Source organism: Alosa pseudoharengus, unplaced genomic scaffold (assembly GCF_046254945.1).
Source record: "Alosa pseudoharengus isolate Yale_2024_CS ecotype anadromous, Long Island Sound unplaced genomic scaffold, YU_APseudo_1.1 YU_APseudo_1.1_scf_22, whole genome shotgun sequence".
NCBI classification, from domain to species: Eukaryota; Metazoa; Chordata; class Actinopteri; order Clupeiformes; family Clupeidae; genus Alosa; species Alosa pseudoharengus.
In genome coordinates this window covers 10,984,561-11,056,649 of record NW_027468680.1, presented here as the reverse complement: position 1 = coordinate 11,056,649, position 72,089 = coordinate 10,984,561, and positions in this window count along the sequence as shown.

Genomic DNA, 72,089 nt, shown 5'->3' with positions numbered 1-72,089 from the left:
TCCCAACTGTACATCCCCTTGCCCCCTATGTTAAATCCCATGCACCTGGGTGTTATTTTAGACTTAAAATATATCTTAACCTGGACAAATAAATCTCATCTGTTGGAAAGATAATTTTTTATCAATTAACAATAATTTCCAAACACAAGTCTGTTCTGTCATACAATGAGGAAAAAGTCATCCATGCCTTCATAACCTCCCGTCTAGACTATTGTAATTCTCTCTACTTTGTCTCCCTCTGACACTGGTGGCACGGCTTCAGATGGTCCAAAATGCAGTGGCTAGGCTGCTCACAAACACAAAAAAGTGTTACACAACACAAAACACATTACACTTGTCCTAAACTACTTGCACTGGCTTCCAGTCCGGTCTAGGATACAATTTAAAATACTGCTGATGTTTTTTAAAGACATCATTTGCTATGACATGCTTATGGTATGGGGCAAACAGGGTATCGCGCCAACGACTCCAGGCCTGGTGGGTGCGTTAGTTCCAATAGTATATCAGTCCTTAAGTCATTTTTTTTGTTACACGGCCAATGTTCCCGGGTCTGGTGGACCCACCACATTATTAGGCTTTTAAATCAATACAGCCATAACAATTTATGTAAAAATACTTAACAGATGTTTACTTTAGTTCAATTACCGATGATATAGACATCAATTATGGTTCATATTTGCCATTTAACCCTGTGAGATCACATTTATGATCATATGATCATTGTCGTTTTTTGTGAGAAAACGAGGAAATTCCATTATAAAAAAGGTAAAAAAAAATAGAAACAAGATCTTGATCTTAGAACATAATCAGAACAGGTGAAAGTGCTTGAAATAGGGAATAGCAGGTGCAGAAAGACAACATTGCCACACACAGACATGCACACATACAGACGCACAGACACACAGAGATGCAGAGACACACACACACACAGCAGGCCCAGTTAGGAGGAGGACACAGTTAAGGTGCATAGCACTTACAATTATTACACTTGGGTCCAGTAGACCAGAACACCTCATATGTAAGAGTTAGGTGTGTGTGTGTGTGTGTGTGTGTAGGGGGGGGGGGTTACCGTGTGCAGTCTTGAAAAAGTAAGTTTTTATGTTCTTCACAGAAAATAAGCCAAGGCCAATGAGTTTGAGTTAGAAGAAATAATAAATAGCAGTTTTTATTTTAGCAAACATTGAAAACCGGTCCCACAGACCCCAACACCTTACAAGGGAAGGTGACAGAGCCTTTTCTGTTGCTGGCCCTCAGCTGTGGAACGAACTGCCACCTGACATCAGAAATGCCCCTTCAATTATAGTATTCAAAACCAGGCTGAAAACACACCTATTTACATTAGCCTTCCCTGTGCTATAATTGTCTTACCCTGTTATGTCTGTAATTAAGTGTTTGTCTCTTGATGTTGTCTTGGCTTAAATCACTAATCTGTAAGTGTATTTTATTTTATTTTATTTTATGTTTCTTTGGCTAATGTGCTATGTACAGCACTTGGCCAGTGCAAGCTGTGTTTAAATGTGCTATAAAAATAAACTTTACTTACTTACTTACTTACCACTCTGAAGGGGTGAAGATTGATATTGGCCATAATCTTGTAATGACAGGTGTCATATAATGCCACTATATGTCATGTCAGTTCATCCATACTGATACGAGATAATAGTGTGATGTTTGCCACCAATATGAGTAATCTTGACACCTCTCACAATGTTAGACACCTTAACAGCTCATGTCACATCCCAGTAAGTTATCAGCATAGAACATTATAAAATCTGTCTTGATTATGGTCTGAGGGCAGTCAGCAATATGTTATTTGCCATGACATGCTTATGGTATGGGGCAAACAGGGTATCACGCCAACAACTCCAGGCCTGGTGGGTGCGTTAGTTCCAATAGTATATCAGTCCTTAAGTCAAGAAAGAACTCGCACACCAATGTTGCCGACCAGCGATAAAAAGTGCAAAGTGCTTCCAAAGTGCAAAACAAAACATTCAGACCATCATCAGCACTTTTTTTTTATCACTGGTTGGATTAAAATGTGCATTGACAACATTGGTGTGCAAGTTCTTTCTTGATTAAAGCTATGACATGCTTATGACACAGTTACGTCTGTCTGATAGCAGCCTAAAGTAAAATATTAGCAGGAAGTAGGTTCATTAAAAAATAAACCTGTTTCTCTACTGCAGACTAGACCCTAAGGAAGTGCATCAGTAATCTTGCAAGAAAGTTGTTTTATATTGCCTAACCTACTGCTGAAGCTTTGAGTGTTGGTCTAACAAACCAAAGAGGAACTCGATAAGAGGCTCAAGTGTAAATAATGCAAACAAACACAGATAGGCTCCTTTGATAATGAGGACACACACACATAATACTTATTCATGTTTTCATGAACAAATCAAGATGACAAAAACTAAACTTAACAAGACAATGTGCATCCTTTGTGGGATGATTATGGTTTTTGGGTGTGTGTCCTTTTGGTGTTACTGTAAGTAATTTGGTGTCTCCAGCAGCAAAACAATAACTAGAATAGAATAGAGTTCTTTGTTACTTCCAGGGTGTTCATCCTCTCAGGTGAAGTTCTTAAGTAATGCAGTACTTCTCCTCAGAAGTGTTTTCTTCTGACAGAGCATGTGTGCCAGCACTGTCAAATACTGTCCTATGCTTTTCCCCCAGCTACATCAAAAGCTAATTCAAAAAGGGGAAAAGGACATTGTACTGTATATGCCTGACCGGTTTTGTGAACTCAACACTGTATAATCTCATCTTTGGAGGCATCAGAGAGTTTTCAAATTACTTCTGGTTGATTGTTTCATTTTATATGCGAGCACAAAAGCTAAAGCTGGTTAACCACAAAAACAGTGTAGGACTTGCTTCCAGTAGCAGGAACTGGAATCCATGCATTTCCACTGAATTATTTTTGGAATCTGGTCCCTTATCATACCTGTTCATTCGTACTCGTCGCTCGACTAATCGTGGCTAAATTCAAGATGGCGGCGAACGGTAAACTTCAATGAAGGTAGTGTCTGTATAAATCGTCTTGTAAATAAACTACCAGTGCTTTTTCAAAGTTCTCAATGTCTCGTTTTAAATGCCAAGGCCCTTGGAAGTCTACCAATGAAGTAGCTACTTTGAGCCTCGTAAATGGTGTAAAACAGTGATTTATTTGCATGGCTAGGCACCCCCATCGAAAAACTGTTGGTAGCATCGGCTAACTAGCGCCAGATTTCTGAGTGCAGGGGACAAGCCAAGATGAGCTATGATATACGTTCACACTCTGTATCATGTTTTAACACACTTTAGGTCAATATCACACCGGAATTCTCCTTTAATGACAAACATAAGAGCCAACCCACAATTTTCAGCTCCATCACACTTCCTGCCTCTGTGGTCAACTCTCAGTGTTAGCCAACTGATAGGAACACTACTATGAGCATAGCCTGCTTTATTATGAGTGTTATCTAGAGATTTGTGCACCTCCACATCTCACTCTCACATTCTCTATGCAATCTCTAGACATCTGCCATAAAATCAGGTTCCTGTTATGTAGCAGTCCTATAGCAAGGTGCTAATGAGTTGTCATAGGGGACATCCCAGGAGTGCACATACTAATTTAATTTACTGCATGCATATAATGCTGTAGAACCATCTCATTAATAAATGTAATGAAAAGTGTAAAAGTACTGGCAGTAGGCTCATTGTTTTGGACTATTACATGTTATACAGTCTGTTTCACTACAAGACTTACAATGTCGAGTTTTGCCACATTTTAATTTAAAACTCCCACCCACAACAATGAGTGATTACAGTAGTATCCAGAGCCAAGGACCTCTCCCCCTGAGAATTCGCTGAGTCACTCTGAGCTTGCAGCGCTAGAGCAGTTATTTCCTCTTATTTCTTCATCTGGGCTGTTCGCCGGAATTACACACTGCAATCTTTCAAATGATCCATTGTTCAATCACATCTATTAATTTCCATGCACTTTAGACCCCTGCTGATCAGTGGGGGATATTGGCATATTGCCATTGGTGTTGCGTCAACAAGCAAATATAGGTTTGTGATATGAAGGTTTCTTAATTAACAACCACTGCAGAGTATGCACAGAATGATGAAAAGGAACATGTACTGTACCTCTGTGAATTGTTGATAGATTTGATGCAATACAAACTGTGCTAAACCTCTCTCTCTCTGTCTCTCTCTCTCCTGGTCTCCTTTCTCTCTCTATCTTTCTGTCTCACTCACTCCATTTGTCTCCCTCATTCTCTTTAATTTTTAACCTGTCTCTGTCTCTCTGTGTCTGGTTGGCAGGATGACATCATGCATCGACCACTTACTATATCTGCCTGAAAGAGCTCTGGGCATGACACAGTTCCAAGGGTCCAGGGTCCATATTACAAGATTACACCACTCACAATAGACAGCCATGGCTGGGAAGTTTGATCGAAACCTTGGATATGCCAGTGTTTTTCAACCTTTTTTGTGCTACGGCACATTCTTCACACTAAAAAAAATCCCATGGCACACCATGAACCCAAATGTTACAAAAGGTACCATACCGTGGGCCGTAGCCTAAAATTTCAAGTAATATACAAGTTTAGTGTGCCGCAGCACAGTGGCTGAAAAACAAGACGAAATGGCATCAACATCTCTATAAGATTTTATAAATTAAAGGCATCTAGTCAAGGTCAAATTCAGTGTTGTGTGTTTAATTTTAATACTTCAAAACGTGAAAACTATAATGTTTTAAAAACATATAGCAGCACATTTCCAAAAAAATAAGTTTACAGAGATTTATCGACAAATAACTGCTAGGAGACTAAGAAAGATGTGAGGCTCTGCCGCAGGCAAGGACATCTGTGTCCTCTGCATCCTTTCAATTAGAGACACCAAGGAGAAATAAAGACGAAGGATTGTCATCACACCGTGATTACAGTCAGGGCTCATCACAGACCTCTGAGGCATCACGGTGCGTTTAAACAGGCAATCACCACTCTACCTGCTGGCAATCATGACTATCTTTTAGAGCAGAATGTTATTGATCATGAAGAAAAAGAGTGACTGAGAGCCCCATTGCTAGATACATCTCAGAGATGAAAGGCCACTGAGGTATTAGTTAACGGACACCAGCCGCCGAATATAAAGGGCCAATGCGAATATAAAGGGCCACTGCCTCCAGAGACGACCGTTGTGTCAATGGAGAGGGCCTATAGAGAAGACAAACGTTAACCTCTGGCAGATAAAATCATGCCTACCGGTACTCTTGTAGATATGGCAGTTACGGTATGCAGGTAAAAAAAGGTAAAAAACTTCCGTTTGTCTGCAGAGATCCCATCCATAGTAGCATAAATGTGTAATGATTTTTTTGGAACCTACTTAATGGCTGAAAAGAGTGATTTGCTTTGACGTAGTGGAGCAGCCCCAAAGGCTATGTTATATGCTATTTAGTTGTAAATTCATATTCTGGTCTTACTCAAAACTGCACCTATTAGCATCATTTTGGTCCCCAACAAAAGTTTACTCTCATTATCATCCAAAAACAGACCCTCGGTTGTTCTTAGATCAGAGTGTCCTTTAATACAGACCTGTTATACTTACTGCTCTTATAATTTGGCATAAAATACATGTTAATTATGGAATTACATTGTGCAAAGTTACCATTATGTAATTATTTGATGAAAAAGGCTACCATTATTCATGTTACAATATGTTTCTCAACATTTGAGTGTGTGTGTGTGTGTGTGTAGTGTGTGTCTGTGTCTGTAACCATCTGTCTTTTTCCATTTTTGTCTTCTCTTCTCCTCTCTTTTCTTCTCTGACCCTGGATGAGATAATGTGAGGAGGCTCCTGTGGAATGGGGTTAGTTCTGGACTTTAACTTCAAAGCCCTGCTCGTCCCCGGACACGGCCGCCCCTGCTACCACTGCTGCTGTAGCCGTCGAGCGTCTCCGCACCCCAGCGTTAAATATTCACAAAGACCGGGCTATTTTCAGGGACCCCCTGAGTGTCCTGAACACGGGCGGCATTTGCATAACGAAAAAGGGTAATAAGGCGTGAAGACATCCCAGTAAATAACACCAGTTGCCAGTGACTCTCACTTTTTCTTTTCTTTTCATTTTTTTTATCCATCCCTCTCTCGCCCTTGGCCCTTTGTTTCTGCCTTTCTCTCAATCTCCATCTCTCTCTCTCGCCCGCTTCCCAGTGGTGCATACGAAGATGAGAAGCTGCTGGTCGCACAGATTCATTTCAATCTGAGATTCTTTAAATAGACGGAGAGCACAGCGAGCGGCGCCGGAGTGCTTTTGTAAACATGTCCCCCCTATCTCACGATTGTCTTCATAAATTTCCCGTTGTGTGTGTGCGCCACTTGCTTTGAAAGAGAACTGGAGGAAATGTGGTATATTTTGTCACAGCAGGGTGCAAGGAAGTGAATTTTTTCGTTTTTTTGGGCTTCAGACGGTTGAAATAGATTACAGTGCATTATTCACCAAGTCTGCGATGGGCTTTTCTCTCTGTAGTCTATTTGAAACTTACTGCGGGAATGCTTATTGTATGTCACAGTTTAGGCTACTCTCTCTCTCTCTCTCTCTCTCACTAAGCGCTTTCAGACATACGTGTAAGACCGGAGGTTCTGCCGATGTTAAACGGTGGGGCGTATATCTGAACGACATAACCGGTCATATGGAAGTCCGAATTCACCCGGTGTTTATACTACCCCCGACCTAGTATTTCCTCCGGACATTATGTAAATGTGCTGTGTCTGAACAAGGCATAGAACATGCGGTTAAAATTCACACCTAGTGAGAGGGCGTGTTGGTGACGTTTCTTTCGTGCGTCCATGTGGTTAAATCTGACTTAAATGCCAGTGTTATGATGGAGTGGCATAGTGCTGTCCACAAAATCTCCGACATGGAAAGATGCAGACATCACGGAGCTACTGTCCATGAGGGCATACAACATTTTGATAAAACACATGAAGGGAATGGCACGTTGTAGCCTACAACTGCATGGCAAGGCCAAACAAATTCAAAAGACTGAATCATCATAAGCAGAAGGCGCTGAAAAGGCAGTAGCCTACAGCGACGTCGTTGACGACAATAACAGGAGTATTTAATAAATTGTTAGCCAACACGGTTTTCTGTTCATTGATAGCCTTAGCCAGAATTAGGCTACAGAAAAGAATACAGGATTTTTTTCTCTCCCGGCAGTAAAGACAGTAGATTCGTGTTTAAAATTAAATGAAAACTAAAGGTAGGCTATAGGCTAATTATGCATATGACCATCCAGAGGAGGCTGGTGATCTGTCAAAAATGATGAAGATCGTAAGATACAGATGGTTTTATTGTTGCTGTCATTATTACCACAAACACGAATTGACAACGAAACCATGGCGATCGTGGGTTATATCTTGCCTGTTTATTAGGCCATGCACAGCCCTGTCAGAACTCCGTGTAGCATGCATACTGGCAGTTTTCATAAACCATCACCAGCTAGTTCGCACTTTGAATATATTGTTGGATTGTGAAAAGCCCAATTTCGAATAACTACAGTACAACAGATGAGGTAGGATGCATCTTTTGCAATTAGAATTTCGTGTTGGTGAGACCTGTTGCCTATCAGTAGACATGTCATCTCGAGTTCCACGACAGCTTAGCTAGTGCCACCGAAATATGACACTGAAATCCTCTCACTGGAGTCGCTCAGATAGAAACAGCTGTAACGTTAGGACACTTTTGCTGTGGAGTGGAGACGCCATAAGTTAGGTGTGGTTTTGACAATCAGAAAAGCAATATACTGAAATAGTTTAATGATGTAAAGTCAAGTGCTGGTCTGGTGTGTGTGCACGCAGTTTTTATTGATGAGTCGGAGTGGCAAGGGCATTATAAAACTTCTCGCTCTTAGGCCTACTCATACACCGCGTTGAAATGGCGTAGCTGTCTAAATTCAAATCATATCATGCTAGGGGAGAAATCGTGGGACATCCATTATTTTGTTATTCAGCACCCATGGTCAAAAATATGTTCCCGCACGCCTGCATTACGTTGAAAACAGATAAATGTGTTTACTCGAAGCACACATACAAATACTGTATGTGCGCACTTACGTGACTATCCTACTTCAAGTATTAGCCTACGCACAATAGATTTCTCTTCTTTAGCCTATAATACATAGGCTACACTTTGTAAACAAAAAGCAGCTGTGACAGGCAGCGGCCGCATATATTCTGCGTCATATATCTCGCATCTTGTGAACTCTAAGCCCCCACCCCTCACTCGACAACCACACGGAGCAGTCTGTAATGTGCGTGTATGTCGTTCACACATACGTCCGTATAAGGTCAGTATTAGGTCCGCAGGTTAGCATCATATCTGAATCATCTGAAGGGTAGGACCTCCGTTTGACAAACCTCCGCATGTACTCCGGAGGCTATATCTGAAAGCGCTTAATGATACAAACACACACCTTAGTACATAGTTTGCACATTACTCACAACATGTTTTTTAGTGCCTATCACTTAAATGTCATGAGAAAGTATCGGTGTGCTTTTAAAAACTGATCATTTTATATTATTCTCTATGTGATGATGTGATTTAAATGTGGTAAGGAATTATAACAAATTCAATTACCAAATGAGTTCAAGTTTCATAGATAGATAGATAGATAGATACTTTATTGATCCCCAAGGGGAAATTCAAGTGTCATAATGTGTTACTGATAAGGTCAGTAACACACGTTCCTGTAGAGGAATCAATGACATCCCACTCTGCTCATCTGAATAAAAGAAAAATGTGTGATAACCATAATTTAAATTCTAAAACATTCACATTTCTTTAATTGTGTGGTTGTGTGCTGCTGGTGGCTGTAACCTGTAGGATAACCAGAGAATCCATGGAACTCCATGAGATGCCAGCAGGATGGTGAGAAGGCAAGCTTGGCCATGTTCACTGCCAAAACTGAACCCATCTGTCAACCGAGTCTCAGCTGAACTGCCCCTGCCACAGGTGCTTGTGGTCAATCATCACTGGCCCGCTCTGTACTAGTAACTGTAAAAGGAGATCAAGATGGGAACATCCTATGTCACGTCACATAATCTCAGAAATCCTCACAAGAGCTTATACATGCCTTTTGTAGGACCCACCATGAATTAACCTAGTTTTATCTTGCCGGTGATAGAGTGTCCCAGAGCAACAGGGCAAGCCACTTTTTTGACAAGACATGGGTCACCAGTACAATGCCTCAATCCAAATTGCAGTAACTCCAGAACTAGCAAGGTACAGTAGCTTGACTCTCACATTAGGCTTGTTATTACCCATGTCAAGGACATTGCTACCTCGGTGGTCCGATGAAGGTGCTCTGGAAGGTCCACCTTGAGGATTGGTGGCATAAATCTGTCGGAGACAGAGTGTCTTGCCTGCCTGTTTTGTTGTTAGGAGAACAAATGGAAGACAGACTTTACCACACAGGAGGCAGTGGATAATTACCATTTGGGGCCTTGTCAGGTAATTTGTTTCCTGTCTGCAGAGACTCCACCTCTTACATCAATTTGCGGTGCAGTGTACTGTATGTGCATGACTTTTCCCCAACTCCCCAAAAATACACCATCAATTTACAACTCACTAAATGCTATCAACCAAAATAAACACTGACTTTAAACAAAAAAGTTAGATGTTTATAAAAAATGTTAGTCTACATCAAACTTTCTGCTCTTGAGGCACACTATTTGCTAAGAGAACATTTCATGGCCCATCACCATGACATTTAACATTATTCTATTATTTAATTAGTTTGGTCATGTTAGCTAATGACAATCGGGTGAACAGGAATGTACGTTTTTTTCCCATTTACCAGATATGTCTTTCATATTCATATGAGATACATAAAAACAGATTTTACACTATTAGGAAACGTTCTACTGAAATCTGCTGGCATCCCTCAGACGCCCTTTCTCTTCCATCACCCTACCCTGTCTCGAGACTGCCACTGATGTCATGCAGAGTGACATGGAGTGCCTGTCCTAAAAATGCTACCTTCCTATCACCTGTCATCTCCATGGTGACCTTGACTAGGACTGAAAATGAACAAAACATGTTAACATTTTTATTTTTCTAATTGTGATGTTGTTGTCTTTTTCACATCTCTCCTGTAATTATATCTGTCAAATCTAATTTTAGTTTAAAAGGTTAAATGTAAGCTAATGTGCTTTGTCATGTCACTGAATGCTGAAGTATTCACATTCTTTTAAGGCATCTGGGAACAACTGTTAGTTATTATGACCGCCGCACAGCGAAGCGGCGGTCATATAGGTTTAGTCAGATTTTTTTTTTTTTTTTTTTTGCATGTCCAAATTTCCGTCAATGATTCCCGGGACACTGAAAGACCGGGGTAGAGTGCTGGAATGCTGGACTGCACCCCCTGAAAGGAGGGTAGAGCAGACACAGTTTTCTGTGAATATCTCGAGAACCGTAAGGTTTAGGAGGACCATTTTTTTTTGTATGTTGATCTCAAGGGGCCATGTCAACCCATTCCATAACCACTCATTTCATGTATAGCGCCACCTAGTTAAACACAAAAAAGTAAAAATGAGGTGTTGTAATCGCAGGTATCTGTGACCTAACATAGTCAGAACTGCACGAAATTGGAAGTGTAGGATCATTATGACACCCTCTGAATGCACGCCAAGTTTCGTGAACTTTCGTTCATGGGGGGCCTTACAATAAAATAATTTATGTGTACATTTAGTGACCGTACACCAACAAAGATTCCCGGGACACTGAAAGACCGGGGTACACGAAACTTGGTGGGCATGTAACCCCACATGGATAGCATGGAACCATCGTTTTTCGTTTTGATCTGTAGCCCCCCCGCTGTACTGGACCCCCCGAAAGGAGGGTAGGGCAGACATAGTTTTCTGTGAATATCTTGAGAACCGTAGGGCCTAAGATGACCAATTTTTTCCGTATGTTTGCCTCCAGGGGTCATGTTAACTCATTCCATGTGCACACATGTGCATAAACAGATACACACGCACACACATACATTCACAGTAATCATACGTATGACACATACTCACACAGTAGACATATGTACGCATGCATGCACATGCACATACACACATACGCAGGCGGGTGGGGTTGTATAAAATGAATTTTACATGTGAAATCTATGAACTAATCATGTTTTGGTACTTGTTGTCTAGCAGATACCATGAGAATTGAGTGTGGCTAATGCAATTTAGTGAGACAGTTAGAATCATATAGGCCTTTCCGCGTGATTTATTTTTGTGGAAAAAATGTGCTGGACTGGGCGGCGGTCATATTTTGTACCGCTCTGCGGTACATCTAGTTTTAGCTTTACCTGCGCTGGAAACTTCTATGTCCTTTCTGCCCTCTACAGCAAACTGCTGGCATTAAATTACTCATGTTTTCTCTTAATGAATAAGTATATGTGTGCATTTACCATCAGAAGATTTGATAACGTTGTCGGTGGGCCTGTTTGGGAGGGGCAATGTTTTTCTCTCCTCCCACTTTCACAACCCATCAGACATTTATGCCTATACAGATATTCAGTGAGTCATATTAGCTGCAGCAATATGACGCATGCAACCTGAGATATCAGAGACCATTGAGGGCTTTTGCCATCACAAATGCATCATATCCAGCCCTTGGACAAGTTTCTTTTTTAAACATGAAGAGAAAGAGGACACTCACAACTGGCGATGCAGAAATGGAGCAGCAGAGAAGGAGAAGGCTTCACTAGCTGACACTGCAGAGTGTGCAACGAACGACACCTGACACATCTGGTGTATGGTGTGAGAACAGTAGCAAAGATAGATAAAAGAGTTAAACTTAAATATCTCGAGACTGCTCCAACTTGGAAAGCAAGAGCAGTGAGGCAACTGTAGACCACTGTATCATATTGCAATGCAATGTTTAAACAGTGAAAAGGGGATCTGAGTACTTTATGCATGCACTGTATTGTATGCCTTGCTTGGCACATATCACCTGGACACAACATTTGAACAAACTATCCACCATGATAATATCAGAAAACATTGGGATGCATGCATGTACTTAGGCGAACTGAAAATATTTCGATAAGATAGCTTGTGGATCCCAACGTTTCTACATAAATGTTTTTCTAAATCAGGGAAGGGATCCAAGGAAAAATATTGATGAATACTGTTAAGGTTTAATTTCTATCCACCATGTCTATGTGCAATATGTTGTTGTCATCCATCCATTAAAGAACAATCCAGATATATCTTCTTAGTGTTATTTATTAACTGGTTTACATCTCAACGCACTGGCATAACATCAGGACCTGAGGGAGCAGCAAGACTCCCTCCCTCTGACTACTAAGTTTCACATCCAATTACAGTAACTTGAGTCAAAGTAAAAGTCCCGTTTGTTCAGAAATGCGCACAATGTACTACTTGGACATTTTAGTGTACTTCAGTTAGTAGCATAATCCCAAATACTCTATGGGTACTGTGCAAAGCACTGTTCAATGACCAAAACCAAGTTTCTCAGGCTCATTTGTCTTTTTTTGGTCAGCCAGCTTTGAAAGATGTGTTTGGAAAATGGATGAAAGTGGTTGAATTGGAAACTGATTGATTGTTCCTTAGATCACAGAAAAATGAACTTTGTATACAAGTTTATTAGAAACACTATTTCCCTTAAGTGTTTTATGTTTGTGCAGGTGCTTCGGGGTATGTGTACAAGAATGTGCGTGTGTGTGTGTGGTGCGTGTGTGTTGTGTGTTGTGTATGTGTGTGTGTGTGTGTGTGTGTGTGTGCGTGTGTGTTAGCGCAGGTGAATAAAGAATCTGGCTCGTATAGTCGGACTGTCTGTCACACTTACAATCCTCACGTATGCATCAAAGTGTGAAAAGACAACAGATGGGCCTCTAACTAGAGTAATTGTGTAAGTTTGTGAAGTTTTTAAATGAAGTCCTTGGGATGCGGGCCACTGAGTGAATGCTTAAACACACTGTTTAATTTACCATGGCTGATGAACTCTACTGGGAGAGGAAACTCTGCACACAGCCACACAAAGTTTGATGCGGAGCCCATGGTGTTGCTACCGACAACCTGACAAACATGGATGCTCTACAGTGAAAGGCATCTTTGTTAAGTGTTGTCGCAAACAGATGGAAATGCTATGCAACCGGAAAGTTTTCAGACCCTTTCAAGTTTTCCACATTTTGTTATGTTTCAGATTCATCTTAAAATGAATTCAATTATTTTTTTCCTCATCAATCTACACACAATACTCCAACATTCCACAAAACACTGTTTGGAGTGTTTCGTAAATGTATTTTTAAAAAAATAATAAAAGACTGATATTCCATTTACATAAGTATTCAGACCCTTTGTTATGATACTTGCATTGAGCTCTGGTGAATCCTACTTGAGATCTTTCTACAACTAGATTGGAGTCCACCTGTGCCTAAATGAATTCACTAGTCATTATTACGAGAGGCACACATCTCTTTATATAAGGTCCCACAGTTGATGGCGTATGTCAGAGTGAAAAACAAGCCACAAGGTCAAGAGAATTTTCCATAGACTTGAGAGACAGGTTGTGTAAAGACACAGATCTGGGGAAGGATACAGGAACATTTCTGCAGCATTGAAAGTGCCCAAGAGCACGGTAGCTTCCATCATTCTGAGATGAAAAAGTTTGGAACAACCAGATCTTCAACCAGATCTTCCTAGATCTGGTCGCTTAGCCAAATTGAGTAATCTGGGACGAAGGGCCTTGGTCAGACAGGTAACCAAGGACCAAATGGTCCCTATGAACGAGATCCAAAGTTCCTTTGAGAAGATGAGAGCAGCGTAAAGAAGGACAACCATCAGTTGCTCTGTATGTGCATGGTGTCTCACATTCAATAATGAAAAGCTGAATGATCAGATGATGTTAGACCGTAACTAGACAAATGAACTGGTTCCTCATTATCATTTGCTTTTATAAACCATTTTCTGTCAGCACTAAAGAACTGTGCTAGTTTATCATTATTTTAATTGTTTTAGTTTGTTGTGTTCATTTGTATTACTTTGTATTTGTGAAGCCTTAGGTTATTTTGCATGTAGGTATTTAGGTCAGGATTAAGAGCTTTGATGTTCTATCTTCCGATCACACATTCTCACATTCTGATGATAGTGCTCATAAATTTCCAGTTTCTGTATTCAGTGTGATTGTGAATATCATGGTCTGTATTAGTGGGATTGGGAATACCATGGTCTGGGGGTCCAAAGGGTAAGCCCATACAAGTTGATTATCAAACTATCATCCTTTTTGTGTCCATTAGTATTAGTGGTTTTAAAGATTGATGGAATAAGCTGCCTCCAAAGGTTATTCTATATTCTACTCACTTTTAAATACATATTCCTGTTTTACTCAAAACTGCACCGAAAACAGCTTTTAAGAAGACCTCTGTGTAACAGAAATCATCTACACTATTAAAACGAATATGTTGAAAATAACACAACTTGTGTTGTTTTTAACACATTGCTTTTTTATACTGTGTACACTCTTAGGGTACGTTCAGATTTAGCGTCTTTTTCTGACAAAAAAAGTTATGCAGACCACTTTTTCAGTTTGAAAAAAAATCTGCCAGCGTTCTTGTTCCTACGGAGCCCGGGAAGGGTCACATTGGTAAATATTTTTAGGTCACGTTGGTAATTAAGCAATATAGCATGAGTGAGAGTGGGGTTGGTCATGGATATTCCCACGGGTGTTGTTCTGCCGTAGCCACGAGGCCGGAGGCCGAGTGGCGCAGGCAACAACAGCCGTGGGAATATCCATGACCAACCCCACGATCACTACCACAAACTAAATAATCTGAAAACACCCCAATATTGTTTAAAAATTTTAATTTCGACATCGTTCTTACGCATCAAAAAATAGTTCCCTTTTCAATAGACAGCATCTTGGTTGCTAGGTAACCAACTTTCCAGATCCCTCGTTACGGGTCTTTGTGGTTTACGTGTCTTCTTGAAAGAAAATTTGAAAGTCGGGCTGAAATCACATTCATATCTAGGTTTGCTCCATGCATGTTACAAGGACACTGGGCCATGTCATGTAAGGGACATGATACTGCAAAAAAAACGGAAACATAGCCTACATTGCAGAACCACTCAACTTTATAAATTTATGGTGAATAAATGTTACACTACTGTGCACAGCCTGACGTGACGATGCTGGCACGTTAGCAGCGGTTAGCTAACTATGCTAACGTTAGTTATCTACACATCTCCTCCAAGTGACAATCATATTATACACAATGCTGGCAATGCTGAGAACAATTAGCATCCTCGTTTATCTTACTTACATTAAGTTGACTGTGTGGCTTAATCCACAGATGTGGTGAAGCACTGTTTCGTTATGGTTTGCTAAGGAGTAACCCAGTGGAGAGCTGGGATGAGAACTGTGTCAAATCTTCGCATTGTATAGCGGAGTGATTTATTATTAGCTGTGCAAAGTCTGAGTTGAAATGTCCAGGGATATTCCAACTCATGGAACGTCTCTCGGCCAATCAGAAACAAATAAATAGTTCCATAGAAACCAATTGTTGTATGAATATTTTTAGACCGCAGTATTGCGTTTCTTCGCAATAGTTTTGCGTTCCCATGAAATACTTTTGCGTTCCCTCGCAATACTTTTGCGTTCCCTCGCAATAACTTTTGCGTTCCCTCGCAATACTTTTGCATTCCCTCGCAATAACTTTTGAGTTCCCTCGCAATAATTTGTGTTCCCTCACAATAACTCTATGCTGCTGCTTCCTCAGTGAGCCGTGCCACATCCCATGTCGAATTGGACAAACGATACTTTAAAATCCTCACTTTAATGTTACTGTGTGAGGCTGGCAACTATAGTTATGCCAGTTCATAAGGAGCCTCACAGCTGTGCAAGTTGCAGCAACTATTTCTCCTCTCACGGATCCCGTTCTCTCGTGAATCCATGTTGCCGTCTGCTGTGTGTGTATGTGTGTGTGTGTGTGTGTGTGCATTGAGTTAGCCTACCCTCTCCCCACCTCTCCCCCCACTAGATCCCACTCACTCACTGTGCGCTCTGATATGACACTGACCATGAACTAACGTGCTGACAGCGCTGCGTGAATAGGGACTGAAATGTATGGAGCCCAAGTTGAAACTGCAAAGCAACAGAACAAAAATTATCCTGAGGAACTCAAAAAGGTATTGCGAGGGAACGCAAAAGTATTGCGAGGGAACGCAATAGTGTGGTCTAAAAATATTTACCAACGTGACCCTTCCAAAAAACAGCTGAAGCGTTAATTTTGCGATAGGCAAAGTGACTAACATTACGTGTGGATACAAAATATCACAGAAGAAAAAAATGGGGTTGGCTATTGCTTTTGGTATGTTATGGTAAAGTTGTGAAGTCATGTCAAACAATTCCCTGTGCTCAGACACTAAAATGAGTCTCCTCATTATGACCGCCGCGCAGCGAAGCGGACTGGGCGGCGGTCATATTTTGTACCGCTCTGCGGTACATCTAGTTTTTTACTTGTTCTCATGGGAAACCACAGGTCTCGGTAATCCGCTTATGATTGATCAGCTGTTAAAAAGAATGCATGACGTATGCCGTTTTTTCTGCTAGAAGTTGAATATTTCTCAAATTCTGAGCTGCAGAAAAAGATGGTTGCGGTCGCGTTTTAAAAGAAGCTGACGACTTTTTTGGTCTACTCCATAGCCGATTTTACCGGGGCTTCAGCCCGGGGTAAATTGAGCTCAGCCCGGGTAGCCAAAATTGTTATTTAACTTTTTTATTTCATTGTTCGTTCTATCCCTCGTAGCCTGTTAGAACAAGGAATCCCGAACACTAAACTCTGACAAGGAGAAGCAGAACGGGCGGGGCGGGGTGGGTGGAGAGCGGCAGAGGGTCGCTTCGCGGTCTGGGCCCAGTTCCCCGAAAGCATCTTAAGCCTAAGAGCGTCGTCAAGTCAAGTCAAGTCAAGTTTATTTATATAGCGCATTTCATACACAGAGGTCATTCAATGTGCTTTACATAAACAAAACCAAACAATAATAACAAATAAAAGCATAGAAGGGCAATATAGTCAAAGAATAGTTAAAAGGTAAAGATCATAATAAAAAGGAAACATAAAACAAGGTAAAATCATTTAAAAATAAAGAATAATTAGTAAGCAAAACAAAGGCAAAAGTAGTTAAAAAAAAAAAAAAGCCTACTGCATCAAAATCTAAGCCTACACATTTTCTCTCTTTCTTACTCGACTTCTTTCTTATCTTCAAACGTGTTCTTAAGTGACACCGCGAAAAATTATTGCATGGTGCAACAATCTAATCTTAAAATAATTACAATTATGTATGTCTCTGTGTGGTATATAATCTACTTGGGATGCTTACATGCAGATGTCAAAGTGTTTCTATTTTCGTATTGATGTGAATTAATGTGTAGATCCGAAGGTTAAATGGTAGGCCTATAGCTGTGACGTGCAGTCATCTGACATCACCGTCAAATCAGAGGATATTTCAGAACTATTAACGTGGACAGCTCCCCTTAAGAGCATCTTAAGAGGAGTGCACGCGCGTTCACGCTACGAGCATGTTCGGGAAACAGTCGGAAAAACCAAACGGACGATCGTAAGATGAATCGTAGAAAACCCTCGTAAGAGCGTGTCTCCGTCGTTATCGGGAAACTGGGCCCAGGTCTGGGGGTCGTTTCTAGAAAAGTTAGCAACGACGTTGCTCAACCACCATGGTACGACGCAACTTGCGACCAAACAACGACACTGTTACACCTGTTTCCAGAAAGCATCGTACCTGTGTCGCAATTCGCTACCTCCGACGTTCGAACACCGTAGTTCCAACAACGTTGTTGATAATGCAGCGATACATATCATTGGTGGAAACAGTGGAAACGTGTAATACCCCACCCCCTAGAAATGTTCTGTCACGGCCTATGTCGACATTTTTCTAATGCTGGCATTGTCATTAGCCTACATCAGCCAAAACCTACTATTGCAAGCATATAAAACAGTTAACTTAAGCAGACCAATATGAGTCATTATTTGTGTTAAATATCTATGTTGGAAAAAATATATAGCCTGGACAAATGTCTGGGTATCCCGTAGATTATCAACTGTCCCGTGGCTTAACGGCAGCGCGTCGGTGCACTGCGCGCTCGGCCGGAGTTGGCATCCTATCTCTTCTTTTCATCTCTGAGTAAGAGTAGGCCTATGAGACAATAGGTTTTGACCATACATATTTATGTATATAATTACTCTACATCAAGAGACCATAGGTACAATATATCAGTCAAAAACAATTGAATCTACGTGTCACACTAGTTCACCTGCAAGTAGCGAGAAGCAAGAGGAAAATCTCACATCAGAAAATCGAACCTACAACGTTGGGATAATAAGTCATCTGCTTTAGCCACTACACCATTTGTCACTGATGATGCAGGGTCTGTGAAGATTATAATACTAAAAGCAAGGCAATACTTGAATTAACATAAATAGCAAGAATGAGCCAAGTAGGGGAGTCAGTGTCTTAATCAAAATTAAGCTACAGGATAGAGATCCTGTACGAGATAAACATCCACTTCGCAAATTTTGGTTAGGCGGTTGCGAATTTTGGTTAGGCGCTCCGGTCACCAACAGGAACGACACAAGTGCGACTGCCTAGGGGCAGTAGTTCAAACGACCAAACTTTGCGTCCTTGTTTGCGATTGAGAGTTCGAACTACCCTTTCTAGAAACACCAAATCCAAGAACGATGGAGCGTACTACCAAGGTTGCGACGCAAGTTAGCAAACGATGCTTTCTAGAAACGACCCCCTGATCAGTGGATCTGTGCTCTTAACTAACGTTACTGCTGTCAACTCACTGGGTGGTTCAGCGTCATAGGTTGCAGTACGCAGTGGCGCCTGCAGCTGTACGGCCGTACGCACTGTGCGTACCTTCAAGCTCCGCGGGGGGAGAGAGAGAAAGAGAGAGAGAGACGTGTTTAGAAGTTTGTGTGTGATCGGGGGCGGGGCAGGGATGGGGTTTGCGATAGAGAGACCGGTCTAGTAGATGGGGCGGGGTGTGTGAGTGATCATGACAACTGATTGGTTACTGGAAAAGTAAAAAATTAAATTGTATCGCTTGCCCCCTCGCTGTGTGTCAATGTCGATTCCCTCCAAATTGAAGAACAGCAACTATCAGTCAGTAGTTCTACCATACCGTGTGCGATTACCAGCATAAAAATTAGTAAACGAAGCTTCAAACAAATTAGTTTATTTCAATCATTTTCTAAAAAGCCTAAATGCAATGATGCACAGGCGTCCTCTGCTTGCCAGCCGTCTCCGGTACCGTCAAAATACGGCTAGCGGCCAGGCTGAGACACAGTCCTCCAACTTGGTGCCCATTAGATCGATCAGTTCAATAAATCCGTTCAATAAATCAGTTCCGTTCAAATATGTTAGCGATTGTTATGTTATGCGCTTTTTTTGTGTTGATGTTTTGGGGGGGGGGGGTTCCGATGTCATGGCCAGCAAAGAAACTGTTTGGCTTTTTCAAACGAAAGGCAAAGGGTAAGAATTCATGTTTGCAAACTGAAATATAAGCCTGTCCGACGGACTCCATAAAGGCCAGCTATTAGTTGTTTACCTATCCTTTCGCTAGCTGGCTAGCAAGCTATCATTAGTAAACACTAAGCAGGAGTAAAAATTAACTTTTTGAAATGTGAATATCTACCAGTCACTGACAAATGAAGTGGCGAAATTCACCCACCATTCAATAGGCAATCCATATTTTCTGTCTGAAATCTACTAGCCAACTTCAATATTTACTCAGCTCTAAATAACTAAATTTAGCCAGAAGGGGTAATGCTTTCCCCCGTTGTTGAACATTTGTACTGATGTTCTATGGAACAGACGAGGATGTTACACTCTCTAACACAATAGCAAAAAATTGCAGTTTTGATACACAGTAGGCCAGCAATGTAGGATTTTTTCGTAAGGGAGATGTTTTAACAGTGGCAAACTATAAACCATTAAATATCTTGAGGGGGCTGAGACAGCTTTCATTCACCCTGTAATGAGCCATTTAACCATCAAAGTGATTACAAAGCTGATGACATAAACATAAAACAGCATTAAAAAACCCAAGTTTCATGGGGATGAACATGTTCCATGGGAATGTGTTTAAATGTCCACTGAAATGTATGCAAATGCCCTATGCATAAGCAAAGCATTTGTAATTAGAGCTGAAAATTGCAATCTCAAAAGTTCTTTGTATCCTGCAATGTAGTATGTTTTTGTTGGTTTGCCACACACTGATCATTTTGTAGAGGGTAGCAGCAAAGATGGGCTACAAACAGAGGAGGAGGAGCCAGCAGCAGGAGCAGATAGGCCTAGCCTATGTCAGGATCAGGCATGGACATTGGTAACCATTATTCAGAGAAGGAGAAGAGAGAAGTGTAAGTGATGAAGGACAACAGCAAGTGATGAGGAGGAGAAGAGAGAAGTGTAAGTGATGAGAAGCAAAAATAGCAAATGATGAGAAGGACAGCAGTAAGTGATGAAAGAAGAGAGTAAGTGATAAGAACAGACAGAGAAACAGACTGAGACAGAACTTCAACCTCAAACATTTTACTGTCTTTTTGGTAGATCTCTGGCATAGATCAAACAACAAAAGAGCAGTCAGGTGATAGAGAGAAGGGAGATCAACAGAAGGAGGTGCAGAACATTTGCTTAATGATACATTACATGCAACCTCACACTTAAATGTGTATGTGCCTAGTAATTCAATAATAAATCATTTGGGCAGTCTAATGTAGTCTGTTGTCTACTATAATAACACCTTTTATGTACTGTATATATATTAAAAAAATCCTCAGCTAATCTTTACGGTTACATCCGGTCCAGCCGGGTTAAGCCCAGGTTGTCCTTAAAGTCTAGAAACACCCCTGATTATAATGCAAAACGGCAGCTGCTAAAAAGACAGTCATATGAGGGTGTTGGACCAGACTGATGCCGTCATTCTAATTGCAAAAAACCTCTCTGCAATAGTGTTATAATAGTGGGCTGATTCCTTTTCAAAGGGGAATATTTCACTCAAGTTTTGTGGCAAGAGAAGAAAGGGAGGTAAACTAATTTTGACTGGCTCACTATGCGAAAAAGATGTCATCATGCCAAGAAATGATGAACAAAATAAATGAAATGTCATTTTTAAGCCCCAGAAGGAAACGAAACAACTGAGTATAACATTTGTCATATGCCATTTAATCTGAAGTATACATTCTGTGTTAAAGAAAAAGTAATTGTGCAGCAGTGACTCACTCTAAATTATTGTTTTATTTTTATTCAGAACGTGTAGGTGGGAGCTATAGTTTATTATTTCCCTTTCTCCCATTGCTCTGTTTTTTTTTCTTTCCTTTTTTGCATTTTTTTTTTTTTTCATTTTCTTCGAAACATGAAAGAAATCAGTATGCAAGAGCAGAAATGCAACAACAGAGGTAAATTGAAATGTCATTTTGCATTCATATGAGGAGCATCTGGGTGTTAGAAGCCACAGTTTGGGGAATACTGCAGCTCAAATGAATTCTGACAGTAAATGCCATCCCTGGTAGCCAAGCCTGATACAGGAGAGTCCTTACACAAGCAGAGCAACACACAAACATCGACAAAATACACTCACTGATACACACGGCTGTCAGATTATCCTCTACAGGTAAATAATGTTGCTCGGTCACAGCAGGCCAAAGCAGCTCAGCTAATTGTGTTTCTTATGGTTGTTGAGGTTATGACACCTCAACAATCATAACAGCTAATTGTGTTTGTTATGATTGTTGAGGTTATAAGGCCTCAAAGAAGGCAGAGAAAGTGTCTGCACTCTGATCAGTCAGAGGGTGATGCTACCATCTAGGAAACACCGGCATGCTTTCACTCTTCAGAAGAATGACAGGGTGATACACACAGTCAGTGTGGAAACAGAGAGGAGACAGACAGCTGTGTTGTTGTTGTTGTTGTGATTGCATAAACGGTTGTCTTTTGTGGTCAGTTATCAGCTAGCAAGCTGCAAGCGAATATATTGTATCTGACAGGGATTAGAAACGGTTCAAAGAACGAAAACGAAAACCGGTAAAGAACGAAATTTTGTGATGAACGTAATCGAAAACGGGAATGAAAACAATTTCAGCTCTTCCGGAGTGAAAACAATATTTTCAATTTTAAATAACTGGTTAATAACATTATTTTTCGTTCCAAATAACCTTTCTTGAAATATTGTGGAAATAAAAAATAAATCTTGAAATAAAGTTTTATTCCGGAAGTGATAGGCTTGGCTACCTGCCCACTCAATGTTCCCCAGACCGCCTGACTGAAGTGAAACAACTGTTGACACTAGCGAGTAGCCTATAGATCCATATCTTCCTGGTCCTATGCAACTTCACAGTGGTAAGATGCTACATCCAATGTTACATGCCCTTACATTTTCCTAATGATAAATACTGAAAGTGTGTGAAACTTAGGCCTAGTGCTACCAGCCACACTTAAAAATGTGTCGTGCAATTGGCAGCAATTTCGGCAGAAAATGGGTTAGCTGCTAGCCTCATTCTAGGACCTAGCTTGAGCCTATAGGGCAGGGGTCGGCAATTACGTTTGGACCCGGGCCAATTTTTTTTCAGACAATGGCATCGCGGGCCATAGCTTTTGTAATGGGGGGGGGGGGGGGGGGGGGGGGGGGGTTATAGGCCTACTATTTAAATTATTAATTATTATATTATATTAAAATAAACATCATCTAACTTTTAAAATGCATTTAATTTAATTCCATTAAAAACGTTTATTTGCTTATGTGCGCTGTTTTTATGCCGCCTGCTGCATCTCCTGTCGTCTCTCATGAAACAGGCGACTTGCCTAGCAACTTGCCGTAACTAATGTGTAGGCTACAAATATTATTCTTTTGGATGACGTGTAAATGATTAGCTGAACATTGCTATATGCTAGTTATCGATGCAAAATGTCGTTGTCAAAAGCCTTGAAAAGAAAAATTGATTCAGAATGCAGGACCTACAAAGAAGAATGGAAGCAGAGGTATGTGTTGAGCCTGCCTGCATTTCTTAATGCCAAGCCTATTAATTTAACGAAACATAGGCTATTTTTGACCTTGCCCACTGGAAGAGGGAGACAGGACACTGTTGTTTTTTTTTTGCACAAGATTACGCGCACTCGCGTGCCAATACCGTTCCGACCTGTGCGTCATGGATAACTGCAAGGATGTTCCACCTGTTTTGTCACTTTAGTAGGACTATCATCTATACCTCAATAAATGTTTTGAAATTGATGGGATTGCTGTAGGCCTTTTTTTCTTTTTAAAAACATGGGGTTAAAAAAAAAATTAATTCAACAGCAAATTAACGTCATCTCGCGGGCCAGATAGAATCAATGGCGGGCCAAAATTGGCCCGCGGGCCACTATTTGCCGACCCCTGCTATAGGGGCTTCATGTTGCTTTTCAAAGTTCCTCACACCACTTGCCATAAATAGTCTAAATGAACAGTAGACAAGGGGTTTGCGATGTGCTGGTTAGCAATCTGACATTGAAAAAACAGTGGTGTAATTAGCCTGCGGATTTGGGGCTAACGGGTCGCTTTCTTCCGACCTAACAGATGGGACGTCACCAGGAAAATCCAGCCCGAAAGTTTTACATCTACAATCCTGTAGATAATACATCGCACTGCAAAGTAGATGGATGCTCCGACTCCATTAAGGGCAACCATGGAGGAAATCTTTTGCGGCACATCCAGAGGAGGCATCCCACAGTGTATGCAGAACTAGAGAGCGCGTCAACTGATACACGATCGACTGGATCAAAGAAGACAAACAACACTAGACTCTTTAGTGATTAAAAAACCTCGCAGTATATCTGTTTAGTTAGCACCGGACACTTTGAAAGAAGCCTGTCTAGAGCTCGTTACTGCAAATGGTCGACCTTTTTCTCTTATGGAAGATTCTGGTTTCCAGAAAATAATCTCTCCAATTGTAGAGGCGATGGGGAATTCTGTTGCAATCAACCAGTCAAATATCAGGGAGATGGTTATAGATACCGCCAGAATTGAACGTGAAAAACTCTCAGAACAGCTCAGTGACAAGCTGCTGATGTTAAAAATCGATGCAGCAACATGCAGGGAACGCTCTGTTCTTGGAATTAATGTACAGTTTACAGATGGTCAGCAAATAGTGCTGAGAACTTTAGCAGTAAGAGAACTTACAGAGAAGCACACTGGAAGCTACATCTCATTGATCGTTCGCGGAGTTCTTGAGGAATATAATTTAACACTTAATCAGATCTATTCAGTCACAACTGATAATGGGGCTAATATGATCAAAGCTGTGTCATTGATGACTTGAGATGCAGGGAGAGGAGATCCAGGGGATGGATGATGAAGATAGTGAGGAGGGGGAGAGTGACTTGGATGACGGGTTTGAGGTAGAGTTTGACACTAGTGAGCTGCATGGGCGTCCAATGCTTCGAAGTGTAAGATGCGCTGCCCACACCTTACAGTTAGCAGTACTGGATGCCTTAAAAGATAGACAAGTGTCTAACCTCATAGCAAAAGCCAGGCACGCAAACTGTAGGTGCCGTGCTAAAGAGAATGGGTCACAAAAGAGCCATCATCGATTGCATAACACGATGGCATTCAACCCACGATATGCTAGAGCGACTTTGTGAACTCAGAGCTTTCTGTGAGAATAACTCGAAACAGATAAGGTGGAGTCTAGATACGCTAAAACCTTGTCAAGCTGTCTCCAGCGCCACAAAACGATGCTGTTCGACAATGTAGCATTTATCTCTGCCGTTTTTCTCGACCCGCGTTACAAAGTCCTCCTAAATGACCACCGGACTGACGTGGCTAAAGTCCACCTCACTAGAACGTGGGAAATAATACAGGCCCTGGCATCCACCAAACCTTCTCCTCAAACCCCCTCATCCTCATCTGAGGAAGAAGAAGATGAAGTAGATTGTTTACTTCAACAAAGGGAGACAGGTCGCAGAACAGTCCCAAGCGTTTCACTGTCCAATTTCTTAGACGTCTATGCTAGAGAGGCTAGACATAAAAGAAGCGAAAGCATCTTTTCTTATTGGGCTGGCATGTCTAGCGCAAACCCTGAGCTATACAAACTTGCAATGAGTGTGCTGCCTGTGCCCGTTACCCAGGTCAGTGTAGGTGTCACGTGTGTGAATATTTTGGTTGTTTAGGAACTATTTTTCTGTGCTTTTATTTGTGTGCTGTGTCAATTCACATGTGTGTTCTTGTGTGCTGTGTATTACCCTTCCCTGGTGCTCCCAATGTTGACTGATAATGAGGGATAATGGACCCATAACTTTCCACCAATCCTGGCGGGTGGCTGGTTAAATGAGATTTGGGACAGGTGTGTTGGGGGAGGGGGCTTTCCTACTTTATCCCCTGACCAGGGATGCTCAAGGGACGCGACAGCATCGAGTTGATGGGTGTAGCAGGGTGATTCTCCAGCTGTGGTCCGAAAAGTACCATAGTTGGAGAGTCACCCAGCACCAACAGCGGCAGATAAACTCCAGGGTGATAGCATCGTTCCCTTCACGTTGATCGATCCTGGATGAGAGGCCGCGATCGGAATATCCGGCTGCTGTACTAGAGAGTCGAGCGTTCGTCACATCTCCGGGCCTCAGACTATGTCTGTGCCCGGTTTAGGCGGCTGGGACCTCTACCGACGGAGGACGAACCATACGGAAGGACGGTAGGCTACCCTGCTGTTCCGCTTGCCGCCTGCTCTGCTGGCCGCTTGCTTGCCTACTCCGTTGGGGGACGGAACTCCTGCTTGCTCTACTGGCCGCCTGCTTGCCTACTCCGTTGGGGGACGGAACTCCTGCTTGCTCTGCTTGCCTCTTACTACTACTCCTGCCGCTGTGTCTGTTGCTGCCACGCTATGCTAGTTGTGGGTGTTTGAAGTTTGGCCGCTAGCTTGTAACTGCTAGCCGTGGTCAACCTGACCGTCAGCTGTTTGGGAAACGGGATCGTTTGCTCTACGCTTCACTGTGCTGGTGCGGTGGCCGGAAGGAGTACAGCGCTCCTAGTGGCTAGACGCGGTTTTGACTCTTGATTGTTTTACTTGAAGACTGTTTTAGGAATTTGTGACTGCCATCCTGACATGAATGGGATTATAATCCACTTGTGATGTTTTAATATCTTCTGCCTAGAACATAACATATTAATAAAGACAAAATAATAAGAGTAAATCCTTTGTCTTGGTATCATTCGCCTGTCTACCACATTCCCTGCTGCTTATTAGATTGTTTGCCTGGTCACGGGTAAACCAAGCTGATAGACCCGCGTGACATTTTTGGCGCTGCGAGCAGGGTTTGTGGACAGCAGGCGAATCGATCCGAGATATTGGCCTTTAAAAAACTAAAAAAAAAAAAAAAAACCTTACCACTATACAAAGGTGTGTTAGTGTTGCTTAGCGCTCTTTGCATAAACTGTTCACCATGATGCCAATTTTTGCTGGGACACCTTGGGTCCAAAAAATTTGATGTGTCTGAGTGCGTAGATACTTGTTCCACCAGACAACCCGGAACCTGTTGCCCCATTCTTTGGACTCTGGGCTCGGCCATTGCCACCTCCGGTAGCGCCAGCACCAGCACCACCATCGCCGTGCATTGGACAACTGAACCCTGATCTCGACCACCCGGGGGAAGGGGAGTCAGGGCCACAACCTGATGAGGGCGACGAGCTGGAACCACCTCGGCGGTCCACTCGGGTGAACTTGGGACAGCCACCAATGCGCCTCTCGCCGTGAGTTTTTTTTCAATAGGGACCACCGCATTGTCAGGGACTGACAACGGAAAAGCCTGGGGGGGTGTCACGTGTGTGAATATTTTGGTTGTTTAGGAACTATTTTTCTGTGCTTTTATTTGTGTGCTGTGTCAATTCACATGTGTGTTCTTGTGTGCTGTGTATTACCCTTCCCTGGTGCTCCCAATGTTGACTGATAATGAGGGATAATGGACCCATAACTTTCCACCAATCCTGGCGGGTGGCTGGTTAAATGAGATTTGGGACAGGTGTGTTGGGGGAGGGGGCTTTCCTACTTTATCCCCTGACCAGGGATGCTCAAGGGACGCGACAGCATCGAGTTGATGGGTGTAGCAGGGTGATTCTCCAGCTGTGGTCCGAAAAGTACCATAGTTGGAGAGTCACCCAGCACCAACAGCGGCAGATAAACTCCAGGGTGATAGCATCGTTCCCTTCACGTTGATCCTGGATGAGAGGCCGCGATCGGAATATCCGGCTGCTGTACTAGAGAGTCGAGCGTTCGTCACATCTCCGGGCCTCAGACTATGTCTGTGCCCGGTTTAGGCGGCTGGGACCTCTACCGACGGAGGACGAACCATACGGAAGGACGGTAGGCTACCCTGCTGTTCCGCTTGCCGCCTGCTCTGCTGGCCGCTTGCTTGCCTACTCCGTTGGGGGACGGAACTCCTGCTTGCTCTACTGGCCGCCTGCTTGCCTACTCCGTTGGGGGACGGAACTCCTGCTTGCTCTGCTTGCCTCTTACTACTACTCCTGCCGCTGTGTCTGTTGCTGCCACGCTATGCTAGTTGTGGGTGTTTGAAGTTTGGCCGCTAGCTTGTAACTGCTAGCCGTGGTCAACCTGACCGTCAGCTGTTTGGGAAACGGGATCGTTTGCTCTACGCTTCACTGTGCTGGTGCGGTGGCCGGAAGGAGTACAGCGCTCCTAGTGGCTAGACGCGGTTTTGACTCTTGATTGTTTTACTTGAAGACTGTTTTAGGAATTTGTGACTGCCATCCTGACATGAATGGGATTATAATCCACTTGTGATGTTTTAATATCTTCTGCCTAGAACATAACATATTAATAAAGACAAAATAATAAGAGTAAATCCTTTGTCTTGGTATCATTCGCCTGTCTACCACATTCCCTGCTGCTTATTAGATTGTTTGCCTGGTCACGGGTAAACCAAGCTGATAGACCCGCGTGACATAGAGCGTGCCTTTTCGTCTCTCAAATATATCCTGTCTCCTTTGTGCAGCAATCTGAAGGAGAATGTTTTGGAGGACATACTTTTCCTTAAACTGAATAAGCAATTTGGTATGTAAGCTATCTGTTGTCCATTTAAAATAGCTCTCGAGTTAATAGAAGAGAAGAGAGTAGGCCTAGGTTTCTAGCTATGGACATGAGTTGTGTTTATTTTGCGCGTAATGGAGAAAGTTTTGTTGGAGATGCTTTCCGAATTAGTTTGAATGTAGGCCTAAATGTGACCGGCTGAGTTTGTTGTGATTTTTTTTCTGAATAGCCATGGGTCTAGGCTGCTGCATTTTCTTGCTTTCCTTTTTTTGAACGGACTTCAGTTCGAAAGACATGGCCATGTTTGTGTTCAAATGGTAGCCTGGAGCCTAATTTCATGTTGCTGACTGTCGGAAAGGAGGAACCTTTTGTATGGAAACAAATACAATTTAACTGCAAGGTAATATAATTTTGTTTTGAATAGCCATCGGTCTAGGCTGCTGCATTTTCTTGCTTTCCTTTTTTTGAACGGACTTCAGTTCAAAAGACATGGCCATGTTTGTGTTTAAATGGTAGCCTACTGCAGCCTAATTTCATGTTGCCGACTGTCGGAAAGGAGGAACCTTTGGTACGGAAACAAATAAAATTTAACTGCAAGGTGATATAATGTTGTTTCATTATTTATTATTCTTATTATAAGTTGTAGGCAAACTTTTTGAAAATAACGTTATTAACTGTTCTTTTATAAGGTTAATAATTAGAAGAGAAGCCTAGGAACACTGGAACGGAACAGAAAAATAACGTTTCTGGTCAGAAAGAAACAAAATGAAAAATATTTTGTTTTTATTCACTGGTATCTGAAGCTAAAAAGTGGAAACGGACACTTCATACACACGTGATATTCTCCTCACTCTCACCTGACATTTCACGTTCCACACTGTTGAAGTGGACTAGCCACTCATGTTCAAAATGCCAAAGACATCCACAGTTTCAATAATGAGGAATCAAAATTTTAAGATAATATATATAATTAATTTTGGCACAATGAGGTAAGGCGGGGGAAATTTAACAGCATAATTGGGAAGCTGAGGGGATTCAGGCGTGTGGACCTGACTGTCATTTCTGTCTGTGTCATATGAGGTCATATCAGAATATTCCAGAAATGAAATGATTGACTCTGGTGCATTTCTGGCATTGCTAATGTGGTTGCCTTGCCGATATCACATGCAGTAGCAGGACTGCGCTCGACAGATTGCTTTTGGGGTCATAGTTCCACAGATCAGGCATTGAAAAGTTATCGATTACTACCAATCATGAGACTGCACCAATTCTAGTTACTAAACCCAAAAAGTTATCTCTCTCTATCTCTATCCCTCTCTCACTCTCTCTCTCTGTCTCTTCCTATGTATCTTCCATCTTCAGTCCTCCCCTTCACTTGATGGTAATAAAGTTTATAACCTATTTCTTAGCTTTTTCAACCTCTTTGAAACACCTTTGTTTGGTGAAGCTCCTCTCCTCTCAATATGTCACTCTAATCAGCTGACGCTCCCTGTCGGTCTAAATTGCCTCGCTCTGTGAAGCCCCATCACTTCAACAATTGTGAACAGCTCCTTGTCAAGTACCTGAAGTGGATGTGAGCAGGGGGTGGGGGGGGGGGTGGTGGTTCAGCATTGGGAAGTCATTTCTAGAGAAACAAAACTCCTCTCTTCCTCACCTCACTGTTTATGGCTAGAGGAGTGAAATATTCATTGTATGACGACCACCTGTGCCCCTTCAGGCCTTCTTCTGTCAGTGCACGGGCAGGAATGGGCCTGGTTAGGCTACTGGGCCTGGTTACATTTTCTTCCTTCTTGCAGGCACCCACTTTGATTCTCTCACACATACACTTTGCTCTCTCCCCTCACTTGTATCTGTATCTCTCTGTCTAATTGCTAAATCCAAATATATTAAACAGCACTGATATTTTGCACATTCATCTACTTTACAGTTTCTGTTCAAGTATTTTTACTGTGTGCAAGTCCCTCTGCTTAGTTATAATGACTTTTATGCTTGTGGCACTTAATGTCCCTGCTTTCAGGACTCTGGACATTTTTCAGAGTACAGAATATGATCAAAAAATAATGACTGCCTATAGCTTCTACTAAATACCCTTAAAAGAATACAATTGTGGCATTATTAGAGGCATTCATCTGGCCAGTTAGTCGCTCACATGACAGCATCAGACATTTCTGTTGCAGTCTCTGGAATCCGACTTGATTATCTCCTTCAGTCAGTGTTCCCATGGCGATCCCTGATGGGAAACTCACTTATCCAATCAACGGCACACGGCTTGAAAGGGCTGCCTCACAAAGGTGTAAAAACCGCAGAGTTAAAATGGATCCCCGCACATGCACAGCACAGGCCCAACAACAGCAACCAGCCCGCACTGACTGCTCAGATGTCTCTCAAATACACTTTCTTAACAGTAATCGGCAGGTGTGTGGAAGGGACTTGAAATAGCCAGATAAGAGGACATACTCTTGAGAGAGAGAGAGTGAGACAGAGAGACTGAGCACTTCTGAGAAGTCATCGGGCCCAGCGGGGTGTAATCCAGACTCTCTGTACTGAGGCGCGGGCAGGGAAAGAAGCGCCACAGGGGAGAGGCGAGGTGAGGGGGGAGCGCAATTTTACAGAACTTTACTTTTATAGATCAGTCGAGCAGTCGACAGCCACAGTCCAATATATCCAATCACTCCGACACAAAGATAGAATGCTGTTATTGAGTCGCAAGGACCTAGAACGTTATCTTCTCTTCGATTTAGAGAGATTAATGTTAAGAATGGGCAGCCTGTTTGTGATTTCCTTGCGATCCAATGTAGTGGGTCAACAGCACACCGAGCAGCCCTGTTTATACCAGTCATGCCACTGTCCTTGGCCTCCTAGTCAACCATTTGCATTCTCCTCTGAATAACACAGACTCCAGATTAGGGAAAAAAAGAGAGATACATCTTAAGGCTGTCCTTCCCTGACCTTCCCTTCAGTTCAGGAGATAACAGTCCCTGAACTTGTCTCTGAGGCTCTCTTCAGATCACCGCTCCCATCTAATGATATGTATTTAAAGCGGTGTGGGGCCCGCGGCTAAGACTCTGGCAGCTAATAGCAGGCCAGCCTGCATGAGAGCGGCCATCGGCCCTTATCAAGCCCCCAGCTTGTTTCATTTGTGCCGCAGCCAGTCGACCGGCCATGGGCTGCGATTGTCATCGCTCTACAGCCATCTGATAAACGCACACACACACACGCATACACTCACACACACACACACACACACACAAACAAATACGCACACACACACACATGCACACAAACCCGCACACAAACACACACACATTTGCGCGCGCGCACGCACACACACACAAACACACACACACGGAAGATTAAGCGTGCCTCTGATGTAAACCATGTTGAGGCAAAGACAGTCTGGCCCAGATTGGGGATGAATGAGGCCCGGATGTGTCCATGCCTTGTCTGCTATCTTGAACGGAGGGCAGGCCTAGATAAAGCTTGATTAATTAACAGTACCCAGCTCAAGGGGATTCATGGCCTATGTGAGCTGGAGCTGCATACTTCTGACTACTTGCCTTAAAGCTACACCAAAGAGTTTTTTGTACCTTAAAATAATGTTTCCAAAATCGTTTCAGTGGTTCATCAACTCGTAACAGGGTGAACGGCAATTCTGCATTCGCTTCGCGGCCCTCTATTGGCTATATAATCGCACTATGTAAGTTTGCCAGATCGGGTAGCGAATCTGTAGTTTGATGGAATGAGACATAAGAAACTACAAATTTGACTGGCATCTAATGTCGCAATACATCGTACTTTTATAAGTCATGCAAAATATTCTACCTTGTCACACAAATAGTGTGCGTGCGACAGAGGGAAAGTTCTTTGGTGTTGCTTTAAGAAGGAAGTTTGAGCTCTTGTGTTTGTTGTGTGTTGTGTTATTCTGTGAGTGTGGACAGTGTAGTGGAGTTGACATGGTGAAAAGGGTTTTGTTTCCTGCTCCCTCCCTGGCCCCCAGCGTAATCTGAGGATAGGAGACTGTAGATGTCTTTGTGGCTCATTAGGATCTATGTATTTATGGAAGAAAATGCTAAAAGGAAACCAATGGATTTGTCAGTGAGAAGAGATAGAAAATCATTTCCCTCAGTGAAATGGACTCTATTCTTAGCCTCGGAAGCCTTCGTAAAGCACTAAAAGTGTCAACTAGTTGTGAATAAGTGAGACTGACAATAATTAGTCTGACTCAAACAGCCACAGCAATTTGGCTTTCACTGTGAGAAGTAATATTCGTCTACCAAATGAGACTATCCACATCAGTTGACGGACAAAATGGGAAAGCAATACAATAACTATAGTATTGATGACTCAGAGAGGGAAGTTTATTGTGGTTTGTCAAATGCCTAAAAGCTTAATGATCTTGCTCTCTCTTTATATCTATCTCAGAAAACAGACATAGAAATAGGCAAAACTGTTTAGATTTAAACTCTGTCATGTCATCTTTTAATCTGAATACTGTACATATTTGTCATACATACAAGAGTGATGATGACAATAGTGGTGAAATGCTATAATTTAAGATATCCAGAGGAGCTTGTTGGGGATAATCTGTGAGGAAACAGGTAATGGTAAACAATGAAAGAAAAAGGGAAATCCTGCACTCATTAACAATTTACAGTGTAACATATGCAAATTATCTTTTGTCAACATGCTCAAGGATCAAGCCAATCTGGAGAACATATTGACTGAAATAATACACACAGTAATGTACACATTGTATACATCAGAAGTTAGATAGCCTACTAATCGCATTCAGTGAAGAAAGATGTCAAAATAAGACTTCACCTTAACACATGAATGTGTTAATAGTGACACATTGTTCACTATTGCTCTCTTCAGAATGAGTCACAGGCAATTTAAATGTGATTTGTTTAATCAACAGCATGTATTGACCTTGCTGTGTTTTTATGTTGTAAACCAGCGGCTGAATCACTGTTTACATGTCATTAATCTTCTGGCAAAATATCGGTAGGAAACTGAGAGCTACCTCTGGTGGCCCTCTACCTGTTTTCCCTACATTACTGCTAAATGAGCTCTCAGGTGCGCGGAGACCACACTGCTTGTCAAATCGTCCCCTTAGAATTATAGGGTTCTATCTACGTTCTGAGTAGTTATGAGATATTGAGCTTCAAAGTCTTAGAATTCCATAGAGTTATACTGATAAGTGGAACAAACCTCTTTAAATATAATGTCCAAAAATGCATACAACTACAAGAAACACCTCACCTCATCTTCTTAAGATGTCACAGAATAAGAATATGTCAATAACTCAATTTTGACAAAAATGTCAGATAGAACCTTATAATTCTAAGGGGACGAAATAGATTTTTCCTCCCATAATACCTCAAAGTAGATTGTCATTTCAGATATGCCTGTTCATGCATACCAGAGCGAGTTTAGCTCACAGGGATGCCCCATTAGGTCCAAAGAGGAACAGTTTTTTTTTTTTTTTTTTTGTATTAGTATTTGTGTTTCTTGTGGCTCATCAGGCCGCATTTCTGATGTATCTATATCTCTGCTGTTGTGCTGTTGCACCCACAGGACGAAGGGATGTGATCTCGATCAGGCCCATTGATATTCAGCTCACATGCTCAGCGGTGAACGATGTGGGGATTGTTCAACCTGCAGCTCTTAGTCAGAGAATGCTCCAAATAAGGCACTCAAGAGGAGTGGTGTGTGTGTGTGTGTGTGTGTGTGTGTGTGTGTGTGTGTGTGTGTGTGTGTGTGTGTATCTTACCCTCGCTTGTGGTGTGTGTGTGTGTGTGTGTGTGTGTGTGGATATATGTGTGTCTAGAGGAGGTGGGGTTATGGGAGGGAGGGCATAAGTGTCTGTTTTCATGTTTTGCACAATCAAATTCCCTATTTAAGGTCTTGGGATGTATTGATTTATTTCTGATATTCACCATTTTTATCTTACTCATCTACTATCACATGGAGGAAGTACTATGTGTCCAAAATGTGTAAAGTTACTATGTAGTGGTTGTGTCTCACAAGGAGTCTTGTGATTTGTGAGGGAGGCTGCCACACATTTGAATGCCTAAGTTACCACAGAAATACTGGATGCCTTGAGCAACAGGAGTGATTGGTGTTACACAGCCCGCAGTTACTACAACATGGACTGAGGGACAAGGTACAGTAGTTGATAGCCTGCCCTGGAAGGTAAAGGATCAGTGAGGAGAGGAGAGATTATACTTTAGAAATCCTTCACTAAATGAAAAGCAATATGCTCCCTATAGTCAGAGGATGTAGGCCATCCTCTTTCACGAGCAAAGCAGCACGCATCCCCCAAAATACCTGATGAAACAGAGGGAGGAGGAACCAAACCCACTGCTTCCTGTACTGCATGTGCAAGAAAAACTCCAGTTGGGTTTATGTGGAACAACGGGACATTTTTGTCTGATATTTGCCAGGCTCATTTAGCTGGGTGCATGTTCTCCAGCGGTGTTCAAATCATGAGAGAACAGCAGGCTGGTATTCTCTGATGTTTTTTTACTGCTCTATTGCTGTAATTCTTTTTTTTTTTCATTTTCGCTCAATGACTCTAAATTTGAACAGCATGTCTTGGTGTGACTTAGAGAGATTGAAAGAAAGAATGTCCATTACTGTCCATTAACAGTCTGCACCATTTTGATTTGCTTCTTTTCTTAGTGGAAGAAAAACATATCAAGCATAATATCAGCTTGGAACTGATATTAATATATTTTGCTTATTAGCATGTAATTATATAGTCATACACATATACAAATTTGTCCATGTCTCATATAACTTCTATTTTAAAAGGCCCTATCTGTGGACCAATATCATGGATTTTTAAGTAAGAAAAAACTCTAAGGCACCCCGGGCATTTCCTGTCAGTGGCTGCCAGAGGTTTTGGTTAATTTCCTGACTCAAACTGTCTGATTAGGCAGGGAAAGGACTGGGGAAAGAAGGAGCTCTGATCGCAGAGCTGCCTGCTCAAGCATGTGTTTGAGACTGACATATCTCTGGCACTGTTCCCCAAAGGTCCTGTTGGGATTTCAGAAGTCTCAGCACAGACCCCTTGCCAGAAAAACCCAACCGATATGGAAAATATTTATCGCATATACTGCATGCAAAGGACTGAAGTTTGGGGAGTGAATGAGCAAAGTAATGCAGGGAGAGAATGCTATGCCTATGGCAGAGGTTTTATTTAACGGTTTACTATAAAAGTCAAACATTGTTTTAGCAAAGCACAGATCACATTGTGAATGCAATCACCAAGGCACAGAGCACTGTCTTTGTTATCTGTTACAAACCCTCTTTGACGTTAACCCCAAAACAACCGTGCAGTTTATTGTTCTCAAAGCAAACAGTCCGTGCGAAGTGCACAGAAATGTTATTGCAACAACCTGCCACCACACATTTCAAAAACAGGTGTAAATGACCTAGAAAGAGATGAGAATCCCATGAGAATCCCAACTACACGTGATGCGAGCAAGCATTAGCTATAAAATCAGTTTAATTACATTGTTTTCAATTGGAATGTCATAACTGTACACGACACGAACCTCGAAGGTCTGTCTGTCTGTCTATCTATCTGTGTGTGTGTGTATGTGTGTTCACTCACATAACTTATAATTGGTCTAATTTACTAATAGGGTAAAGGGTTACCATATATCTGTTTACATGAGCATGCGCATTCACATCAGAATGCAGAAACTAACCAAATTTAAGGCTAAGGGCCCGTGGCCGGTTGCACAAAGCACTTTAAGTTAAGTTTTTCCCTTAAAATCTGATTTAAGGGTCCCTTAAAATAAAAACGGTTGCACAAACACCCTTAAGTTTTCTCCTTAAGGTTTCCTTAACATTTTCCCTTAGTATTTAAGGGTTTGTCCTTATCTTGTAAGAAATCCCTTAAACTGTTGCACAAACGACCTTAGTAGTCTAACTAAGGGGAAAAACCTAAGGGACATCTGACTCTATACCTTAACCATATTATTAACTGAATTGATGCTGATAAATGAAGGTTATTAACTACTTTTGACAATTCAAAATAAAACCTCTCTGTTAATATGCTTCCTCTTCCTAGGCCTATCAGAAACATGCCGTATTGTGTGGTTTATGTAGGCTAACATTAACAATTCATGTGGATGTCTTGTTAGCCTATGAGCTTCGGTTCAGTTCGCTAGGCAAAACGTTGGTGCACTGATGACAGTCAGGACCATCTCTAACTTGCCAACTAGTATTGTTCAGTTCATGTATATGACATGCTTTACCTACTACCTGGATAATTTCCGCGAATATTAGGTAAGATGAATGATAAGATCATTAAGCTTTACTGTGTTCGGTGGGTTAACTAACATCGCGGCAAAGGCAGTTAGCTGTAGTAGGCTACAGCTGTTGAACAATCTCCTTGGAAACTATAGAATTTTCGTCCCGGAAAATCCCTTTCAGTGCAGTAAATCCCTTATCGTTTCTCCTTAACTAAGGAAACATTTTAAGGTATTCTGTGCAACACCCTTAAGTAAATCCCTTACCTAAGGAGAAATTAAGTCTTAAGGGTCATACTTAAGGGAAAAAACTTAAGGTGCTTTGTGCAACCGGCCACTGCAGTCCTTACCCCCACCCCCCCACCCCCCTCTCTCTCTCCACACCCTCCATCTCCATCCCGTGACCTCTGAGGAGTGTCTACTGTCGCCACATCCAGCTGTCCAACCAAGCGAAAGCCTTGGCACACACGAGTCACACTCTTTGAGCCACAGCCCCAGGTCCTCTTGACCCCCGCCTCACCCTTTCCCTCAGCCACCCTTCCACTCTACCCCCCCCCCCCCCCCCCCCCACCACACACACACACACACACACATGCACACACACCCCTCTCGCCCACCATGTGCCTTGGAAAGCCAGCCCTGGCACAGCTTGTGTCTCCTCATGCCGGCTGAGTCACTTCCTCACCCTATGCCACCCCACCAATCCGCCTCGTGCCCTGCGATTACTGACCCTGCCTCTGGCTGGGAGGGCAGCCTGCCACCCTCCATTGTTCTGCGTACGGATCCGGTTAAGCCACACACTGCAGCTTTTTAATTGCATCCAGCTAAGTGACCAAGGGAGGAGGCCTTGGTGGCCGAGAGCCTGCTAAGCAAACTGGACTGGGTCCATCATGGAGAGAGACAGAGCTGCCCATGTGTCTGTATTTGTAATGTGTGTGTGTGTGTGTGTGTCAGTCTCTGTCAGTGTGTGTGTGAGTGAGTTAGAGAGAGAGAGAGAGTGTGTGTGTGTGTGTGTGTGTGTGTGTGTGTGTGTGTGTGTGTGTGTGTGCTTGTGAGAGAGAGAGAGAGAGAGAGTGAAGCAATATTTAGTGCCAACAGGTTGAATAGCCAGTTGTGGTGTATGGCTCTGGGAGAGTGAGAAGGAAATGTAGGCCCTGGCCACAGCCCAGCACTGGCTTTCATCCATAGGCCCAAACAAAGAGGAAACAATGTTTTTCTCTGCATTTGCTATGTTGCTACATGCCATGGAATTTACCATATTCATGATTCACACATGTCCAATTGAAGCATCCACAGCAATCTCTCAGTCGAATAACTCTTGATGCATAGGTAAATTTACATTTAATTGTAGTAGTTTTTCACATTAGCAACCATACATTATAAGACATATAAACACACACACACACACACACACACACACATACACACACACACACACACACACACACACACACACACACACACACACAAAACTAAACTAAAACTCTAGCTTTCAACGTATTTAGAAAATAACAGGAAATAGAGAGGTTAATTTCATAATTAAACCAAATTTACATCCAGCTGGTGTCTCGAGATCAAAGTAGTTAAGAAGTAGATATGGCAGGGGGATCGTCACACTGCTGTTGGAAGAACAGAGAGTGCAGACAGTTGCACATAAAACTGTCAAGCAGAACGGATCACAACAATCCAATTACGCCAGGCAGTTCCACCTCCTCCAAAATCCGTCTTAAACTGCTATTTATTAGCACAGATAAACACCACCAAAGCGTGTGGATTTGTCATTCTTCACTTTCTTTCATGTGGGGTTTTGTTTATTTATTTATTATTTTTCGTTATTTTATTTTTATTTGGGAGGTGGCAGGATTAACTTTGTTCCTTTTGTTTTGGGCCACCGTGTTGTGTTCCGGCACGTGTTCCGTGGGAGTTTGTGCGAGTAAACAGTCGCTTGTCAACAACAACCCTCCCCCCTCCTCCTTCTCAGTCAGATTTGCCAAAGCCATCCTGCCGCTCACTTTGCATGCATAATCATCCGAAACAAACAAGCAAAAAGAAAACGGGGCATGGTGGACGGAACTGCTTTGTGTGTGTGTGTGTGTGTGTGTGTGTGTGTGTGTGTGTGTGTGTGAGAGAGAGAGAGAGAGAGAGAGAGAGAAAGTGACCATCAGTCGGTTAATGTGACACACTGTAAGCTACAGTCACTCTTCATGCTGAGTTAATGGCCTTTCCAAAAGCCCATGCACAGCTCAACATGAAAAAGAAAAACACATTTTTATTAGTGTTTGGATGTTTTGTCAGTTTGTCAGTTGAGATGTACTGTAAGCATGCTTTATGAGCATTTGAATTGTCTTTAGTGAGGAGTTTGTACTGAATCTGGAAGACATAACATTTCATCCCTGTCACCATTGTGCATTAAAGATGCAAATATTCATACAATATGCAGGCAATATTCCTCAAAAGTCAAGCTTCCTTGAGTACAGGAAAACAGAAAAAAAAGATATCAGACACAACATCCGACAGCCCCTTTACCGCTATTGTGGAAAAGTTCTTTGTAACCAATCACAGAACTTCACTGGCCATTTGAAAGGAGCTCCCTGGGAGCGTCCCCACGTGGCCTTAAAGCCCATTCATGATTATATTACTGTGATTCATCACTCACATTCATCACTACCGTTTGTCCCCTTCAGTGGTTCCTGCTCCCAGCAGAGGCAAGCGATGCCATGATGACCATGCTGAGATGAACATAAGGCCGCCATTTACATGCTGAGGGCTGAGGGTTTGACTAGTGTCTTTGGTCACCAAGAGTTATCATTCATGACCACAGGGCTCTATCCAAAGATGCTCCGATATGACATCAACTCTATTATCATGCACATACTCTACATTTAGAAAGGAAAGCAGCTAAAAGCACTTTTACTGTTGAATTGTTTGATTGACACATCTTTATAGTCTTTAGTGGCTTGCTTGACATTTCACGTAACACTTTGTCCAATAGGGTGCGATGCGAGCGAACATTAGCGATAAAATCCGTTTCATTACATTGTTTTCAATTGGAGTGTCCTGACTGCATCAACGCAAGCAGCGCAATGCAACGCGACGTTTTGAGAGAACTTTTGTCGGATGCCCTTTTTCTATTTTCTTTCTGTCGCTCGAGGTGCTCTGCTATTTTGAATGAGAATTATGACGCAATAGAAGGGCATATTAATGGATTCAGTGTAGACAGACATACGAGACAGTCACTCACCCGGATCCTATTAGGACATGGTGTAATGTTTCTCACGAAAGTACCTTTCGCTATTAAACTTAATTAAATTCAGTAATTGAGGCATCATCAGCTACAGAAATGAAAATGTTTGTTAATGCTAAGGTTAATGGTATGCTCTTATTCCCTTTTTTAATGAATGCTGTAGATTTTGAGGTCCTCTGTATCAAGTTATAAAGTTGAGCATTTAACGTTACATATGTTTCGTTCAAAGCAAATTTCATGGTTAGCTTATTTTATTTATTCATAACTCATTTCATAATTGGAGCCTTATTATGAAGTATTTCATTTGGCATTCTGAAACAACAAGCCCTTCTAGTATCACTTCATGTATCACAGATCATTAGGCAATGGCAATTAAACCCATAAACCACAATGAACATTGCCCAAACATGTATAATGAATTATGATTTAAAAAAGTTATATAACTGTCCTTAGAATATAAAGTGAACATTCATGTCAACAACATGTCATCCTAAATACTATTACGTCAGGATAGATTTCACATTCAGAATGCATGTTCTTCTCTGAAGGCATCATGGCTAAGCTTTCAGTAATGGTTACAGTACATTTTTATATCGTGTTTTTGGCCTTGCACTGAGACAGTTATACCAGAGGCATCAGACATCATTACAACTAATTCCTTCATTATCAGTCCTCCGAAAGGCACTTGAGATCAGACATCCTGCCTTTGCTGTTGTCCATACACACACACGCACACATACACACACACACACACACACACACACACAGACACAGACACACACACACACACACAGGGCCAGGTTGTCTGTCTCTGGACTCGGATCATGACGATGGGCTCCTCGGGCTTTCAGTCCGGCTGAAAGGCATGGTGGGGAAAGCAAAGCCGGCATCTATGAGGCACAAATGAACTAGAGCAGGCTGGGCAGAGACAGATAGGCACATACACACAGACACACACACACACACACACACACACACACACACAGACACACACACACACACAGAGAGACACACACACAGACACACACACACACACAGAAACAGACTCACAGAAAAGAGACGCACACACTCATACGCATTGCCCATAGGAAAGGCCAGTAGACAGACTGGAATTAAATGCTCCATTAATTTCTATAATACTGGAATATTTCTCCAGTGTGTAAGACCTGTGTATGTGAGAGCTTTGTCTGTGTGTGTGTGTGCGTGCGTGTGTCCATTACCACATACACAGTGGTTACCTCCGTGGTATGCCGTATGCATAGCCGAACAACAAATCTGTATGCAGTGAGGACCAACAAATCTGGCCATACTTTAACACATCTACAAATAAATACATATATGCACAAACACAGCAGTTCTGACATCACATCTCATTAATAGCCTACAAACACCAAGGGTGAAATAAAATGTGTCACACAAAACACAATTTTGAGAAAAGTTTGACAACTGGGACGACTTATTTATTTACAGTTATCAACAGCAAAAATGTGTGGTAGGCAATGTCGGCAGATGGGCTTTTTTTTTTTACAAATGTCTACTTTCCTTAACTTTTGTCCGTCCCCCCGCACCCCCCCCCCCACACACACACACACACACACACACATACACCCCCCCCCCTCTCTCTCTCTCTGTGTCACACAGCTCTTTTCTGTTCCTCTGTGTCACCGGTCACACCTCACTCTCCCCTCTGCAGGTCCCTGAGCACAGACAGAGTTGACAGCTGACTGCATCTTTTATATGCTGCGAGTGCACACACACACACACACACAGACACACTGCCGCCGCCACACTTGTATGTGCGTGGCGTCGGGGGCACCGGCCGGCCGGGTGACAGGCTGAGTAACGGCGGGGGTCGACGCCGCTGAGGACAGCGAGACGAAAACACTGATGACAGCGGAGACGCCGAGTCAGCACCAGGGCCCGGCTGGCCGACCTTCCACAGGGGGACCTCGCAACGAGGAGGCCGCTGGACAAGGACCACGGGTCTAAGATCAGCTGCCTCATCCCCTCCCAAACGTAAATAGATATAATTTGTGCGAAAAGCACAGCCGTATGACAGTCCACTTACCCCAGCTTCAGGCACTGCTGCTAACAAACATCCCCGACTGGAGAAGCCCAACCAAGGACATAATTAGAAGAGATCGAAACACAGTCACTTATTTCTGAGCTGTGGCCGGACATCAAAATATCACCATGTATTGCAGTGGCACACTTGTAAACAATAAACCCCCACGGCACTACATTATACACTGCAGGATCTAACAGAACATATTTTTAATGGTATTCCCTAGCATTCCCTAGGTATTCCGTAGTATGTAATATACATGGCATGATATACAACACATACATGAAGTACAAGCAATACAGAACACAGAATAAGTACATTAAAATGATAATGGAAGCAGTTTGACAACATATCAGATACGCTCCCTTATGACACTTTCCTGGATGTTCTATACAGCAGAGCTTCATTGTATTTGTAGGTCCCATGTACGGTGGCCTGGAAGGGCGAACAAAATGACAATGGTAAATTACTTATTTACAAGATTAAAAACAAATGTACACGTTTTTGAACAGATTTACACGTTTTTAAACAAATTTACAATGAGTGAACACATTTACAAGTGTTTTTAACAAATTTACAATGAGTGAACAAAGTTACAAGTTTTGAAACAAATTTACGTTTTTTACGGAAAGGGTAGGCTAGGTAGGCAGCATAGACAGTAAAAGAAAGTGCGAGTCTGCGCAGTAGGCCTACTGGGGGGACCAAAAGACATTCAGTGCGTCAGTGCGACGGGAACTGATGTAAGTCATGATAGATACACAGAAATTCCTCTCACACTTCCTACGCCTTCATCAGAAGTCATCAAAGTTAAACATTTATTTATGTATTATTATACCCAGAGCCCTATCTACAAGGCTCTGTAGCCTACCTACCCATTCCGTCAAAAATGTAAATTTGTTTTAAAACTTGTAAATTTGTTCACTCATTGTAAATTTGTTTAAACACTTGTACATTTGTTTTTAATATTGTAAATAAGTAATTTACCATTGTATTTTTTTTGCCCTTCCAGACCACCGTATCCATGTGTCTGAGCCAATCTGCATGGAAACGAAATAGACCTGCATTATTGAACATTGAACCATAACATAATTTTCATTTAGATCTGTATTTAAACGTTAATAGTCTGATGGGATATAACTATGAATGTAGAAGAGAGCTTTCAGTTTTATGATGGTATAATGTAGTCTCCCAGGCATTGAAAGAATAAGAGTAGTGTGTCTGGGTATGTCAGCAGAGGTCTACTGAAATTCTGAAGTGCAGCAATAAACAGTGGAGGTAACACTGGCAGTGATTACCACATCGTTGGCCCTTTATCATGATGTCACACTGTCCATGATGCCATTTGTATATGAAGAAATGATGTATACTGTACTGGAAACACTTTGTTGTGATGGTCTGCTTTGGTGCCAGTCTGCAGGGGGCACTAGGCATATCATCAAAGATTGTAACTTAACAAAGCCTATAATATAACTTGCCTCGGGTCACCATTAGTCCCATTATATTACTCAGGAAGGTAGGAGACCACTGGGCAATCTGTATAAACAATGATAATGGAATTCTTCATTAAAAAAAGATGTAGTTTGTTTGCTGGATTAAGGCTTAAGGCATGAATACGGAAGAATTATAACATGTAACTTGTAAGATGTTGAAACAATGTTCAAAGATCATTCACCGACAATCATATGTTTGCATGGATGCATCACCAGATAAACCAGATTAGCATACCATAGTCCATAGTAGCAGCAAGATTTGCATGGTAGCATATGCCTCACAAGAAGAAATGTACCTGGAGTCTTAATTAATTAGTTCTGTGAGAGATTAAATTGGGTAAGGAATGTTCATGTGTCATTACACATTTTATGCAGGGTTCAATGTGAGAACAGTGTCATACAAATAATAATCTAACATCAGAAACAGACGGTCACTGTCAACGCTTGTGCTGCTGACACAGTGACTATGTGATGAGTGGTTCTATTGGTTTTGATCATCCAGAGCATTTCAGAACGCAGACTGTGTAACCAAGCATCAATGTCTTATCATCAGTGACAGTGGTCAGTGCAGCATATGGTTATATTTTAGAACCCTCAAAATCTGATAACTGAGAATGCAACTGAGCTGTTGGTAGCCTATATAGGATGAAAGACAACTCCACGCAGAGGAAAACGAACAGGCTGTCCAAAGCAACCTACATTTGAATCAGAACCAAACTAAGCACATCAGAGTCACTCACCCCTCCCTTCAGTGCTCCTGGGGAGACTCCACACAGTGTTCTGTTATCGTTTGGCATCAGGCCGCCCCCACTTTGTTTTCAATTCACAGAGCCAGGGCTCTGTAAGACAACAGGGCTTTTTTTTTTTTTTACAGTGTACTGTATTCAGGGAATGGAGATTGTTTGTTGAATGTTCCAAAAAGTGTTTCATAGTGTTTTATCAAGTGTTCCACCTAGAATCGCTTATCCTGCTTTTTTTCATTTATTCAAATTGCTCTTTACCAAACTACCTGTGATTTGCAGAAGGGAAAGCACTCTTTTGATCAAGCAGCCGGCAATGGAGAAATAGCCCCTTTAGGTTGTAGGCTATTGAGCTATCTAGTGCATGTTTTAACAGCTGCAAGAAATAGAGGCTTCACAGTCAACCGTATGGCCCTTGTTCTGATTCATAAATTGTTTTCATAAAAAGAGATTGCTGGAGAGTGGTTAGAAAAAAGGATGTGAACAGCAATCCAAACTTCTTACTGGAGTAAGTTTTATTAAAGGCAAACTTATTTCAGGGTTTCAGCAGCCAAGCAACAATGGCTCAATCAAGTGTCTTTGTCATGGAATGGAAGTGTGAGGTCACGAAAACAGTGATGATTCCAAAATGTTTCTAAAGCATCCCCTCCTCTAATTCTTCAACAAATTGCACCCTGATTATACATTATAATGCAGTGGATCTTTACTATCACATTATGCACAACATGGTACTTTTATAAGCACATGCAAGAAAATGTAAGAAATGTCTATGACCTCCTCTGAATGAGAAACTAATGAGAGAAAAATGTGTTCCTGCACTGGTATTTGACCTTTCCTGCCACGTTAAATTCGGCTCAGCATTTTGTGAATATGTGGCACATGCCACATGTCGTAAAAATGACCGTCGGGTCCCTGTGTCAACCTGTACTTTGTTTGCGTCAAGTGAGGCGACATAAACGCTGGCCTTTCTGCTCAGTCACCGTGAGCTGTTACATTTGCTCTGTAAGGCCACATGTCCCCTCTGACAAGAGTCTGTGCAGATATGAAAGGGCAAGTGACGTTCAAGCCATTCAACCTCCCAAAAAACGATTCTGTCTGTCTTCCAACATGAAAGAGAGAACAATTACCAATTGCTACACCACAGACATGGCAAAAAGTACACATCTTACTGTCCCATGTGATACGGCGTCAAATGGGAAATTGTCTGCCTTTCAGGACGGCTGGACAACAAAGATCAAAAGCTAGCTCGAAATTGCTACTGTCAATCCCCTATGACTGTGTTAGTAGGAATTATACTGATTTAGTCGGCACATAGCACAAGTACACACACTCAAAACTTGAGAGTGGGAAATGATCTGCTTCACTGACAAAGCAGAAGTTTTTTTTCACATTAGCTACAAGCTATTCTCCATTCATGTTATCTGCCTTCAACACAAAGAATAAGGGTGCAGAATCACTGAAAGTCAGGGTATGTTTTGGCCTTCATATGCTTTCAGAGTTCTCATTAACCTCAAAGTCTAGAACACATTAGTTTCCTCAAGCTTTTCCGTGTTTAATTATTGCCAGCACTTGAACCACTTTAGGGAAATGCTGCTATGTATATAAACAGCAGCATTTTTTTAATTATTACTATAAGCCAGAAATAACTAACCAGTAAGAAAACTGTTTTTGTTTTTTTTGCAAACCTTTGAGAACTCAAGATGTCAAAAGAATGGCTTAAAATGTTTTTTTTTATTTATTTTTTTTAAACTCTTGTGTAATGATGTTATTGCTTAAAGGCACACCAATGACCAGATCAAATATAATAACATCGTTAGACAAAGTTCTAAGTGAAATGTCTTGATTAACATTATGCTGAGTGTGCCCTCCCTACATAATCAGAACGAGCTGGCCATCTTCCTGACGTGCCTCAAAGGAAGCATCCTTCCCTGGCCTCATCACACAAATAGTTTTGAACAAACAGAACAAACAGGACTTAATAATAAAAGCTGGTCATTACAGCTTGTCAGACAGCATGATAATCGTTCACACATGGAAGAGCCCAACAGGAGCTCTGCTGTTCCTGATAAGGTTGTAAGTCCCTATTAACCCACCTCTGCTGGACGTGGAGAGTTTGGTCAGAGGCAAAGAGTAAATGGTGGTAGCATTGGTCTTCACCACGGTCAGCATGTCGTTAAAGGACCACTTGTCTACCCTCCTCCACCACCACCTTACATCCCATAAAACACCCTTACAAAGCTTACTGTATACACTGAATGTGTAAAAGTGGGAAATGGAGATTAGCAGTGGTAAGCGAGTGGTTTTGAATAATAAAACATAGAACAGAAGAAAGCTAATTACATTAAGATTCTCAGCTGGAGCTGGCTTTGTATCGTGGCCGAATGAGTTAATCCTGCATGTTTTGTACCTGCGAACGGCTGCTTGATCCTGTGTGAAGGTCACCTCCAGTCGATGTCCCAGAAGTTTTTAAAATGCTTCAGGCTTTTTCATCTGTATGAAAGCTCAAAATGGCTCTTTTAAAAAGCACTCTCACCATGAGAGACCTAAAGCAGAGAGAGCGCTGTCAAAAACGGACCGCACATACAGCAACCACTGAACGGTGGGGGCGGTGGTAGTGTAGTGGTTAAGGAGCTGGGCTAGCGTGCAGTAGCCTGAAAGTTGTCGGTTCAATTCCCAGCTTCCACCGTTGTGCCCTTGAGCAAGGCACTTAACCCCAAGTTGCTCCGGGGACAATGTGATCCCTTGTAATATAGCTGACATATGTAAGTCACTTTGGTCAAGAAGTGTCTGCTAAATGTAATGTAATGTAATGTAATGAATTAAGGTGACTCACGAAATTCCAGTGGTACTGATGGTTGCTAGCATCTATACCTCTAGGCAATCACACACCCCTACTAAAATCTATCTATTGTAACATTTGATTACAGACATTTACCATAGCAATCTTTCACTATGAGGTTTTTATCTGAAACTAGCTAGCTAACTACCTACAGTACTATAGATGGCATGTCAAATTGTTTGAGAGTCCTTTTCTTTGCAAACACCGCGCTCTCCCGTTTGTTCTCTTGTTTCTTTACTTGTGGGTGCGTGATCCAGGGAACTCACAGAAAATCACAGAATGGTCACACTCCAAAAATCTTATCTTTCTTGCTTTTAATCCATTTAATTTCCCTCAAGGGATCAAAAGAGTATACTTTATTTAGCAACAGGGGTTAACAAACAAACGTTTCGGCCCGATGGCCTTCGTGTTTCATCCCTATGGCTGCTTCCTAGTTTTAAATAGGCAAGTTGACTCAATTAGTGACACCAGTCACTTGTTTGGACAGAAGATGTCTTTAACATATGCTTTACATGCACTGTAACCAGTGTAGTTTAGTGGTACACATTAGTTTAACATACACCAGGATGTGTATTTTGAAAGCAAAACTTGCCACGACAGTGATTAAAAATGGCAGCTTTCCTCCTACATGGTTCCACACCATTGGTATTTCCCGTTTCCTGCTACAAAACTGCTCTGACGCCAGTAGCCCCAGAGGTGATGTGATGGGGGGGATCAGGTGACCCAGACATCCCCACTGGCAGACGGTGGCAGGGGGCACAGCGAGGTCAGGGGTTGATTGTGCTTGGTTGGGCTGCACAGGTGTAGCGACAGGGGCATAATTGCCATGGTAACACTGGCCTCCAGAAGGGTCACTGACAAATTTCCACTTCACATAGTTTCTTTTTTTATTATTATCTTTTTTTTTGCTATTCGTCTGTCTCTCAAAGCCCTTGAAATTCTCATTAAATCCTATATAGAAGAAGAAAAACCATAGGTATTGCCCGGGGGGATTTGTTCTCTTTGTGTGCAAAGTAGAGTAGTTGATTGCTTGTTACATGTCTGTAATGGATGCTGAATCCCCCTATGCAGTGTGTAGTGAACAGAACAAGAACAGCCCGATCTGTTCAACCTCACCCCAAGGAACCATTATGTTCACCTCACCTCCACCACTGTCTCTCATTTTCTCAACAGGCAATTAGTTTGGCCTTCCTTTCTTAAACACCTAGGAGGAGCCCAGCAGCAAATCCTTGGCAACTAAAGAGTTTAGAAAACTTGTTCCCAGCTTCACATTTGTTATCACAAGTTCTGCTGGTCCCTTGCAAGACTACAAAATGAGCCAACCACTAACCCCTTCAAATCACTCAATCATTCTAAAACCTCTTATAGAACTAGTAATTTTGTGTTCATCTCAGTCACTTAAAAGAAATCATTACAATACATCATATCTCCTTACAGTAATACAATTCAACGCTGTTACTCGGGACAGAGGCATAGAGATAAATATAGACAGACAGACAGACTGATAGATAAATAAATAAATAGATAGACAGATACAGTAGATAGATACATAAATAGATACAGTAGATAGATAGATACAGTAGATAGATAGATAGATAGATAGGTAGATAGATAGATAGATAGATAGATAGATAGATAGATAGATAGATAGATAGATAGATAGATAGAATGAGGCAGAACAGCAGGCACAGGGAGAGAGAAATGACAGAAAAAGAAGCAGAGAGATCAACCCTAAGTAAGGCTGTTTTTATGCACCATTAGGTGCATTGATATCTTGATTGCTGGGGTCAGACGGCTGCGGTAGACTGTGCCACTGCGCCACACTCCCCTGCTTTCTCTCAGGGACCTTCACAGAAGGCTGAGCGCCCCGCAATTGTTTCACCAATCGATATCAGTAAGTGCAATCCACACAGAAATAAGAGACAACATATGCAAATAAAAAATAAATAAATAAGCAAACATAGATAACGGAGACACCAAGTGGCGAGGTGGATGTTTATCGCATAGAGCTCCCTCTCATCTAACCTTGTCATCCCCACATAAATTAGGAGGGGAGAGATCAATAGTCTTTATTTTGGTCATTTGAAAGGGTGCTTTGCTCCATAAAGCAGAGTGCAATGGTACTCCCATGCTCATTTGGAAGTCATTGCCCTCTCATTACAGACAAGACCGTTAGCCAAAGCAAACAGCACTAAAGTTAATAAAGCACATGCAGGGCAAACCCATTGAATGTAGATTCTTTTTTCTTTTTTTACTTTAATTCTTTGATTGTAAAAATAGCTAACATCACACAAGGACTTGAGACAAATGTCTCATTTTGTCTCTACTTATAGTATATCTATATCAGAGCAGGCTATTCTGGAGAGAGAGAGAGAGAGAGAGAGAGAGAGAGAGAGAGAGAGAGAGAGAGAGAGAGAGAGAGAGAGAGAGAGAGAGACGATTAACATTTTGTAAATCATGTCAGGGACTGCAGACAGGTGGCAAGCTGTAGCCATAGCAACAGGGTGTTGCAAAATAGTGTCAGCTGCATAGAGGTTTCCTCTTGATATGTGTGTGTGTGCTGTGTATATTAGTGTGTGTGTGTGTGTGTGTGTGTGTGTGTAGGGTACTTTATTCCACAACAGAAAGAGAAAACTGGGAAAAGGAGAGGTCTCTGCAGTGCCCTTGTGGACCACTTGTGGGTGAAAGACCAACCCTGAGCCAAAACTAGATGTACCGCAGAGCGGTACAAAATATGACCGCCGCCCAGTCCAGCACATTTTTTCCACAAAAAGAAATCACGCTGAAAGGCCTATATGATTCTAACTGTCTCACTAAATTGCATTATCCACACTCAATTCTCACTGGTATCTGCTAGACAACAAGTACCAAAACATGATTAGTTCATAGATTTTACATGTAAAATTCATTTTATACAACCCCACCTCCATCTTGCCTGTTCATAATTCTGAGAAATTCTTGATTGTTTGTGTTATGTTATGTGTGTGGGTGTGTGTGTGTGTGAGTGTGTGTGTGTGTGTGTGTGTGTGTGTGTGTGTGTGCGTGCTTGTGTGTGTGCCTGCGTATGTGCCTGTGCATGCAAGCGTACATATGTCTACTGTGTATGTGTCATACGTATGATTACTGTGAATGTATGTGTGTGTGTGTGTGTATCTGTTTGTGCACATGTGTGCACATGAAATGGGTTAACATGACCCCTGGAGGCAAACATACGGAAAAAGATATCTCAAGATATTCACAGAGAACTGTGTCTGCCCTACCCTCCTTTCGGGGGGTCCAGTCCAGCGGGGGGGCTACAGATCAAAATGAAAAATGACGGTTCCATGCTATCCATGTGGGGGTACATGCCCACCAAGTTTTGTGTACCCCGGTCTTTCAGTGTCCCGGGAATCCTTGTTGGTGTACGTCACTAAATGTACACATAAATTATCAAGGCCCCCCATGAACGAAAGTACACAAAACTTGGCATGCATTCGGAGGGTGTCATAATGATCCTACACTTTTAATTTCGTGCAGTTTTGACCTTGTCAGCCAGAGATATTGTGGTGAAAACACCTAATTTTTTGCTTTTTAATTTTTAACTAGGTGGCGCTATACATGAAATAAGTGGTAATGGGATGGGTTGACGTGCCCCCTTAAGACCAACATACATAAAAAAGGTGGACCTCCTAGGCCCTACGGTTCTCAAGATATTCACAGAAAACTGTCTCCGGCCACCTACAGGCCAGTTGGTGTATAGTAACATAAATTAATTTATTGTGTGGCCCCCCATGAACGGAATTCCACAAAACTTGGCGTGCATACAGAGGGTGTCATAATGATCCTACACTTCCAATTTTGTGCAGTTTTGACTATGTTAGGTCACAGATACCTTCAATTACAACACCTCATTTTTACTTTTTTGTGTTTAACTACTGTAGGTGGCGCTATACATGAAATGAGTGGTTATGGAATGGGTTGACATGGCTCCTTGAGATCAACATACAAAAAAAAAATGGTCCTCCGGTCCTCCCTATGGTTCTCGAGATATTCACAGAAAACTGTGTCTGCCCTACCCTCCTTTCGGGGGGTCCAGTCCAGCGGGGGGGCCACAGATCAAAATGCTATCCATGTGGGGTTACATGCCCACCAAGTTTCGTGTACCCCAGTCTTTCAGTGTCCCGGGAATCATTGACGGAAATTTGGGCGTGCGAAAAAGAAAGAAGAAAAAAAATAAAATAATAATCTGACTAAACCTATATGACCGCCGCTTCGCTGCGCGGCGGTCATAATAACTGGAACAGACTTAATGCGACTGATCCTGTCCAAAACACTTTGTCAATTTGAAAATATACATTCAACATTATACAAAAATTGTTAAGGCCTAGGTCCTTATTCTTAGTGCACTGTTAACTCCAGGGGCAAGATTTATTGTTGCAATATTCGAGCTGGTTGGAACCACCTCTTTCTTTTCTCTATCATCCTCTCTCTCTTTTCTCTCTCTCTCAATGTTTTTCTCTCTCTCTGCATCTACTTCACACACACACACACACACATACACACACACACACACACACACACACACACACACACACACACACACACACACACACACACACACACACACACACACACAATGCTCAAAATATACAAGACATTTCAGCATGTTTGTTGGTCAAGCTGAACATATAAATGCCAATCACACAGTGATAAAACATCATGTAAAAGATGTGTTTGCCATTTCTTCTTTTTCACGTTGTTCTGCCATGATGCCAGTCTTGACATTCCAGCTTTGCATGCACACCCTCACCTCCTTCAATGCAGTTACCTTGGAAACATATTTGAGTGCACTGACAGCACAGTCATAAAGAATTCCTATTCTATTCTTTTTATTCTGCTAATTAAGTCAACATGATATTAATGTCATTAACTGACATGGCATAACTAAATGCCTGCTTTTATCAGATTAAATGTCTCTTGCAAATGCCAGTGTGCAAATATCAAACTTGTTTAGAAGTTCAAGGCAGTGATGGCTGAAATGCAATTTAAACTTTTATTTGCCTTTGTACCCTAGCCTGGCGGGCCATCCTATATCATTGAAATGTATAGTCTGGAATCGAATCATTCACCTGCTTAATCCAAGGGGCGGGCAGAGAATTGTCTTTCAATCTGCCTAGGCATGCAATAGGCCAGCGCTACGACCATATCCGTATCCGGTCGGCAAATCGGCAAATACATCCTTCTTCGAAAGGAATGACTTAAGTGCATTGTGTTGCTCTACTTTCAAAGAAAAGCACAAGTCCAACTCCTCCAAAGTTGACGCCAACGCCGATTCAAACAACCGCTCTTCGTTCGCCATAGCCACCTTCCTTGTTGTTCACCGTCGCAGGACTATCGTTATCCTGTTAAGCCCGCCTTAAGACTCTCTAACAAAATAGAGTGCTGTGATTGGATGAGGTCCACGGCGTCAACCAATCGAAATTCCTATGGTTCGATACTAGACGTACAGGCTGAGCAAATTAATTTGCTGCCGCTAGGGTGCGTCTAGATTTCTAGGCTATTTGTACCCATGATGATGTGACGGAATCCAGATATCAAAGGAAACTGAGGTGTGTCCTAACCACGCCAGCAGGTATGGGTAAAGAGGAGGATCACATTGGGAATGGGAACGTCACAACACTAAAAAGGCTTCACTTTTTACAGTTAGACAACATTGAGGAATACGGCTTGTGATCAAAGAACACAGTACACATTAGATAACAGACAACTGTCCACATGGGACTGGCCTTCTCTAATAACAGAAAGGTTCTGATGTTCATTTCATGTCTTTCCAACTAAACACATCAAGCCCCCATGACCATTTGACCACATGATATTTCATCCACCTAGAAAACAAAACTTCACTCCCATTTCAGTCACTGCTATGGGGCCCCTAAGGGGACATAGAGAAGGAAAAAATATAATAACTTTTGCAACAGAAACTTTTTGGTGCATATGGGAAAGTTTTTTTTTCTTTTCTTTTTTTTTGGCCTTGCCGCCTTAGGAGTTGTTTGGACATAATTCATACAGCTATACACATAACAAATGATACTTGTTACAAACCCCCCCCCCTGTAACAGCTGACATGTGCATACATAAACAGCTATAAAGGCTGCCTGGTGACAGCTGTCATCAATAAAGACTTTATTCACATTCATATCAAGCTGAAAGAATTATTTAGAAATATTTAGATGGTCTGTCTACTTGATGGCATGTTTGAGTCCCATAAGATGACATGGGCTGCCAGTTGTGTGTCAGAAATGTTTTATTAAAAGTCACATACTTTGAATTATATTGCTCAAATGTCAAATTTCTCAAACAATTTTCTTAACTAAACAATTGAAAACTAAACGTTTATATTAATGATTCATGAACTATTATTAATCAATATGTGCAAATACAAATACGCTGACAATTTAACTTCTACCTATGGTGCCTTTAAGCCCTCAGTTAATCTATCTTAAGTTATCATCAGATCCATGACCACTGATGTTACACTAATATAAACATGTGCAACATTCACACCTACCACCAAGCACGAATGTGATACAATTGATTTGATTGCAGGGGTCACTGGCTATTAAAACCTGAGTGAGCATACAGTGAGTCCACAGCAAACATTAAATTAATCGTAATGTGATGGGAAATAAATGGCTTGTCCCCGAAGGCCGCCATCGGTTAAGTCTCACCTTTGCTCGGCAGTTGGCTGTACACGCGAGCTCCGAGCGGTAATTACGCTCCATCTGGGGCCCTGAACTCGAACCCCACGCCTGACCCCGGCCGCCACTGACCTCCTCCTCACAGCTCGTCCACCTCTGGCCTTTGGCTCTGCGTTTAAATGTGGCCCGAAATAAAGGGTGTTTTTTTTTTTTCATTGTGGAGGTGACTTCATCATATCATCATGTCTTCTCTTTTTTCACAAGGGTGAAGAGGTTCAACAAGGAGATTGATGTATGGCATTAAAGTGGTGTTAGGAGCACAATTGTCTGTGACGAGGGATGATTGAGGTGCAGGAGTAAGTGAGAGATAGAGAGAGAAAAATGTTAGAGAGAAAGAGAGAGAGAGAGAGAGAGAGAATGTATGCTATTATTTTATGGATACACTGTCTGTATGTCTTCACTTTGATGCCCCCACAGATGACAGACAGTTATAACACTCCACACGCACAGACCATAACTCAACTTAAGCAAATACTATACATACATTAACACATTTACACATGCACACCTTCAGTTAGTACAAAATAAGTAATTATTAAAATTACAAAGATACAAGCATGATAGATGCATTTAATAGTACTTTAACAATCTCTCTTGTTCACACTAAAGGGCCAACTTAAACTGACATTAAAAGCACTTACATGCAGGCACCTAACAGAGCTCATAATAATTTATGCTGTTTTGATTTTCAACAGCTCGTTGTCATTGATGATTACATGTTGCAGGCGTGACCGTTGGGATGAACAGCTGCATGATATAACCAAGGCGTCAAATGATTAACCGGTTTATTGTTAGACCAGATGCACCATGGAGGATATAAAAAGGGCTGGCAAAGAGGGGCCCTGGTGATACACAGCGTACACACACACACACACACACACACACACACACACACACACACACACACACACACATTTCGCTTATAAATAGAAAATGAGCTTTTCTATTTCGCTCCAAAAGCGAGCCAGGCTGTGCTGTGCGTCTGTCGGTCTGTCCGGTGGGCGAGTGCCGTTTTATGCATTGTTGGCTTTTTGACGGAGGGGCTGCCACCCTCTAATGATGGCCCAGCCTGCACTCCAGCCATCCCCCCTTGGCCCTCCAGCTGTCTCTCTATGGCTGTGTCAGGGCTCCTGTGGTGCTTCGGGCGCTAGCCTCACTGGTCGGTAATTACACACACACACACGCTCACACACACACATGCACGCACACACACACACGCACGCACGCACGCGCACACACACACACACAGGCATGCACGCACACACACACACACACACACGCATGCACGCACACAGACACAAACAAACACGCACACACACACAAACACACACACACACACACACGTGCACACGCACACACACACACACACACACACACACACACACATACACAACACACTACACACTTAGCCTAAGTGCAGAAAAGAAAGGAAGTGTTAGTGTCCTCCATGTTGTGTTACTACCACTCTTTCTTGGTCCTTTGTCTCTCTCTCTTCCTCTCTCTCTCCCTCCTTCTCTCTCTCTCCCCTCTTCTCTCTCCATCTCCCCCTCTCCCTCTTTCCCCCTCTCTCTCCACCAGTACCAATTAAGTGGGACCACCTCAGCCCAGTGTGGTTTTCAGCTCCATGGTGGTGTAACCTTGACTTAATGTTGCTGTGTTGAAGGCACTCTCTGCTTTCGCAGCGGGGTGGGGGTGGTGGCGGTGTGTGTGTGTGTGGAGGGGGGGGGGGGGGGGGGTTTGATCAGAGGCGACGGTGTAAAAGACGCTAAAATGTTTGTTCTTCAAAGGATTACCGGCCTTTCATACACACAGTTAAGCCACCCCCCCACTCCGCCACCCCACCACCCTTGTCTTTTTTCAGAGGAAGCAATTTCATCAGTTTTCATATTGATGGCAAGGCATCGGACATGTGCACACTCTATATGTGCATCAGTACACAAGCTGGTCTGCATGTCATCATCATGCATATATTGTAGGACCCTGTAGAGTTGCCGTTGCTAGTCCTAAATGTTGTCCCCTTGTACACCATGGCTTCTTCATTCTCTCAGTCCAACATCTCATCTCTTTATCTCCTGCTCTCTTAATTGTCTCCCCTTCTCTGCTCTCCTCTGTGAGTAGCACTTCATCAGATACAGTTAGCTGAATGGATGATGAAGAACTACTGACCACTGTGGGGCAGTTCTGTGTAGTTTCTGTGAACAAATCCCCAATTCCAGTACACCTGATGCGTAGATATGACAGTCAGTAGTGTTTACATTTATTTGCGCTATGACCTATATGATCTGCAGGACTCAATATGTGATGCCTGATAATGCAGTAATCTGATAATACAATGACTCTATCAACTATGTAATAAAAACTGATTATGTATAACTACTCAATAATGTAATGCCTGATAATGCACTTATCTGATAATACAATAGCTCTAACAATGTAATTAAAACTGATAATATAATAAGTTCCCAGTAATGTAATAAAATGTTTGTTAAACTCCATCGTCTGTATGGTCATTCAACATCACCTTGCTTTACCACACTGTGAATTAATACTAGAGACACTGACATTTTTACTTTTCACTACTTTTCACACAAAGCAATGCACCACCAGCACAGCACAATCTGGAGGCAAATTATGCGGTTATGAGCCAACATGATTGAGGGACTGAGGTTGTCCTCCGGCATGTGGCAGAGAAGAGATTCCGCTGTTCTGTGCTAATCAGTCATTTTCGCTGAGGCTAATTACAAAGATGTACCTGGGATTTGGAGTCTTACTGTGAACTCCGCCCTAATTGAAATGACTGTGTTGACATCCATGAGTCATTGCTGATGCTTGTGTCTCCAGATTAGCCAAGGCTATATGAATAAAACACTTTTTATGTTTGTTATTTACGGAGTCAGACGGAATCAAATCCTGCAATGTAGCATCACCATTATTGTTGAAACAGCATCTACGTCAGTTAGTGTGCTATTATATGCTCAATTAAAATAAATGGGTAAACAAGCAAGGAGATGGTTTCACAGGAAAAGGTTGCTGCAGATTGTGCAGAAGCAATGCAGACAGTGTTCTTGTGTGAATTAACATTCAAAGAACCATCTGACAATAATAAGCTTAATAAGTGCTCGTTAGCCAAAATAATTATAAGCCTTTTTTTGAAAATTAGCTCCTGTGTGATTAGAAGAATACAAAGAATCATGAATCCTTAACATATGACTACTTAGGGAGGGGTGATGGCCTGCTGGAACAGAGGAAGGGTAGCAGTGACTCAGAATGACAGAACGAGAATTTGTTTGTGTGAAGTGAAGTGAAGGTGAATCCCCCTTACTTCCTGCCTTTGCATAACTTTCTGAGTGACAGTTGTGGGAGTGCATTAGTCTCTGGCACGGAAATAAATCACAAATGTCACATTCTGACTTGCATTTCTTCATACGGAATGTGTCACCTTTGCCAAACTGTATTCAGACACAGCCCCTTTCCTGGTGCCTTAAGAATATATAATGCTAAATTGAAGAAAAAACTAGATGTACCGCAGAGCGGTACAAAATATGACCGCCGCCCAGTCCAGCACATGTTTTCCACAAAAATAATCACGCTGAAAGGCATAAATGATTCTAACTGTCTCACTGAATTGCATTATACACACTCAATTCTCACTGGTATCTGCTAGACAACAAGTACCAAAACATGATTAGTTCATAGATTTCACATGTAATATACATTTTATACAACCCCAACTCCATCTTGCCTGTTCATAATTCTGAGAAATTCTTGAATTGTGTGCATGTGTGCGTGTACATGTTTATGTTTATGTGTGGGTGGGTGTGTGTGCGTGCATGTGTGTGTTTGCCTGTTTATGTGCCTGTGTGTGTGCATGTGCATGCATGCGTATATATGTCTACTGTGTGAGTATGTGTCATATGTAGGATTACTGTTAATGTATGTATGTGCGTGTGTATCTGTTTATGCACATGTGTGCATATGGAATGGGTTTACATGACCCCTGGAGGCAAACATACGCAAAAAATTGGTCATCCTACGGTTCTCAAGATATTCACAGAAAACTGTGTCTGCCCTACCCTCCTTTCGGGGGGTCCAGTCCAGCGGGGGGGCTACAGATCAAAACGAAAAGCGATGGTTCCATGCTATCCATGTGGGGTTACATGCCCACCAAGTTTCGTGTACCCCGGTCTTTCAGTGTCCCGGGAATCCTTGTTGGTGTACGGTCACTAAATGTACACATAAATTATTTTATTGTAAGGCCCCCCATGAACGAAAGTCCACGAAACTTGGCATGCATTCGGAGGGTGTCATAATGATCCTACACTTTCAATTTCGTGCAGTTTTGACCATGTCAGCCAGAGATATTGTGATGAAAACACCTAATGTTTTGCTTTTTAATTTTTAACTAGGTGGCGCTATACATGAAATAAGTGGTAATGGGATAGGTTGACATGCCCCCTTAAGACCAACATACAAAAAAAAGGTGGACCTCCTAGGCCCTACGGTTCTCGAGATATTCACAGAAAACTGTCTCCGGCCACCTACAGGCCAGTTGGTGTATAGTAACTTAAATGAATTTATTGTGTGGCCCCCCATGAACGGAATTCCAAGAAACTTGGCGTGCATTCAGAGGGTGTCATTATGATCCTACACTTCCAATTTCGTGCAGTTTTGACTATGTTAGGTCACAGATACCTGCGATTACAACACCTCATTTTTACTTTTTTGTGTTTAACTAGGTGGCGCTATACATGAAATGAGTGGTTATGGAATGGGTTGACATGGCCCTTTGAGATCAACATACAAAAAAAAATGGTCCTCCTAAACCCTACGGTTCTCGAGATATTCACAGAAAACTGTGTCTGCCCTACCCTCCTTTCGGGGGGTCCAGTCCAGCGGGGGGACTACAGATCAAAACGAAAACAGGAGGTTCCATGCTATCCATGTGGGGTTACATGCCCACCAAGTTTCGTGTACCCCGGTCTTACAGTGTCCCGGGAATCCTTGACGGAAATTTGGACATGCGAAAAAGAAAAAAAAGAAAAAAATCTGACTAAACCTATATGACCGCCGCTTCGCTGCGCGGCGGTCATAATAATGCCATACATGTATGTACAAGGGTATGAATGTATGTACAATGTATACACTAGGGCTGTCAAAATAACTGATTAATTTCGATTAATTAATTTGAGAAAAAATAACTGATTAAAAAAATTAGTGCAGATTAATTGATTCCTTATGACCTTTGACCCCGAGCCGTTCTAGTCAGTAAAAATTAGACTGTAAAATGAAGGAGAGAGAAGAAAACATGCTGCCTAGATCATTGATTGGGACATTTACTTTTAAAAAACGGCCTGATGGTGTTGATAAAAATAAAGTGTTGAAAATAAAGTCCTTTGCAATGTCTGCAAGTGTTGACATTGAGGGGAGTGTTAATTTATTTTCATTGTGTCCCCTAGGTCAGTGTTTCCCAAACTTTTTTTCTGGCGACCCACTTTTTAAAAATGACAGACTATCGCGACCCATTTCACTTCAAATCTACCCTGCAACCACCAATATTGTTTTAGGCCACAGGTTTAACAACTTTTCTATGCCTCCCCCAACCATACATTGCTATAGGATCCCTACTTTGAACACGGTTGTGTTGCATTTTGAGCACCATCAGCGTGAAAAGTTGGAAATGACTACTGAAAAGATACGTTTTAATGCGCATCCGAGAGTAGGGGAAATTTTCGCATGTTGTGCAGTCGTCATTCGTCAGCATAGTAAGCTGTATTTCTAAAAATGTTGTAGGCTACGTTGCGTTGCAGACAAATGGGTCCATACTGTGGACGTCAATTCCAATGTAAACAGCAAATAACTCAAGTCGTTATCTTGTATTGTTGTATTATATTATATTGTATAGGCGTTATATCAGAACAAAAGGCGTTTGCGCAATAGCCGGAAGAATGCGCCTTTGGAGTTAGCGAGGTAGAAAACGAGAGGAATAGTGTTTAAAATGCCCATTTAAATTGTAGACTATAATGCACTGTTGTGCATTTTAAATCAGAAATAAGAATGTGAGGAGGTTGCTATTAACTTTAAAGATTGCATCTGCAATCGAAACTGTAGGCCTATGCAAATTGAATGGCCTTATGTCCGGTCTATGGATGTCTGCTTTAGTTGACAGCGCGGTCACTAGATTTGAATTGGTAAAGTTGAGGAGCTGGTATCTATTAATGTTCGTGCAAATAGGCGGATTCATGTCCCTTGCAGTTTGCAACTGCGAGGTACATGGCAGGCGCCCCACAGAACGGTTTCATTTTGAGAGGTAGATATGCATGCTGGCATCCCCTCTGCGATGCGTTCGTCCCCCAGTTTCATGCGCCAGTTTCATGAGCTTTTATAAAACCGTGACTGTGATAGTTAACAATCTACATTCTAATAGAAAACTGTTAGCTTTAATGGTATCAAATGACAAATGGTATCAGTTAGGCCTATAACACAACATAAATTGTGCTGGCGACCCAAATAAAATCTCCTGCGACCCACGCGACCCAGACTTTGGGAAACACTGCCCTAGGTTATATCTGTGGCCAGAAATGCCTTGTATGTGAACAAAAAAACTTCTTACCGAAGCACTTTTGAATTTATTTCCTCAGCATATTAGGTCATATCATAGATTATTATGGCCATTATATTAGAACAGTGAAAATAATAATAAAAGAGTTTTTGAACTTTAATGTCACTAATGCTGATTATTCAATTATTCATTTGAATTTAAATATTTAAAATACTTTCACAGCAAAAATTATATATGCGATTAATTTAGATTAATTAATCACAGAGTATGTAATAATTAGATTAATTGTTTTAATCGATTGACAGCCCTAGTATACACAAGAAACTCCACATGGTAGGAGGGAGGGAAGGAAATAAACTTCCTAAAGCACAGCAATACAAATGTTCCTCTTCAACCATGCTTCCACAGTATGTCTGATGATGGTTGATGATGGATGGGGGGGGGGGGGCAGAAACAGAGCAGACAGACATCCTACTGTAGCCTATATTGCAGTTTTCAGACAGAAATGAAAAAGCTGTTGACCTTTAGATGAGTATGGGGGGTGGCTGAAATGAGTATCTGAGTAATCTGACTCTGTGCCATGAGAACAGTGCATCTTACCAGTGGCAGCCTGCAGGCCTTGTTTTGACAGCTCTGGTATTTAAGGGCTTTGATTCCAGTTCAGTGTGTCTGAGTCTGATTGTTGGCTTCAAACAGCAGAAGTGGAAAGTATACGCTATTCTCTTTGTCCACGTGTGTTTTTTTTTTCTTCTTCTTCAAAAGTCAGCACATAACAATACTCTCTCTAGTGGTTGTCACTCTAGTGAATCGGCTACTCAAGAATGTACTGTATTGACCATGGTCCTGATTGGACTACCATGCGAAGCAATCTGCAGTTCTTTGAGTGGGAACAACATAACACCTTCCCTTGTCTATGATGGGGCTTAATTGCTCTCCAGGAGGAAAAAGAATACAGGCAAAGCACTCCAGCAAGGTTGATTGACTCGAGAGGGTGGAAAAAACAAGGTCATGGCAACCTCTGTTTGAATGTTTGACATGCTAAATGACAGATTTATTGAAACGGGCTAATTATGAGGTTGGAGCCATTTTGTATACATTTTGTCAACAAGGCAGATTTTTCTTTATTTTTCTTTTTTTCTCCTTTCTCTAAAAGCACTGTGGAACATGTAAATGATCTCGCACTTCTAGAGTGTTGTGTCAGCCGGAAGAGGGCAAAGCGGCATGTTGTTATCTTTCTCACTAACTGAGTTCCGGTGTCAAGTGGTAAATAAGCAATGACTATTCTCATGGCCACTTTGTTAAGAGTAAAACTCTGTGGTGTTGGATAACTCATAGGGGAGCGAGTGACCCATGTTTGATGCTAACTTTGTTGAGAAAGTTTCTCTCTCAAGTATTCTGTATAGGAAATTGAATCCCATTTCCTATGTCCCTAAGACACAGGCACACTAACACAGTTGCTAATCTGGCATGGACATGTATTTCTTTGGAATTGAGTAAATAACTGCATTTAAAACCTTTGTTTACGATTAGATTTCTACACTTCTGAAACAATTTGGTAAGAGTTCAATGCACCAATTTAAGTTTAATTTCACTAGCCTACAAGTTAGTTTCCCTGCTGGATGGCGTAAGTCAATGATCCTTTTCCAGACCCATTCTCAATTACAATTGAGAAGGTCTGCGTGCTAACCAGGCTAGTATAGGTCTACAGCTCAAGTGACATTTTGTTGAGGATTGATGTTAGTCTTAATCAAGCAGAAAATAAAAAATATACACTTCCAATTCAGTTATGAGGGTTGAACTGTCCCAGTATCCAGTCTGACAGATATTGTTTCTCGTTTATGCACGTGTGGTATCTGGCAGACAAGCCATTAGTACAGCATGGTGTATACATATGCTGGTAGATCTGGGCTATGGCTGTGTGCAGTCTTTCTTCTTTGTTTATTTTCTTCCAGGCTTTCTCCCTCTCTTGGTCACTGTTTTTCTTCTGAGACCTGGAAATGACACTCAACTCCTGAAAATACTTCAAGCTTCCAGGCTATTTTTCACATTGTAATATCCTGATTTACTCTGGAATGTAACATATTTCTGATTGATACTGTATGGTTACCCAGCTGAGTGAGAACTAGAAATATATGACTTTGCAAACTTCAGGGGAGAAGAGATTGATGAGATACTAAAACGCCAAACAAATCTGAAACAAGTTTGTGACTTGTAAGCCACACTATCAAAATAACAGTGTCAGCAGAGGAAAATACCTAAACAGTAAGGGACTAAATTCCAGCACAGTTCCCATCACGCCTCAAGTCGTTGCAGAGTTGTTTCTAAATGTTTCAACCACTCCTCATCATAACACAGTTATGTGGGAGCTGGGAAGGTCATCTTGTCTCTGAGAGACCACCCGCCTTCATTAGCCTTGATGAGAATGGAAAACTAATTACGAGTGTTCATTTATTTAAATGATTAGCGAGAGCCTGTGCCACCCACCACCGTCTCCCCCACACACACACACTGCCCTCCCTCCCTTTGGACACAGTGACCCAGAGTTTTTTTTTGGTTTGGGTTTATTTTTGTTAATGTTGCAGCTAGGATGCGTATAAGGCTGTGTGGTCCAGATGTTTCCAAATAGCAGCTTGTGATAGACACTGGGTTTAGATGCTGGGATGTTGGTGACCTGCCAGACGACAGCTGGGGTGACTGGCACATCTGCGCCAGGAAACATGGGGCATAAAAGGCAAAGGTCAGAGGGCATCCCTGTACCCCTTGAAATACAGCGTAGGTGTGTGTGTGTGTGTGTGTGTGTGTGTGTGTGTGTGTGTGTGTGTGTGTGAAACAGAGAGAGAGAGAGAGAAACAAAAGAAAGGAACAAATGCAAGAAATGAGAGTTGAGAGAAATAGAGATGGAGAGATAGAGAGAAATAGAGATTGGGAGAGAGAGAAAGGACAGTAAGATCACTCTTATGAAATTGAACTTGGGTTGAACTGCCATAATTTGATTAATCTGCATTGCTTGTGTTTTCATTGCTCTTGTTTACAGATGATTGCATCAAGGTGCCCAGAGTGTGAGGGAAACTGTCTAGACTAGACAAGAGGAGAATAAAAGAAAATAGCTAAACTAAATATACCCCACCATATTGTCTGTTATCTATTACTATGATATATTCACAGCAGTCTACAATTGTGTACATAAGGACAAAACAAAATCTACATTTGTTTATTTTTATGCAATTACACATTTATTTCAGATATGTAAAGTATGCAGTTGTATGCACTGTGGACAGATTCTGATTTATGAAAAAAGCAAATATGATGAAAGTTATTTGCAGTTCCGTTTTTTTCTGTAACTGGCACACTGAAGCCATGTCCCTAGTGTGTCATTTGTGTGGAGGTGCTTTCCAATCACAGCATGAGAGCATGCAAGTTAAAGAGACACTTGGACACTAAGCATTCTGACATAAAAGATAAAAATGGTGGATTTTGTTTTAAAAGGGGCGATGCCTAAAAGTCCACAATAGCCAAACACATCAGTCAGTGTTTCATCTAGTCAGTGTTTTAAGGCTTCTTAAGTGGTCTCCCAAAGGATCGCAAAACTCAGGAAGTCACATACTGTCACTGAGACTCTGCTTTGGGCCTGCAGCACCAGAAATATGGCAAATTACACTGGGGGAAAGTGCTGCCTCTAAACTTAGTGCTATTCCACTTTCAAATAACATGGTTTGAGTTTGAGTTTATTCACAATACCACTTCAAACATTACAAAAAAACAGTAGGGGTACAAAGACAGAGGGGTAGAGTGAATGGGTCCCACCACTTCCTACCAAAGTTTGTTTGGTAACTCGCAGGATTTCTGATCTGGCAAATGATGTTAAGGAGAAATTGCTACAGCATAAGTCCTTACTATGCGTTACAATTAGATGAGTCTACTGATGTTGCTGGGCAGATGCAGATGCCTGCTTGTGAAAGGTTTGTCAAAGACCAGGGGATTTGAAGAAGTTCTATTCTGTTCTGTTCTATTTTGTCGTCCTCTTCAAATTGTAACACACACATACAGTACACACACATACAGTACACACATACACACACACACACACACACACACACACACACACACTGAAGAGGGGCAGCAGGCTGAAGCACTTCTTTGCTACGTGTCCTTATGCGTCTTTATGGGTAGCATTGATGCAGGAATACTCTCAGCTCTCCATTGCCTATAGGGGGCACTGTAACTGACACATTCCAATAGTTGCTTGGACCTCAATGATGGATGTGGGCATGGATATCTGTGCATTAAATCAGTTTGGGAGAAGCATCTAGTGTGGAGACATTTACACACACACACACACACACACACACACACACACACACACACACACACACACACACACATGAACACAAACATGCACACACACAAAGATGAACACACACATGCGCACACACACACACACACACACACATGAACACACATATGCACACATACATACACACACACACATGAACACACACATGCACAGTTTCACACGCACACACACACACACACACAAGGGCGTAGGTTTGGTCTGAGCTTTGGTGGGGACACTTCCCACTAACCCCCCCCCCCCCCGAAAAAAAAGCTAAGATATATAAAATGATTAAATTGATTGTGCTACTGTCCAACTTGATCTAACTACACTGTGTAGCCTACATAATCTGATTTTAATATGTAGGCTACAGATATGTAGGCTATATTTAACATTTATTTTCTATTTGGTCTGTTATGAAATCATGCCCATTTAAGCACAGCTCAGTTTTAAGAAACTTAAATACATGCATGCTTAGCATTTTGTGAAAAGAAAACATTAAGGCTACATTGACAAACTCTTAACCGTGAGCTGCCTGTATATTCTCTGATTCCAATATTTACAGATATCTAGGCGATGTAAGCACAGCTCAGTTTTAAGAAATGCAGCCGAAAGACCATGTTGAATTTTGCTATAATTTATTTCAAAACCGGATTACTCTGGAACAGCTAACTATACACGGGAATGCATTACACCTTTGTGTTCGGTAAGGTCTGCTTTTTATTCTGATATATGGTTTGTCATGTGTTGTGAAGAGTGTGTAGGCCTACGATATTCCACTGAGACGAATGGATGTGGAGATGGGCGCAGAGAATAATTATTAAATCTCTTGAAGTTATTTTTCTCGCGAACTGTTTATCACAGCAAACAGTGGCTAGCTAGCACCGTTTAAAAGCTAAGAAAAGGCTCTTTCATGTGACACGTGTGATGAGAGTAGCCTACTTCTCGAGGAGTTCAACAGAGAAGAATGGGTGAATTTGGACGCACTTCATGGTTGTAGTGAAGTAAAGCTGAAGCACTGCATGCTGCGCAGGAGACTGCGGCTCACTGGTAGTTATTAGGTAACTTCAAATCAGCTCGATTTACCCTTATAGGCTACTGCACATTACAAGATCTGTACGAGATGATCCGCAGCACTGAAGTGAGAAATTATTTAACTCTTTGTGTAGCGCATGTGAGCGCTTTCCCCCTTCAACCTGAATATTGGTGGGGACATTTCAGTCGTAATTTGACATTGGTGGGGACACGTCCTTCCGTCCCCACGCAAATCTACGCCCCTGCACACACACAAACATGAACACACACATGCACGCGCGCAGCCGCGCACACACACACACACACACACACACACATGAACACACACACACAGAGAGAGAGAGAGAGAGAGAAAGAGAGAGACACACACACAAGCACACACACCAACACATACACAAATGCGCATACACACTCACACATACTGTAGGACACACACACTTGCATAATGATCATTCTATAGGTGAAAATGTACAGTAAGATACACTTCCTCCTCTCAGAATCAGCTCTCTGTAGCCAGGGTTAGCCCCGCCCACAACATTTGAGGTTGGGAGGTTCGGTCATTGCTCCGTTGTGGAGCAACTATGCTCGAACCAGAGCTGTTCGGACCAATCAAATTGGGCTTTACGATGATGGACAGGTGAGCAACAGCGCCTCATCTATCATGTCATCTGAGCATGCTTAGGTTGATTTTGTTTGCAACAAAAACGCTGTGGCTAGAAGGAGACAGATGGCTTCTAAGACCCCATATGGAAAAATGCATATTATTTCAATGAGGTTTTATCACTAAAAACAATTATTTCTGAAAACTTTGGCCAGAGTTGAGATGTGGGAAAACTCATGGTTTGACTTTCATCAAGGAAAAACAGCGTTTTTCATTGTGACATAATGTTCCCTCATTCGTTTGAAAGCTCTGATTGACCACCTGTTCGAGGGATTTGCGACAGCCTTCCTCAGCTGTTTATAACATGGTTGTAGCATATCGGTGTTCAACGGAATTATTTTTCAAACGGAGGGGAAATATCAGTTTTTCCGGTAACACTTTATAATAACTACACACAATTAATCATTTATTAAGCCTTTGTTACTTATTAGTTAATGGTTTGTTCATCAATAGTAATTTCTTGTTCATACATAATTTATCATCAGTAAAGCATTTGTTCACACAATTATAAATGGTTTGTTCATAGTAAATAAGCCTATCCAAAAAAATATGTTTGTAAGTACATGATTTATACTTAAAAAGTAATGAAACAACCACTTATAATGAAATCATTTTTTTATTATAAACCAGTTGCAAACTATTACAAAATGCTATGTTCATCATTTGTAAAGCATTGTTCCTATGTTAATTCTCATAAATAAAGTATTTGTACACACAGTTATAAATGGTTTGCTCATAGTAAATAAGCCTATATCTAAAATATGTTTATGCATTATTGTTAATACTTAATAAATTCTGCAATAATATTTTGTTGATGAAGTAATATTTCTAGTATTTAACAGTTGTTACATACACATGCACTAATGATTAGTTAGGGTAAGGATACATATTTTATAAACCACTTCCTAATACTATAATTCATGATTAACTCAGGAGTTACAAGTGGTTAGTTAATGATATTTTGTGAGCTTATCTAAAGTGAGGACTTTCTATGCCTTGCAACACATTTTCAAATGAGTTGTAAAGATTACATTCACATTCAATCATTTAGCAGACAAGTGACGTACACATTGACATAACAGTGAAAGCCGGGAACCAAACCCCCAACTTTTCAGGCTACTGCATGCTGGTCCAGCTCCTTATCCACTACACTACCAGATAGAAATGCCCACAATTATGCAAGAGTTTCTGTTGTCTTCTACTACACACTGCTATTAAACATCTGTAAACTATTATTAAATGCTGTATTCTTCGTTTGTAAAGCATTATTCCTACATTAATTCTTATCTGTAAATCATGTTTACACACAGTTAAAAATGGTTTGTTCATAGTAAACACACATATCTATATTATATTTTTTAATTTACTGTTATAATACCACTGGGCAGAGGTAGTGTAGTGGATAGGGAGCCGGGTTAACATGCAGTAACCCATAAAGTTGGGGGTTCAAACCCTGGCGTCCACCAATGTGGCCTTGCCCTTTAATTTCATTGACATGTGTAAGTCGATTTGGGTGAAAGTGTCGGCTAAATGAATAAAGGCAAGTGTAAACATTATAACTCATTTGTAAATGTGTTGCAAGGCATAAAACGTCCTCACTTTAGATGAGCTCGCAAAATATCATTAACTAACCACTTCTGAGTTAATTATGAATTATAGTATTAGGAAGTGGTTTATAAAATATGTATCCTCACTAGGCCTGTCGCGATATTCAATAAATCAATTAATCGCATGATAATTAAAATTAGCTTGATAATTTTTCTGGCCGCGATAAATGCCATTTGCTTGTTTGTTTTCCTCGTCTCTCTCTCTCCCTCTCTCGGGTCCTTAGAGTAACGATGAGTGAACCCTCATGTCAGTCACTTGTCAGTCGCATGGTGTGTGGGGAGGCGGGACTACTGGCGTATCCTACCACAGAGTGCAGCTAAAAAGCCGCGTGAGAAGTATACCGGTAGGCACTAGGCAGAGAGAAAGCTAGTTGCGAGTTCCAGTAGGCTACGCCTAATAAAGACAAAAAAGATGGAATTGTTTCTAAGCCAAACGCGACAGCTGCAGTGTGGGAGCATTTCGGATTTAAACCGAATGCCCGTGGTGAACCACTGAACGCGTGCGAGTCGGTGTGTCGCATTTGTTGGAAAACAGTCGCAATTAAAAGCGGCAACACAACAAACATGCATATGCATCTAAAACACAATCATCCGCTGCAGTTTTCCCAGTTGGGGAAAAAAAACACAACAAGTGGGCCGTCTTCCTCTTCCCGAGGAAAATTCTCAGAACGACAATATTATCGCTTATCGCAATAATTTCTGAGACAATTTATCGTCCAGCAAAATTTGTTATCGTGACAGGCCTAATCCTCACCCTTACTAATCATTAGTGCATGTGTAACAACCGTTAAATAATGAAAATATTACTTAATCAAAAACATATTATTGCATCATGTATTGGAGCAGTATCAGACTCATATTCTGACTAGAATTTGAGTATGACAACGACAGGCTAAGCTCTCTGTATTTCAAAAAAAAAAAATGCTTATCACCTCCCCTCGAACAACACTGTCTACTCATATCTTCAACGCCCTGGTTGTAATTTGAGTAGTAGTCGTAGCTGTGATGTGATCAAATTCAGTACTAACTATGCTCCATGCGTTTGTTGTTGTGAGGAACTGACTCAATCATTGTATGGGATTTTGATTCCAAACAATTACCCTACTCTCCCCCACTCTTCACACTACCAGCCTTGTCTGAGGCCTCCTGCCAGCAGCCTGGCAAGCAAAGAGCTTTCAATCAGGCCCGCACAGTCAGACTTCCACACAACAACCAGAATTAGGATTCGGAGAGAAATATTGTGAAACATAAACTGGGGTCGGGGGAAAAAAAGACTGTTCAAGTTTTTTTTTTTTTAAGTTCACTTAAAGAGCAATTAACTAAACTGAGGTCATGGACCACAGCCGGCGTTTGTTGACCAAGCAGAAGTTTTGTGATTTATTAATCAATGTATGTATTTGTTTGTTTGTTTGTTTGTTTTGTTGTGTGTTGACACAAAAACAAATGTGTAATTTAAAATGCCACACATATAATTATGTAGCTGCATGTGTTTTATGTAATACATTACTTCTGAGCTGCAGAATTCAATGCTATAGCAGTTTTCTTTTCTTTACTCTTTTCACTAATTTATTGTCCATTCTAACGTCCAAATCAAGTCTTTTGAAGTCATGTGGAAGACTGGGGAATGGGTTAAAAATCGAAATCCGATGTCACTCAATTGACCGTCCCTGCAGCAGACTTCAACTGTACATCGTCTTGACCAGTTCTCCTTCTCATCACAGCATTCTACCACTGCACAGGAGACAGCATCCAACACAAACAATGCTTCCCACTCCTGCACAGTTCTCCTGTCACTCACCAGGTTCCCTTTCATACCCCATGCTCTGGCATCCTCTGCTGGTACTCACTCATTGACAAACAGCAGCCCAACTTTAATCTGTACTAAAACTGTATGTAGATGTACATAAGTACAAGTATATATTAGTATGTTATAATACATTAATAAACAATGAACAACAATGTGTTAGTACCATGTCATACAGTACAGATATTAGCAGGTGTAATTAGCATTGTATTAACAGAACACATGCTTGTGATGAGCATGGATTTCATACATGTAGTATTTGCTGGTAGGAGTAAATATGCTATGAAGTGGGAGAGGGAAGGCTATCATAAGTGGCTAATGAATGTGTTGTAAAATCCCTTCATAACCTTTCAAATTGAAGAACAACGGAAGTCATCTCCACCACTCATGTCACATATCGCCTTCCTTAACAAATTAATTATTTTTACATGCTGAGTGACCACATGAACCCAAGGATGACCCTTACAGTCATCAGCCTCGGCCTCTTGCTTTGTGCTTTGACTCAAGTGTCCTTGCAACATCACCTGTAATGTCTGAATATAAAACATGGCAAACAGCTTATCTTGCAACCCACACCATCAGCAGGAAAACACATGTCCCAATAACTCGAAATGTAAACATCAATTAGACACATTGCTGATAACTGCAGAATACTATAGGGCTATAGGAGAACTGAGGTGAGAAGCATAGCATATGTCCCGTCAGAATAAAACAAACACGTTCTACCATGATGTGCTGAGGATTTACAAACAGGATGCTGGAGCAGCATTGTGAAGTGTTGCATTACAAACAATCTCATTAGAAGTCTACATGCACACTCAAAAATTACTGCTGAACAAGTTTGACATGTGCAATATCTAAACGTACTCTGGCAAGCATCCCATTAAAAGCTGGCTCGGCTAACTGCCTCCAGATAAAGGTTTTTGCATGTTTGTACCTTGCAGTGGTGTGTTTACTGAGCTGCTTTTCATGTATTTTATGTAAAGGTTAAAAGCAGAACACTGGCCCCAGCCGTGGCCCAACTGGCTGGCGCACCTGCACCGTACGCCGGCGACCTGGGTTCGATTCCCGCCTCGTGGTCCTTTCCGGATCCCACCCCAACTCTCTCTCCCACTCGCTTCCTGTCATTCTCCACTGTCCTATCAAATTAAAGGCATAAAAAGCCCCAAAAAATATATATATAAAAAAATAAAATAAAAAAAAAAGCAGAGCACTGACCCTCTACACCACTCTGCTGCTGTTTTTTCCCTGTTAAGATAAATATAGTATGTGTGGGAAGGAGTCTGTGTGCATATGAGTGTGTGTGTGTGTGTGAGAGAGAGAGAGAGAGGTTGTGTGTACGTGTGTGTGTTCATCAGTTCTTGCATGCATATGCGTGTTTGTTTGTGTGAACAACAAAAAAAAGAATCAGTGAGTAAGCCAATAATCCTCAAGCATTGTGGGACAGCAAGCACCAAAAGACCTCTGGTATACACTGCTCTTTAAAGAACGAAACTGTGTAACACTATCAAGGCCAGCTCTGGATAAACCCATGCATTAATAGTGTGGGAAACAAGGCTGATATTATCATTAAAAAAAACACTTGAGAACAACTTATTGCTTATTTAGAAGTTTGAGTGTGTCGTGAAGAGGCCACGAACCAAATGCTATGCATCATTTCTATTTGGTCATTGACCTTTACGTTAAGGCTTTTAAGTATAAGTTCAAGGCAGACATTTGGCCTGACAGCTTTCCATGCACAATTAATAACCTGTCACTCAGATGCTGCCCCCCTCCCCACTCCCTTTTTGTGTGAATCTTAGCTTGGAGCACCGTCAAACCCTGCCTCCTGTTGGACTTGAGCATAGGGCATGGCTTTGGACCTGACCTTTTCAAATGTTATGTAAACCCCCATAAACAGACGTTTGTTCCAAATGACAAACGCTGGGTGTTTGTTGTTGTTTTTTTTTTTTGTTGTTGTTTTTTCTTCCTCTCTGCTTCTCCTTAACGCCTTTCTACCACTCTCCTTTTCTCTCTCTCTCTCTCTCACTCTCTCTCTCTCTCTCTCTTTCTCTCTCTCTCTTTATCGCTCTCTCTACCACTCTCTCTTCCACAGCTTGCAGCTATCTGCCGCAACCAGCCACAGTTTATGGCCCTAATAACGCAACACACTACTGGCGTTACATAACCTCTCCCGAAGCCCTCGGGCGAAAATAAAGCGCAGGCTGCCAGCCGTCACTCACAGAGCTGTGTAGCATCGTCTGCTTTGATTGAGACATTATGTTTATCAAGATGAATAGTATATTTTTTATAATTCACTCAGCAGCGTGTGGCTGTCTTGACATGGGGTGTTATTAAATGGGCGAAGGCACCAGATGTGGTCTGTTTCTCTGGAGGCTTACGTGAGTTTAGTGAGTGTGTGTGTATGTGTGTGTGTGTTTGTTTGCACATTTGCACAAGCACATTTGTTTGTTTATTTCGTCAGGAAAATTGATGTGTCCCCCGGAAATCCTATTAAAGGGGTTGTTGTCTTTACAAGGCTCTGGATGACCTCTCCTTGTCCTTATGGGTTGATAAGTGGTGCGCCTTTTCTGTCTCCCATGTGACGCATTAAAAAAAAGAAAGATGGCTGTCACATCAA